This window comes from Homarus americanus, unplaced genomic scaffold, assembly GCF_018991925.1.
Source record: "Homarus americanus isolate GMGI-L3 unplaced genomic scaffold, GMGI_Hamer_2.0 scaffold24260, whole genome shotgun sequence".
NCBI classification, from domain to species: domain Eukaryota; kingdom Metazoa; phylum Arthropoda; class Malacostraca; order Decapoda; family Nephropidae; genus Homarus; species Homarus americanus.
This window is the reverse complement of record NW_024721079.1, coordinates 11498620-11570708: the sequence shown is the minus strand read 5'-3', so window position 1 is coordinate 11570708 and position 72089 is coordinate 11498620. Positions and strand designations below refer to the sequence as shown.

The window sequence follows — 72089 nt, the reverse complement described above, 5'->3', positions numbered from 1 at the left end:
TAAAATTACAGGTACATATACAGTAATTACCATAGTTAAAATATAGGTAAAGTCACAAGTACAGTTACAGTAATTACCACATAGTTACAGCTCATTACAGCGTTGAAATTGAATCATTATGCAAATCATTAACATCATACCTGACGCCTTACGAGAGTATAACCCCGACAGAGGTATATCAGAGTATACTATAATACAGTGCGGTGAATATTATATAACGAAGTTCTCTATATCAACATATGTCAGAGGCTAACATAATCTAAGAGAACATTGTAGCGTATGTTATATAAAACTAGTGTCATATATACTTAGATATATTACAGTATATCGGTGTATAGCAGAGTATACTCCGCCAGCTGGTGTGTGTTGAGTGCCACTAGCGGTGAAGACCTTGGCACTGTATACCGATTGATTAATGGCCCTAATTGTGCCTTTGATAGTGCCTGATCACGACTAGGCAATTGTTTGATTCTAGTAGCTGCAGGTGGCGGCATTGGTGGTGGTACTGGTGGTGGCACTGGTGGTGCTACTGGTTGGCTGCAGGTGGTGGCATTGGTGGTGGTACTGATGGTGGCACTGGTAGCGGCACTGGTGGTGGCTTTGGTGGTGGTACTGGTGGGGTGCACTGGTGGTGGCACTGGTGGTGGCACTGGTGGCGGCGTTGGTGGTGGTACTGGTGGTGGTACTGGTGGTGGTACTGGTGGCACTGGTGGCACTGGTGGCTGCAGGTGGTGGAACTGGTGGTGGCACTGGTGGCGGCATTGGTGGTGGTACTGGTGGTGGTACTGGTGGTGGCATTGGTGGTGGTACTGATGGTGGCACTGGTAGCGGCATGGTGGCTGCAGGTGGTGGCATTGGTGGTGGCACTGGTGGTGGCACTGGTAGCGGCACCTGGTGGTGGCACTGGTGTGGTGGTACTGGTGGTGGCACTGGTGGTGGCACTAGTGGTGGCACTGGTGGCGGCATTGGTGGTGGTACTGGTGGTGGTACTGGTGGTGGTACTGGTGGCACTCTGGTGGCACTGGTGGCTGCAGGTGGTGGAACTGTTGGTGGCACTGGTGGTGGCACTGGTGGCGGCGCTTGGTGGTGTATTGGTGGTGGTACTCGGGTGGTGGCATTGGTGGTGGTACTGATGGTGGCACTGGTAGCGGCACTGGTGGCTGCAGGTGGTGGCATTGGTGGTGGTACTGGTGGTGGCACTGGTGGTGGCACTGGTGGCGACATTGGTGGTGGTACTGGTGGTGGTACTGGTGGTGGTACTGGTGGCACTGGTGGCACTGGTGGCTGCAGGTGGTGGAACTGGTGGTGGCACTGGTGGTGGCACTGGTGGCGGCATTGGTGGTGGTACTGGTGGTGGTACTGGTGGTGGCATTGGTGGGTGGTACTGATGGTGGCACTGGTAGCGGCACTGGTGGCTGCAGTGGTGGAACTGGTGGTGGCACTGGTGGTGGCACTGGTGGCACTGGTGGCTGCAGGTGGTGGAACTGGTGGTGGCACTGGTGGTGGCACTGGTGGCACTGGTGGCTGCAGGTGGTGGAACTGGTGGTGGCACTGGTGGTGGCACGGTGGCGGCATTGGTGGTGGAACTGGTGGTGGCACTGGTGGTGGCATTGGTGGCGGCATTGGTGGTGGTACTGGTGTGGTGGTACTGGTGGTGGCACTGGTGGCACTGGTGGCTGCAGGTGGTGGAACTGGTGGTGGCACTGGTGGTGGCACTGGTGGCGGCATTGGTGGTGGCACTGGTGGGTGGTACTGGGTGGCACTGGTGGCACTGGTGGCTGCAGGTGGTGGAACTGGTGGTGGCACTGGTGGTGGCACTGGTGGCTGCAGGTGGTGGCATTGGAGGTGGTACTGGTGGTGGCACTGGTGGTGGCATTGTTGGCTGCAGGTGGTGGCACTGGTGGTGGAACTGGTGGCTGCAGGTGGTGGCATTGGTGGCTCCAAGTGGTGGCACTGGTGGTACTGGTGATGGCACTGATGCCTGCTGGTGGTGGCACTGATAGCTGCAGGTGGTGGCAGTCACTGGTGTGTGTTGAATTAATTCAATCATAACTCACCTGACAACACCAACCTCTACTTAACGCCGTGTGTCTCAATTGTCGCCCACAGTGTCTCACCTGACCTCACCCGACTTAGACAGTGTGTGCGTTTTATTCGCCTCGCCTGACCTGATCTAACATGACCTCTCCTAACTTAACACGAACGCTAACCTAACTTAACCTGGCCTAGCCTAAATTAACCAAATTACCTATCCTTACCTAACCTAACTCGTGAACACCTGGTCAGAGTGATCATATGTTATTTATGTTTAAATGAGAAAGAATCTCTCTCTCTCTCTCTCTACACCAAGAGTAGTGGCCATGTGTCAGGGCTGATATGAACCAGAAATTTTAGTCTAAACATAGTGGGTGATCCATCAACCCCACCCACCTACCACTGCCACTCCTAGCACCTATCACCACCACCCCGACCACCACCACCCGACCACCACCACCCCCCGACCACCACCACCCCTATCACCAACCCTACCACCACCACCCCTACCATCCCCTGCCATCACCCACCTGCCATCACCATCCTACCACCACCACCACCCCTATCACCACCCTATCACCACCACCCTACCATCACCACCACCACCACCCCTACCAACATCCCTACCACCACCACCCTACCACCAACAACCCTACCACCACCACCACCATCACCACCCCTGCCATCACCACCCCTACCATCACCACCCTACCATCACCACCCCACCATCACCACCCTACCATCACCACCCTACCATCACCCCCTACCATCACCACCCTACCATCACCACCCCTGCCATCACCACCCCTACCATCACCACCCCACCATCACCACCCCTGCCATCCACCACCCCTACCATCACCACCCCTGCCATCACCACCCTGCCATCACCACCCTGCCATCACCACCCCTGCCATCACCACCCTACCATCACACCCTACCATCACCACCCCTACCATCACCACCTCTTTCATACCACCCCTACCATCACCACCACCACCCCTATCACCACCCTATCACCACCACCCCTACCATCACCACCACCACCACCATCCCTACCACCACCATTCTACCACCAACAACCTACCACCACCCCGCCATCACCACCCCTGCCATCACCACCCCTACCACCACCACTCCACCACCACCACCCCTATCACCATCCCTACTACTACCACCGCACCACCACCCCTACCATCACTACCCCTACCACCACCACCACCACCACCACCACCCTACCACCACCACCACCATCACCCTACCACCACCACCACCACCACCACCCTAACACCACCACCACCACCACCTATCATCACTACTATCACCCTACCTATCACCACTACTACTACTACCACCGGGTACCATCACTACTATCACCCCTACCTACCACCACTACTACTACTATTACAGGGTACCATCACTACTTTCACCCTACCTATCACCACTACTACTACTACTACCACCGGGGTACCATCACTACTATCACTACCTATCACCACTACTACTACTACCACCGAGCACCATCACTACTATCACCCCTACCTACCACCACTACTACTACTACCACCGGGCTACCATCACTACTATCACCCCTACCTACCACCACCACTACTACTACCACCGGGGTACCATCACTACTATCACCCTACCTACCACCACCACTACACTACTACACAGGTACCATCACTACTCACCCTACCTACCACCACTACTACCACGGGGTACCATCACTACTATCACCCCTACCTACCACCACTACTACTACTACCACCGGAGCTCACTACTTCACCCTACCTACCACCACTACTACTACTACCACCGGTACCGTCACTACTATCACTACCACCACCACCACTACTACTACTACCACAGGGTACCATCACTACCATCACCCTACCTACCACCACTACTACTACTACCACCAGGGACCGTCACTACTATCACCTACCTACCACCACTACTACTACTACCACGAATTACCATCACTACTATCACCCTACCTACCACCACTACTACTACTACCACAGGGGTACCATCACTACTATCACCCCTACCTCCACCACCACTACTACCACAGGGGTACCGTCACTACTATCACCCCTACCTACCACCACTACTACCACAGGGTACCATCACTACTATCCCCCTACCTACCACCACCACTACTAGCACTGGGGTACCATCACTACTATCACCCCTACCTACCACCACTACTACTACTACCATGGGGTACCATCACTACTATCACCCTACCACCACCACTACTACTACCACCAGGACTCCCACTACCTCACCTACCTACCACCACTACTACTACTAGCACTGGGGTACCATCACTACTATCACCCCTACCTACCACCACTACTACTACCACCGAGTACCATCACTACTATCACCCTACCTACCACCACTACTACTACTACCACCGAGAGCACCATCACTACTATCACCCCTACCTACCACCACTACTACTACCACAGGGTACCGTCACTACTATCACCCCACCTACCACCACTACTACTACCACAGGTCCATCACACTATCACCCCCTCCACCACACTAGCACGGGGTGCCATCACTACTATCACCCCTACCTACCACCACCACTACTACTACTACCACTGGGGTACCATCACTACTATCACCCTACCTACCACCACTACTACTACTACCACTGGGGTACCATCACTACTATCACCCTACCTACCACCACTACTACTACCGCAAGGTACCATCACTACTATCACCCTACCTACCACTACTACTACCACAGGGTACCATCACTACTATCACCTACCTACCACCACTACTACTACTACAGGGTACCATCACTACTATCACCCTACCTACCACCACTACTACTACTACCACTGAGGTACCATCACTACTATCACCTACCTACCACCACTACTACTACTACCGCAGTACCATCACTACCTCACCCACCACCACCACTACTACTACCACAGGGGTACCATCACTACTATCACTACCTACCACCACTACTACTACCACAGGGTGCCATCACTACTATCACCCCTACCTGCCACCACTCTACTACGCCACGGGGCCACCGTCACTACTATCACCTACCTACCACCACTACTACTACCACAGGGCACCATCACTACTATCACCTATCTGCCACCACTACTACTACTACAGGTACCATCACTACTATCACCTACCTACCACCACTACTACTACACAGGGTACCATCACTACTATCACTACCTACCACCACTACTACTACCACAGGGTACCATCACTACTATCACCTACCTACCACCACTACTACTACTACCACGAGTACCATCACTACTATCACTACCACCACCACTACTACTACCACAGAGTACCATCACTACTCACCCTACCTACCACCACTACTACTACTACACAAGTACCATCACTACTATCACTACCTACCACCACTACTACTACTACCACTGGAATTACCATCACTACTATCACCTCCTACCACCACTACTACTACTACCGAGATTACCATCACTACTATCACCCTACCTACCACCACTACTACTACCACCGGGGTACCATCACTACTATCACCCTACCTACCACCACTACTACTACCACAGAGTACCATCACTACTATCACCCCTACCACCACTACTACTACCACCTGCCGTCACTACCATCTCTACCACCACCACTACTACCACAGGGGTACCATCACTACTATCACTACACCACCACTACTACTACACCACCCCAGGGCCATCACTACTATCACCCCTACCTACCACACTACTACTACCACAGGTACCATCACTACTATCACTATCTACCACCACTACTACCACCTCTACTCCACCCCTAACTACCCCTAATGTGCCTGCCTACAACCTCTTCTACCCCCCGCTGGCATAAGAGCTACCGCCACTGATCACCCCAGTCAAAACCCCACTCACTCACCATTTCTCATCTACCTCCCACTCGCCACCCATCCTCTTATCCTCCCTCACCACTCCTCCCTACCTTCCCACTCACCACCACTCCTCCTACCTTCCCTCCACCCCATCCTCCTACCCTTCCAATCACCATCACCCCTCCTACCCGCCTGCTCATCACCCCTCCTACCCGCTCATTCATCACCCCCTCCTACCGCCCACTCACCAAACCCTTTCTGCCCTCTCACTCATAGCCCCTCCTACCGCCCACTCATCGCCCCACTCACTCACCAATAATGAGAGGGCCGGACGTGTACTGGTCGATGCTCACACCACGATCAAGGTGACTTACTCATTAATACCTGGACCGGCTGCCTAACCTAACCCAACCCTAACCTAACCTAACCTAACCTAACCTACCTAACCCAACCTACAATCACACACCCACACCTACCTAACCTATGTCAGCCTAACCTAACCTAACCTAACCTAACCTAACCTAACCTAACATAACCTCATCTTCATGTATAAATTCGGCGCCACATACTATGACGTCACTCATTAACTCTCCCATTACTCGTTTTCTGTTTACTTAATCATACAATCCGTTTTCTATGTTGATGTATTTATGACCCATTTTCCTTTGTGTTTAGATTTGTTCATATTTGATACACCCCTCTTCCGTTTTCTGTCGACACATCGCAGTACACGAACAATTGTGGCTCCTACCTGCAAAAATTCCCGTGTCTTAAATTTCACGTGACGGAGAATCACATTATACTCGAGGGTGTCTGACAGGCTTCCCCTCCCTCGTTCTCCCCCTCCCTCCCTTCCTACCCTCACGGTCTGGGCAATACCACAAGTACATATTAGTGTCGAGAGGGAGGGAGTCAGTGAGAAGAGAGAGAGGGAGAGAGAGGGAGAGAGAAGAAGTGTGAGTGAGAAGGGAGGGAGGAGGAGGAGGGAATAAGTGAGAGATAGGGAAGGGGACAGGAGGGTGAAGGTCAGGGGTGAGGAGGGAGAATAAGTAAGAGGTACAGGTCAATGGGGGTAGGGGGTCGACAGGTAAACTACTAGTCAGGAGACGCGAAAATTACAGACCGTCAAAGGTATAGCAAGAAAGTCCAGGTGAAACCACAAGAAAAATTCGTGAAAAAATGAATTAGTTCTGTGTACGTTGATAGATAGATAGATAGATAGATAGATAGATAGATAGATAGATAGATAGATAGATAGATATATAGAATAGAAGGAAATATGTTAATGCAAATAAAAGGGAATTTAGTGGAGGAATTTTGAGAGAGAGAGAGAGAGAGAGAGAGAGAGAGAGAGACCTCACATAAAACCCCCTTATCTCTACCATCACCAGCACATCCCTGACACATCACACAGCCCAGATTGTATGGACAAACTGGAGTGACAGGCTGTAATAACCCCTTACCATAACCTAAGAGACAGGGCACGAGATATTAGACAGGTGGACAGACAGACAGACAGGAGTGACAACCTCTATAAGCTCTCTACTATAACCTAGGAGACGGAGAACAAGAATTATTAGACAGGTAAAAATGTGACCCGAAGAGCTAGATTACAGGACAGGAGCCGATAATTATAAGTGAGTCTCTCCTCAAATTATATTACAGCAGCGAGGAAAACGGGAGTCATGAGCCGAGGAACAACAGAAAATGAGAAGAATGTTGAGAGAAAATGTTTGGTGTAATGAGGAGATGTTTCTGTCAGTGTTAGGATGTGTGGAAAATGATTGGTGTGTGTGTGTGTGTGTGTGTGTGTGTGTGTGTGTGTCTGTCTCTGTTACACACACACACATACACCCATCACAACACACACACACACACATGCTGACAGTCAGTTAAAGAGATCACATTACTAACGCTGTCAATAATGTTATCTTTTATAAACACTTTCTCTTTGTCCTATAATAATTGTGTATATAATTGGACCTCATGAAATATTGTAGTTTTTTTTTTTTGTCGGGCGGAACAATAAATCATTTGTTTCATCTCTATTACTGTCCAAAAAAGAATCATTAGAACATGTACTTTTTTATTATGACCTCCTTCCTCCCCCTCACCCTCTTCACCGCCCTCACCTCCCCCCCTCCCCTTCACCCCTTCACCTCCCCCCTCCTTTCTCTGCCCTTCCTTCACCCTTTCCCCTACTTCTTCTTCTCACCCTTTTTCGCCCTTCTCTCACCTTCTTCTCCTTCCTCACCTTTTCCTTTCCCTTCATCTCCCCCTTTTCTCTTCCCACTCCCCCTTCACCTCCCCTCCCCTTCACCCCCTTCACCTCCCCTCACCTTTCTTCTCGCCCCTTCCCTTCCCTCCACCAGTCTAAAACAATGGGGGTTATAATGCTATTCAGGGTGATTTTTTTTTCTCGTCTGTGTTTTTGTTTCGGGTGTGTGTGGTGGTGGGTCATGACGTCACGATTACGTCATAGAGTGTTTAAGTGACGTCAAGAGGTTGGGTGGTGTAAAAAATTAAACTTTATTTAATTTTTTATTTAGTTTGTGTAATCTTTGTGGTAGTGGTGGTGGTGGTGGGATGACGAAGAAGAGAGAGAGAGAGAGAGACCTTTAACTGTCTCAATTAACCCACCACACCAAGATGGCCAAGTTAAGGTCTTTCTCTAACTTAAGATAATCTATTTAACTGACTCACTTATCTTACAACACCGAAAGGAATGAGTTAAGGTTTCTATCTAATTTAGTTAGTTAGTCAGTCAGTCAGTCAGTTAGTTAGTCAGTCAGTCAGTTAGTCAGTCAGTCAGTCAGTTAGTTAGTCAGTCAGTCAGTTAGTTAGTCAGTCAGTTAGTTAGTCAGTCAGTTAGTTAGTCAGTCAGTCAGTTAGTTAGTCAGTCAGTCAGTTAGTTAGTCAGTCAGTTAGTTAGTCAGTCAGTCAGTCAGTTAGTTAGTCAGGCAGTCAGTCAGTCAGTCAGTTAGTCAGTCAGTCAAAGGAAGCATTCATTCAGGTGACGAAGGAAAAAGGGAGGCAGGGAGGCAGGAGGGAAGCGTGACGAAAAAAAAGGAAGGAATGAAGGAAGGAAGGAAGGAAGGAAGGAAGTAATATATGAGGAAGAGGAAGAGAGGAGAGAAGGATTGACAAAGGAGAGGAAGGAGAGGAAGAATATGAGAGGGGCAGGAGAGAAGGATTGACGAAGGAGGAAGGGAAGGAAGATGGAAGGAAGGAGACAAGAGGGAAGGAGGCAGGGGGATGATGTGCTGACAGAAAACCTTTATCTATCAGCCAGATCAGAGCTGACGTGACCACCAGCCTCCCTCCTGCCTGACACTGCTAGGACCTCTTGATAAGCGCTGACGGTCTAGGACTGTAGGGTGATGATGAGGACAATGGTGGTGATGGTGAGGACAGTGGTGGTGGTGATGGTGAGGACAGTGGTGGTGGTGATGGTGAGGATAGTGGCGGTGGTGGGGACAGTGGTGGTGAGGTGAGGACAGTGGTGGTGGTGAGGACAGTGGTGGTGGTGATGGTGAGGATAGTGGCGGTGGTGATGGTGGGGCAGTGGCGGTGGTGAGGACAGTGGTGGTGGTGAGGACAGTGGTGGTGGGGCTGAGGACAGTGGTGGTGGTGATGGGTGAGGATAGTGGTGGTGATGGGTGAGGGACAGTGGCGGTGGTGAGGACAGTGGTGGTGGTGAGGGACAGTGGTGGTGGTGATGGTGAGGACAGTGGTGGTGGTGAGGACAGTGGCGGTGGTGATGGTGAGGATAGTGGCGGTGGTGATGTGGTGGGGACAGTGGCGGTGGTGAGGACAGTGGTGGTGGTGGTGAGGGATAGTGGTGGTGAGGGACAGTGGCGGTGGTGATGGTGAGGATGAGTGGCGGTGGTGATGGTGAGGACAGTGGCGGTGGTGAGGACAGTGGTGGTGGTGATGGTGAGGACAGTGGCGGTGGTGAGGACAGTGGTGGTGGTGATGGTGAGGACAGTGGCGGTGGTGAGGACAGTGGTGGTGGTGCTGGTGAGGACAATGGTGGTGGTGGTGAGGACAGTGGCGGTGGTGAGTGGTGAGGACAGTGGTGGTGGTGATGGTGAGGACAGTGGCGGTGGTGAGGACAGTGGTGGTGGTGATGGTGAGGACAGTGGCGGTGGTGAGGACAGTGGTGGTGGTGCTGGTGAGGACAATGGTGGTGGTGGTGAGGACAGTGTTGGTGGTGAGGACAGACTAGCGTGTTGAGGCAGACCTCAACTTTTACGACTGTCTGGACATGAGAAAAAAAAACTCTTGTATTTTAATTAAACTTAACTTACGTCGCCAAATTACATCATGTTTTTTATTTTTATTTTTATTTCTTTTGTTTCTTTATTCTATTAGTGAATTATTTGATTATGTTGTTTAACAAAGGTCGCTTCTGTTTTGCTTTTTAATCTTGTTTTGATGCTATACCTGTATCTGCCCTCTGGTGGTGACAATATGAACTAGGATATTGTAACAGAAAACGGAGTCTTGAAAATACCTGGAGGGGTAACGATATCGTTCCCTGTGATGGCAAGTCAGTGGTAGCATCGCCTCGGGTGGTTTATATAATGATTGTTGTGAAGTGGAACTGTTCTCCAGACGCTCGTGATGCCAGTGCTGGTGCTGTACATTCGACTGGCGTAGTCGCTTTCAATTAATCATTGAAATGGAATCGTTCGCCAGGCACCCATGTCTGCCTGCAATAGACTTAGCATTATCAACTTGTAACAGAAATAATCAACTTCGAGCACTGATGATTGCCTACACTGGCGTTACTTCTCCAGTGATGGCGTAAGGGTGATTAACATATTTACCACAGAAATGTTAACATGAAAAATAAGGAGATATATTTAGAAGAGTAAACAATGGTGGATATATTTAGGTGGAGAATATAAAAGGTGTTGTTTACTAGGTGAGGGAAAATATTACCCTCACCCCTCATCCCTCACCTCCTCACCCCTCACCCCTCACCTCCTCACCCCTCACCCCTCACCCCTCACCCCTCACCCCTCCCTCTCACCCCCATCTCTCCCTCACCACTCCCCCTCTTCCATCCATCTCTTCCATTTCTCCTGTCACTTCTCCTCACCCCTCTCCTTCCATCTTTCTCACCTCTCCCTCTTCCCCTCTTTCATCGCCCCCACCTCTCCATCTCCTCCTCTCCCCTTCCTCTCCCTCCTCTCTCTCTCTCCTCCTCTTGCTCCCTCTCCCTGCCTCTTCTCCTCCTCCTCTTCTCTCCAGATAATCGTTACACCATCTTTATCTCTCGCATTTATTGCCTCGTAATTTTTATATTGCCTTATTCTCTTGTATCTTACCTGGGGGGGGAGAGAGGGGAAGAGGAGAGGAGGGGAGGGGTAGGAGAGAGGTAGGGGAGCGGAGGGAGAGTTGACAGGGGAGGGGGGATGGAAGAGGGGATGGGAAGGAGAAGGGTAGAAGAGGAGGAATAATGGGAGGGAGAAAGGATGTATGTGAGGAGACAAGTGGGTGAAGGGGAAGTATGGGGGGCTGAGTGGTAGGGTAAGGGAGGGGTAGGGGTGAGGGGGAGGAATGGTAGGGGAGGAAGGAGGATGGGGGTAGGGGTGAGGAAGGAATGGTAGGGAGGAAGGAGGGATGGGGGTAGGGGTGAGGAGGGATGGTAGGGAGGAAGGAGGGATGGGGTAGGGTGGAGGAAGGAAATGGTAGGGGAGGAAGGAGGGATGGGGTAGGGGTGGAGGAAGGAATGGTAGGGGAGGAAGGAGGGATGGGGGTAGGTGGCAGTCATATTGAATTACCCGTTGATAATCCCCCGTACAGTTCATTTTTTATCGTTGTCTCTTTATTATCTCTAAATCCTCTATTATCCACCTCTCACCCACACCCCCACCCACACACCCACACCCCCACCAACACACCCACACCCACAGAAATTATAGGTATCCCACAAATCTTGTCCCTCTGCCTCCCCCCTGCCTACGCTGACCAATCAAAACTTCCGGTGTAATTCTAACTCGCGTTTGATTGGTTTGGTTATGCATCACTTGTGTGTTATTGTCGAGGTGCAGGAAGCCGCCAGCCTCAATGACGATGTAATAATAATAATAATTATAATAATAATAATAATAATAATAATAATAATAATAATAATAATAATAATATAATAATAATAATAATAATAATAATAATAATAATAATAATAATAATAATAATAATAATACACATTAATATCTCTGCACACACACACACACACACACACACACGTCACCATACATATTAATATACTCATGTTTCAGAACTGAAACACAGAAACGTACACACAAATATACACATGGACACGCATTTCCACACAGACACACAAACACACAAAAACAAACACAGATACACACATGAAACATATTATACACATGGAAACACATATAAACTCACACACACACAACACACACACACACACACACACACACACAACATACACACACACACACACACACACACACACACACACACACACACACACACAAGCTACATATAGTTATTTTTGACCCCAGAGAAACGGGAGGCGGTGGTGAGGTAATGATGCTATAGCTCACTGAGACTGAGGAGAGGAGGGGGAGGAGAGGAGGGAGAGGAGGGAGAGGAGAGGAGGGAGAGGGGGGAGAGAGGGGAGAGGAGGGAGAGGAGGGGAGAGAGGGGGAGAGGAGGGGAGGGGAGGGAGGGGTGGGAGAGGGAGGAAGAGGGGAGGGAGAGGGAGGAGGAGAGGGAGGGAGAGGGAGGGAGAGGGAGGGGAGAGGGAGGGAGAGGAGGGAGGAGGAGGGAGAGGGAGGAGAGGGAGGGAGGGAGGGAGAGGGGTGGGGAGAGGGGAGGAGAGGGAGGAGAGGGGGGAGAGGGGGGAGAGGGAGGGAGAGGAGGGGAGAGGGGAGGGAGGAGGGGAGGGGAGGAGGAAGAGGGAGGGGAGAGGGAGAGGGAGGAGGGAGAGAGGGAGGGGAGAGGAGGGAGAGGGAGGAGAGAGGGAGGGAGAGGGGAGAGGGAGGAAGAGGGAGGGAAGAGGGGAGGGAGAGGGAGGGAGAGGGTGGGAGAGGGAGGGAGAGGAGGGAGAGGGAGGGAGAGTGGAGGGGAGAGGGGGAGAGGGGGAGAGGGAGAGGGAGGGAGAGGGGAGAGGGAGGGAGGGGGAGAGGGGAGAGGAGGAAGAGGGAGGAAGAGAGGGAGAGGAGGGAGAGGAGGGAGAGGGAGAGGGAGAGAGGGGGAGAGGGGAGAGGAGGAGAGGGTGGGGAGAGGGGAGGGAGGGAGGGAGGGAGAGGGAGGGAGAGTGGAGAGGGGGGAGAGGGAGGGAGAGGGGAGGGAGAGAGGGAGAGGGAGGAGAGGGAGGAGAGGGGGGGAGAGGAGGGAGAGGGAGGAAGAGGGAGGAAGAGGAGGGGAGAGGGGAGAGGAGGAGAGGGTGGGAGAGAGGGGAGGTGGGAGAGTGAGGGAGAGGAGGGAGAGGGGGAGGGAGGGAGAGGGAGGGAGAGGGAGGGAGAGGAGGGGAGAGGGAGGGAGAGGGAGGGAGGGGGGAGGAGAGGGAGGGAGAGGGAGGGGAGAGGAGGGGAGAGGGGGGAGAGGAGGGGAGGGGGAGAGGAGGAGAGAGAGGAGGAGAGGAGGGAGAGAGGGAGGGAGAGGGCAGAAGTGTGAGGAGAGTGAGGGAGAGTGAGGGAGAGAGGAAAATGAGGGAGAGTAAGAGGGTAAGAGAGGAAGGGAGAGGGTGAAGAAGAGAGAATAAAAGGAAGAAAGAGAGGGGAAGAATGGGATAGAGGGAGAGAGGGGGGAGAGAGAAAGAAGAAAATGAGATGAGAGAGACAGACAGACAGACAGACCAACCACATCACCACATGTAACCATAATAACAAAATACATTACATTAACAAACCCACCCTCACATCTACCCACCCCCACACCCCACCCCACCCCACCCCACCCCACCCCTAAAAAAGACCCACTATTTATCACTAGTTTAACGTGATATTATAATACTTTTTTTTTAAACACATATTAATAATTTTGTTTTTGTTTCGTGATTCAACAAAAAAACAAAACGCCATTGACGTCATAAGTCAATTTTATCTCATTTACACAAAGGTTCTTTAATTAGAAGTTTGCGCGAGTGAGTGAGCGAGTGAGTGAACGCAACTGGTGAATGAGTGTATGTACGTGGTTGGTATTGCTGAGTGAACGCAACTAGTGAGTGAGTGAGTGAACGCAACTGGTGAATGAGTGTATGTACGTGGTTGGTATTGCTGAGTGAACGCAACTAGTGAGTGAGTGAGTGAACGCAACTGGTGAATGAGTGTATGTACGTGGTTGGTATTGCTGAGTGAACGCACTTACTATTGTCATTCAAACACTCACTGAAATGAACTTCTCCAGTAGTTTAATGAACGCACTTTTTAATCACCCAAGCACACCTTTAACCACCTAAACACACCTTTAGTCACCAAAACGCACTCAATAATGGCCCAACCGCACCTTTAAACACCCAAACACACCTTTAACCACCCAAGCACACTTTATAATCACCCAAACACACCTTTAACCACCCAAACACACTTTATAATCACCCAAACACACCTTTAACCACCCAAACACACCCACTAACAGAGCTGCCAGGTGAGGTTTTAATTTATTTCAAAGCCTACGTTAGAATGTATCAGAACACAGGTGTACACGGAATAACACATTAGGACAATTTTTATAAACTTTTGATGACGTATTGGAGCGCCAGGCAGGCTTTTAAAGGGCTTCTGGAGGCCTTTATTTAAGTTATTTTATTGGTGTTATGTTATGTTATGTTATGTTTGTGTGTACTTTTTCATTTGTAATAATTATATTCTCTCTCTCTCTCATTTTGTTATTCATGTATGTATGTATGTATGTATGTATGTATGTATGTATGTATGTATGTATGTATGTATGTATTATTTTTCTGGGTTTTTATGTATTAAAAACTTTTCTTTACACGTAATTCAAAAAAAGTTGTACAAACAAAAATCTTTGTTATGACTCTTGTACGAATTTATCCGTTCAGTCGTAAACAAGATTCTTACAACTTTTGTTTTGGTGGGTTTTGTAAATTGTTTTTCAACACATAACACAAAAAGGTTTAAACAAAAACTATTTACGTTAGAATTTTTGTGTAAGTTTATCCTCGTAACTGAGTGTTTTAAATAACAAACTTTTTTTTACACGAATATAAAACAAAAGTTAGATAAATAAAATCTTTGCTTCAGTCGTGTACAAAAGAATCTCATAATTAATATTGTTTTTGTACGTTTTCAGAAACAATGGAATAGATTTATTTCCTCATAATGCTGTGTAAATAACATAAAAATAAAAGCTTTACATTTATTTCCATTATAATTCTAATACAAGTTTTTCTCACATCTATTATTTCTCGCATTTTTTTTTAAATAATAACAAACCTTTTATTTTTCGTCCACATAATAACAAAAGGCACATCAACAAAATATTCAACTACTTTTATTTATGTTTTGTACCAGTTCCGGACTTTTGGTGACTATAAATAATAAACTTTTTTTTTTATTTCAGGTCCGGACTTCTGGGGACTGATCAACCCTGACTGGAGTTTATGCAGTAAGGGTCGCCGGCAGTCACCCATCGACATAGACCCGGCCAGGCTGCTCTATGACCCCAACCTACGTCTTCTGCATATTGACAAACACAGGGTCAGTATCTCCGTGTTGTGGCCTAGTTACAGTCAAACCTCTATATAACGGACTATATGGAGGGGAAAATCCGTTATATCGAAGGTCTTTTAGATATGAAACCTCCATTTAATGAATTATATATAGAGATGAAAGTCCATTATATCGAGGGTCCGTTAGATGTGAAACCCCCATCTAATATATTATATGGCGACAGAAGTCCGTGTGTGTGTGTGTGTGTGTGTGTGTGTGTGTGTGTGTGTGTGTACAGGTATACTCCAGATAACTAACACCTGTCCTTACTCCGTACACAGGTATCGGGTTACCTTCAGAACACAGGACACAGTGTGGTGCTGACCCTGGACGGAGGCAAGATCCCGCTCAACGTGACGGGCGGACCTCTCTCTTATCGCTACCAGCTGACCGAGGCGCACCTCCGCTACGGCGTCGTCGACCTCCTGGGCTCTGAGCACACCATCAACGGTAGAGCCTTCCCTGCTGAGGTACGTAGAACCCTGTTGAGCTATTTACAGCCTTTTTAAGATATAATTAGAGCTCCGTTGGGGTATTTAGAGCTTTCCTGGGGGTTATTGGAGCTCTGATGAGGTGTTTAGAGTCCAGTTGAAGTAATTAATGCCCTACTAAGGTAATTAATACTCTACTGAGGTAAGTAGAGCCCGATTGAGGTGATAAGGGCTCTGGTGAGGTAATAGAGCCCATTAAGGTAATTAGATCCGTGGTGAGGTATTTAGAGCCCTGATGAGGTAGAGTACCAGAGAGATCCTGTTTCCGCTTTCAGTGATTTATCTCCCTCCCTCCCTCCCTCCCTCTGTGATGCCTCCACTTGTCACGTCAGAAGGGAGAGGGGAGAGAGAGAGGGGTGAGAAAGGAGAGTGAGAGGTGGGAGGGGAAAGTAAGAGGGGTGGAAGATGAGAATGAGAGGGATGGGAGGGGGGAGAGGGAGGGAGGGTGTGAGGGGAGGGAGCAAGGGAGAGGGGGTGGAAGGGAGAGTATTTTTTGAGAGAGAGGAGAGAGAAAGGGGGTTTAGAGAGGAGAGTGAGAGGGGTAGGAGGGGAGAATGGGAGGAGTGGGAAGGAATAGAGAGAGTAAAAGGAAGGTGAAGGAATAAAAAGAAAAACAGTGAGAGATAATTAGGATAATTAGGGGGAGAGGGAATAGCGAGAAGAGAGGAGAATTTGAATGAAGGTGGAAGAGAGAGGAGAGTTAGAGTGGAAGACGAGGGAGAGTGAGAGAAGAGAGGAGAGGTGAGGGAAGAGAGAGGGAGAGGTGAGGGAAGAGAGGGAGAGGTGAGGGAAGAGAGGAGAGGTGAGGGAGAGGTGAGGGGGAGGGAGGGGAGGGGAGGTGAGGGAAGAGAGGGAGAGGTGAGGAGAGGTGGGGAAGAGAGGAGAGGTGAGGGAAGAGAGAGGAGAGTTAGAATGGAAGACGAGGGAGAGTGAGAGAAGAGAGGGAGAGTGAGAAGAAGAGAGGGAGGGGAGAGGAGAGAGGGAGGTGAGGGAAGAGAGGGAGAGTGGAGAGGAGAGAGGGAGAGGTGAGGAAGAGAGGGAGGTGGAGAGGAGAGAGGGAGAGGTGAGGGAAGAGAGGGAGGTGAGGGAAGAGGGAGGAAGTGGAGAGGAGAGGGAGGTGAGGAGAAGAGAGGGAGAGTGGAGAGGAGAGTTAGAATGGAAGTAGGGAGAGTGAGAGAGGAGAGGGAGTGGAGAGGAGAGAGAGAGGTGAGGGAAAGAGGGGAGAGTGGAGAGGAGAGGGAGAGGTGAGGAAGAGAGGGAGAGTGGAGAGGAGAGAGGGAGGTGGGGAAGAGAGGGAGAGTGGAGGAGAGAGGGAGGTGAGGGAAGAGAGGTAGGGTGAGGGAAAAGGGGAGGTGAGGGAAGAGGAGAGTGAGAGAAGAGAGGAGAGGTGAGGAAGAGAGGAGAGTGGAGAGGAGAGTTAGAATGGAAGTAGGGAGGTGAGAGAAGAGAGGGAGGTGAGGGAAGAGAGGAGAGTGGAGAGGAGAGTTAGAATGGAAGACGAGGGAGAGTGAGAGGTAGAAGGAGACGAGAGGGAGAGAGCAGTAATGACTCTGCTTTTGAAATGTTTTATGAGGTTTGTGACAAGACTTTTAATGACCTCTAGTTCATCATGGCCTAACCTACCCAACCAACCTAACCTAACTACCTAACCTAACCTAGCCTAGCCACTAACCTAACCTAACCTAACTTAACTTAACTAACCTAATCATTGTTGTCTGAGATTCGTGTCTTTGGTTTACTGAAGATTAAAAAGGTAACATGGAGGTGTGTGTGTGTGTGTGTGTGTGTGTGTGTGTGTGTGTGTGTGTGTGTGTGTGTGTGTGTGTTAATGATCGAGTGGATACAACGCTCGCCTCCTGCTCCAGGGGTCGTTGGTTCGATTCCCGGGTGCTGCTAGTTCACCCAGCTGTAAATGGGTAGGCCTACCTAAGTTTACAACATGGGGAAGTGGATGTGGTCGAGTGCAGTACCGGCCATGCTGCCTCCTTGTGTACCGAAGGCTTAGTATACAGTGCGGTGTATCTAACGGGTGTAGTCATGCTTATGGGACCCAGTTTTACTTTACACACACACAAACACACTAGTGACATATACTACACACACACACACACACACACACACACACCACACACACACACACACACACACACACACATTTTTTTGGGGGTGGGGGTTCTTTTGAGGTTGTACAATTAATATTCATTTTCAAATCAGTATTCAAAGAGTTATAAAAATTTAAAAACGTTGCCTCTAACAATTTAGCTCGACCGTCACGTTTGTACTGTAAAAAAAAATGTTAGTTACGATTTTTAGGGTAAAGATTAATAAAAAAAATACCACTACTAAATAATATTGGTGGATGTATGGGAATATTTGGTTGATTTTTGTGTATTTGTATGGTTGTATATTTTTTTTGGGGGGGCTGGGGGAGGGCCTTGTGTATGAGTATTTATTCATTTTAATGTTGTATGTAGAATTTGTGATTGTAGAATATTTTCTTCATACAGATCATTTTTGGGGGTTTGGTTTATATGTCGGGTATTTTATGTTGTATCTTATTAATCTGATGGAAAATGGTTGGTAGTTTTCACCTTATTTGTTGATGTCGTGTGTGTGTGTGTGTGTGTGATGATATACATATGTACAATGCATCTCTCTCTCTCTCTCTCTCTCTCTCTCTCTCTCTCTCTCATGCGGTCACCTCGTGGGTCGTGTTGATACATATTCGTCTCTTATTAAGATGTTGGGTGGAGGTCGCCAGCACCTCCCTCCCTCCCTCTATCTCCTTCTCTCTCTTCTCTCTCTCTCTCTCTCTCTCTCTCTCTCTCTCTCTCTCTCTCTTTCCTTTTCTCTCCTTTCCTCCCAATTCTCACATTATCCTCTGGGACACACACACACACACACACACACACACACACACACACACACACACACACACACACAAGAATGTTTTATGTAGACATCGTCCAGTCTAACCCAAATGACCCAGTGACCTTTAACCCCTCCCACGCCACCCCCTCACATTCCCACACACCCCCACCTTCCCACACCTCCCACACCTCCTACACCTTCCCACACACCCTCCACACTCCCTACACCTTCCCACACCCTCCCACACACCCCTACACCTTCCCACACCCTCCCACACCTCCCACACCTTCCCACACCCTCCCACACTCCCCTACACCTTCCCACACCCTCCCACACACCCCTACACCCTCCCACACTCTCCCACGAGGTCACGGATCGAAAATAACAAATCACTTGACCTTATTCAACCATCATTTATTTTGTTTCAGGAATAATTGAACAGAAAGTGTTTGTACAGAGGTTAAGCGTTAAGTGAACAGCGTTAAGTGTTAAGTGAACAGCGTTAAGTGTTAAGTGAACAGCGTTAAGTGTTAAGTATACAGCGTTAAGTGTTAAGTATACAGCGTTATGTGTTAAGTGAACAGCGTTATGTGTCAAGTGAACAGCGTTGTGTGTTAAGTGAACAGGGATTAAGCGAGGCGGGTTTATTATTGAACAGGAGCAACGTTACTAGTGGAGTTCCCCAAGGCTCAGTACTTGGACAATTATTATTTATTACATACATAAACGACATAGATATCGGCATAGACAGCAACATAAGTAAATTTGCTGATGGCACTTAAATAGGACGTGTTATTAAATCTGACGAGGATTCCGCAAAACTACAGGAAGATCTAAACAAATTTTTCGAATGGTCTGAAATATGGCAGATGAAATTCAACGTGGACAAATGTAAAGTACTCAGTATAGGAGATGTAAACAGGGAAACCAGTTACCAGATGAACAACGATGCCATAGAGAAATCCGACTGCGAGAGAGATTTAGGAATAATGATAAGTAGGAACCTTAAGCCAAGTAAACAATGTGTATTTGCTCGAAACAAGGCTAATAAAGTACTTGGGTTCATACAAAGGAGTGTTAGTTACAAGACTAGCGAGGTCATCTTACGATTATATCTTGTACTTGTGAGACCTCACCTGGATTACGCAGTTCAGTTCTGGTCACCGTATTACAGAATGGATATAGAATCCTTGGACAGAATTCAGAGGAGAATGACAAGACTAATCCCGGGCATTAGGAACCTTGAGTACAGAGACAGGTTAAAGCATCTTAATTTGCACTCCTCGAGAGACGTAGAGTGAGGAGCGACATGATCGAGGTGTATAAATGGAAGTCAGGGCTAAACAAAGGGACATTACAAGGTACTCAAACTTTCCAACCAGGAGCGAACTCGGAACAATGTTTTTACATTAGACAAATTTAGATTTAGGCGCGAAACAGGTAAACACTGGTTTGGAAACAGAGTAGTGGATGAATGGAACAAGTTACCAAATATCATCATTAACTCGAATACGCTGGATAGCTTCAAACATAGGTTGGATGCTCATATGAGCAATAGGGGTTGGGTGTAAACAGGTCTGCCCAGTGTGGGCCAATAGGCCCGCTGCAGTTTCCTCCATTCTTATGTTCTTATGTTCTTATGTTCTTATGAACAGAAAGTGAGTTATTAGTGTGAAATGAGTAATTAGTGAATAGAAAGTGTGCTATTAAGTGTTAAGTGCAGTGGGTTCTGAAGCGCAGTGAGCTATTAAGTATAGCAAGCTATTAAGTGTAAATAAATGAATGGTGTATGGAGCAATCAAATTAGCATGAACCATAAATAAGCTTGAGCAATAAACTAAGCTGCCCTCCACTCTTCGTGTACAACCTAACCTAACCTAACCTAACCTAACCTAACCTAACCTAACCTAACTAACAATCAAGTATGAGCTGTGAGCAATAAACAGTGAGCCATAAATTAAGCTGTGAACAGTAAACTATGAACCGTAAATTAAGCTGTGAGCCACAAACTAAGCTGTGAGCCATAAAGTGTGATCCATAAATTAAGTTGTGAGCCATAAACTGAGAACCATAACTTAAGCTGTGATTCATTAACTAAGCTGTGAGCCATAAACTGTGAACCATAAACTAAGCTGTGAGCCATAAACTATGAGCCATAAATTAAGCTGTGAGCCATAAACTAAGCTTCTCTCTCCCTTCATCACCCAAACAGATCCAACTCTTCGGCTTCAACTCTCAACTCTACGCCAACTTCTCCCAAGCGCTCGACAAGGCGTACGGCATCGTCGGCATCTCTCTCCTTCTGCAGGTGGGTGTTGTGGCATCTCTCTCCTTCTGCAGGTGGGTGTTGTGGCATCTCTCTCCTTCTGCAGGTGGGTGTTGTGGCATCTCTCCTTCTGCAGGTGGGTGTGGCATCTCTCTCCTTGCAGGTGGGTGTTGTGGCATCTCTCCTTCTGCAGGTGGGTGTTGTGGCATCTCTCTCCTTCTGCAGGTGGGTGTTGTGTACTGCTGCTGGGAGACAGACAGATACCCAGACAGACAGACAGACAAACAGACAGACAGACAGGCAAACAGACAAACTGATAGGCAGAGAGACAGACAAACAGACAAACAGATAGACAAACAGACAGACAGATAGACAAACAGACAGACAGACAGACAGACAAACAAACAGATAGAGGGTAGATAGATAGATGGATAGATACATTGATACATAGATAGATAGATAGATAGATAGATAGATAGATAGTCACTAATGAACTCACACACACACACACACACACACACACACACACACACACACACACACATATACAGTAATCATAAAGTATTCATACCTTTAATTAAGGAACCTGGCTCATTCAGAATACCTTTACTATTTAAACAGCGAAAAGGATAATAATGTTAGTGCATTGTTGTCCCCGCCAGGTGCAACACGAGTTGATTAAATGTTGCTTACCTGTCCTCCATTAGTATAGAGGAGAGAACTGAGTAATTATCATTTTCATTAAGACTGATGGAAAGTACTATAATGATAATGTTTATGGAGACAACAACAACAACAACAACAACAACAACAATAACAATAATAATAATAATAATAATAATAATAACAAATGTAATAATAATAATAATAATAATAATAATAATAATATAATAATAATAATAATAATCACTAGCAGCATCAAAAGCTCTCATTTGACTTAATAATTTTCACAGGTCAAGAAATAACCCATTGACCTTCCTTCAGGTAGACTGGGAGGCAGGTCATGCAGGTCAAAAGCAGGCCAGGTAGGCAGAGAGGCGGGTCACAAGTAGGTTAGAGAGGCAGGTCAGGCAGACAGGTCAGGTAGGGAAGCCGAGAGTGAAATCAGGCAAGCAGGTCAGAAGTAGGTCAAGGAGGTAGGTCAGGCAGGCAGGCAGGCAGGTCGGTCAGGCAGGTCACAACGCCGCGGGTGAGAGTTAACTTGGAAAGCAATTGGAATTAAATTTACTAGGCGGCAACTGAGCGTATCTGACCCGGTGTTGCCGCCACCTCTTATTTAATATTTATTTTTATATATATTTTTTCAATTTTTTCTTTCTTGCCAACATTCCTGAGAGAGAAAAATAGTAACTCAAGTGTTTTCATATTTTATCTTTTTTCTGTGGATTAGACATATATTTTTTTAAACTGGATAAATATATTTTTTTCGATTTTTGGCTCGAAAATATTGGTTATATATATTTTTCTATAGAGTAAAACTTAATATATTTTCCTAATTTTAATGTTTCTACATTAGTTTTTAATATTATATTCATTAAAAAAAATATATTACTTATTTTCATTTATTTTCTACGATATTTGGAATTTATTCTAAAATCATCCAATTACTAAAATAACTAAACAACACAGACATAAGGAAAAACAAAGACAAATACGAAATTATTAAAACAAATACGTAAATGAGAAACAAAAGCAAAACAAAGACAATACCCAGACAAAGAATGAAGAAAACTCACTGAATGAAAGAAGAAAGAAGAGAAATACTGGATAAACAGAACTAATAATAACAGTAAACAGAGATAGAAGTTACAGAAGAGAACCAACTCTCTCGTTTTACTCTGAAGGAACAGAAAATAATACAAAACTACAGGAAAAAATACATGAACAGATACAGATGAAGAGAGAGAGGTGGCCTTGTGCTGTAGTCCGATTTGTATTTGCATCTGTTGACAGCTGTTGATATTGTGTTGTGGTGCAGGGCTGTAATTGTAACGTCTGTCCCCTCACATGTACCCTCACCTGTAACACTTGTACCCTCACCTGTAATATTTATACTCCCACCTGTAACACTTGTACCCTCACCTGTAACACTTTTAACCTCACCTGTAACACTTGTACCCTCATCTGTAACACCTGTACCCTCACCTGTACTCTCACCTGTACTCTCACCTGTAACACTTGTACTCTCACATGTACTCCCACCTGTACCCTCACCTGTAATGCCTGTACCCTCACCTGTAACATCTGTACCCTAATCTGTACCCTAACATGTACCCTAACCTGTACTCAGGGACACCGAGAGGGCGGGAAAGCCTGGATAAATCCCCGGGGGCCGGGCCTCTAGGGGGGGCCAAAGAAAGGGCGATATAAATATAAATATATCTGTAAGGGGCCCTTAAATTTATCTTTCCCGAGGCCTACACCCCCCTTACCCCCGCCCCCACCTCCTCCCACCACCCCACCCTTACCACCACCACCCTCACCACCACCACCCTCACCAACCCCCCACCCTTACCACCCCCACCCTTACCACCCCCAACCCTTACCATCACCAACCCCCACCCTTACCACCACCACCCTCCTACCACCACCCTTACCATCCCCTTACCATCCACCACCCCCCATCACCACCCCTCCCTACCACCACCCACCACCCCACCCTTACCATCACCACCCCCCCCACTACCACCCTTACCACCCCCACCCCTTACCACACCACCTCCACTACCACCCTTACCACCCCCCACCCACCATCCCCCCACCCTTACCACCCCCACCCTTACCACCCCACCCACCACCCCACCTTAACATCACCACCCCCACCCCTACCATCACCACCCCACCCTTACCACCCCCACCCCTATCACCACCCCCACCCTTACTACCACCCTTACCACCCCCACCCTTACCATCACCACCCCCACCATCACCACCCCACCCTTACTACCACCCCTTACCACCCCCACCCTTCATCCACCACCCCCACCCTTACCACCCCACCCCCCACCACCCCCACCCTTACCACCCCCACCCCTCACCCCACCCTTACCACCCCCACCCATTCCCCCACCCTTACCATCACCACCCCCACCCTTACCACCCCACCCTTACCATCACCAACCCACCTTTACCACCCCCACCCTTACCACCCCACCCTTACCATCACCAACCCCACCCTTACCATCACCACCCCACCCACCACCCCACCTTACCACCCCACCCTTACCACCCCACCCTTACCATCACCAACCCACCCTTACCATCACCACCCCACCCTTACCACCCCCCCCACCATCACCACCCCACCCACCACCCCCACCCACCACCCCACCCTTACCACCCCCACCCTTACCACCACCCCCCACCCTTACCACCCCACCCTCCACCCCACCCTTACCACCCCCACCCTTACCATCACCACCCCACCCCTCACCACCCACCCACCACCCCCACCCTTACCATCACCAACCCACCTTTACCACCCCCACCCATACCACCCCACCCTTCCATCACCACCCCACCCTGTCACCACCCCCACCCTTACCACCCCCACCACCACCCCCACCCCCACCCCACCATACCACCACCCATACCACCCCCACCCATACCATCACCACCCCCACCCACCACCCCCACCCTTCCATCACCCACCACCCCACCCTCCACACCCCACCTTCACACCCACCTACCACCCCACCCTTACCACCCCCACCCCCCACCCCACCCTACCACCCCACCCCACCATCACCACCCCCCCACCACCCCCACCCCCTCATCACCACCCCACCCTACCACCCCACCCTTACCACCCCCCACCCTTACCACCCCCACCCCTCCATCACCACCCCAACCCACCACCTCCCCACCCTTACCACCCCAACTTACCACCCCCACCCCACCATCACCACCCCCATTCCCCACACCCCACCCATCACCCCACCCTACCATCACCAACCCCACCCTTACCATCACCACCCCACCCTTACCATCACCACCCTTACCATCACCACACCCTACCATCACCACCCTACCATCACACCCCACCACCCCCACCCTTACTATCTAATCTTACCATCACCACTACCCAACCCTTACCACCCCCACCCTACCACCCCCAACTTACTATCCAACCCTTACTAATTCCAACCTTACCAATCCCACTCACTCCCTACCACCCCCACCCTTACCATTCACCACTCTTACCACCCCCATTCCCACTACCCCCACCCTGCTCATTCCCCCCTTACCATCACCAACCCCACCCTTACCATCACCACCCCACCCTTACCATCACCACCCTTACCATCACCACCCTTACCATCACCACCCCTTCCATCACCACCACAGTTGACAGTCATCCACAACTGACAGAAAACAGTTTTGTTCTATTATTTAAATTGGCCCATGAATATGTATGTTGTCCAACCCCGCCCACCGCCGCAACTCCCTGCCCTGCCCCACTCTGCCCTGCCCCACCCCTGCCCTGCCCCACCCCACCCCTGCTCCACCCCACCCTGCCCACCCCACCGCCCCACCCCACCCCACCCCACCCTGCCCCACCCCACCCTGCCCAAACCCCACCCTACCCAAACCCACCCTGCCCTGCAAGCCTGCCTGCCCCCCTCCTGCCCAGCCACGCCCCACCCAGCCGTGCCCCACCCAGCCGCGCCCCACCCAGCTGTGCCCCACCCAGCCGTGCCCCACCCAGCCGTGGCCCCCACCCAGCTCCTCCGCCCCACCCAGCCCTGCCCCACCCAGCCCTGCCCCACTCAGCCCCTGCCCAGCTCTCTGCCTGTCCAGCCTCGCTCCCTGCCAGGCCCCTGGCCCAGCCCTGCCCCTGCCCAGCTGTCGTCTGCCCTGCCCTGGCCTGCTCTGGCCCTGCCCCCTGCCTGCCCCTGCCCTGCCTGCCCCCACTCCCCTCGCTCTCTTTTAGCCCACCACCAGAAGTCAAAAATTTGTTTATTGCATCATCTCTCACACACAATGATTTATATCATACTGCCTCTATCTACAGATCGGGAACGTCTCTCTCTCTCTCTCACACAATACTAACCACACCGCTCTCTACCCACAGATCGGTGAACGTCTCTCTCTCTCTCTCGTAATACCTAACCACACCGCCTCTACCCACAGATCGGTGAACGTCTCTCTCACACAACACTAACCACACCGCCTCTACCCACAGATGGTGAACGTCTCACACACAACACTAACCACACCGCCTCTACCCACAGATCGGTGAACGTCTCTCTCTCTCTCTCACACACAAACCCTCACACCGCCTCTACCCCCAAGTCGGTGAACGTCTCTCTCTCTCACACACTAACCACACCGCCTCTACCCACACGATCGGTGAACGTCTCTCTCTCTCACAACACTAACCACACTGCCTCTACCTAAGATCCTCTCTCTCTCTCACACACACACATTAACCACACCGCCTCTACCCACAGATCGGTGAACGTCTCTCTCTAACACTCTCACCACACCGCCTACCCACAGATCGGAATCTCTCTCTCTCTCTCTCACACACACAACACCAACCACACCGCCTCTACCCACAGATCGGTGAACGTCTCTCTCTCTCTCTCTCACACAACACTAACTCATCTGCCTCTACCCACAGATCGGGAACGTCTCTCTCTCTCACACAACACTAACCACACCGCCTCTACCCACAGATCGGTGAACGCTCCAACCCGGCCCTGAGTCAACTGACGGCAGGTGTTGACAAGATTAAAGTGTGTCCTCCCCCCCTAGCGTTCTTTTCTAGACCTACCCTGAGTCCCTGAGGCTAAGGAGTTCCTGAGTCATTAGTTGAGTCCTTCTGAGTCCTTGTGTTGTTATGGGTGTTGATGGGGCACCCATTCAACATATTCACTTTTTATATCAGCTTCTGTAGCTATTCTGATCTCTCTCTCTCTCTCTCTCTCTCTCTCTCTCTCTCTCTCTCTCTCTAATAATCTTTGTCTGTCTCTCATTGTTTCTCACTGGATCTATCTCTTCATATCTTACATTGTCTCTTATTTCTGGTTAAGTGTCATCGTTTTGTCTGACGTCATAGGCTAATGACGTCACGGGTTCTTGAACTAGGCTGTTACCGTGGAAAGTTTAACAAGCGTAATATTAATGATGTAGCACTAAGAGGTCACTACCTAATGACCTGACCTCTATGACGTACCTGTATGTGTGTGTGTGTGTGTGTGTGTGTGTGTGTGTGTGTGTGTGTGTGTGTGTGTGTGTGTGTGTATATATAAAGGTGAATTTATTCTGCCTTTTCCACAACTATTGCATTTTTTTCCATTTAAATCGTAATCATAGTGTGAATAAACCCACATTTCTTCCCCCCCACGGTATAATGACGAAGCTTCACATCAAATGGTTCAGTTTATGGGCCCATCATTAAGAGGGGACACTACGATATTTTAAGGACATTAAAGACGTTGTATTTCTTCAATCGCGGTAATTATAGCGTTTGTTGTGCCCCCCTCTGGAAACACACACACACACACACACACACGCACCACCACACACAAACTCACACACACACACACCATACACACACACACACACACACACACGGTCGACCCTTGCAATTAATATATAAGGCGGAGTTGAGATGATGAGACTGAGAGAGGTGTGGAGGGAGATGGTGAGAGATAGGTGAGAGGAGGGAGGAGGAGGGATAGGGATGAGAGGGAGGGAGGGAGGGAGGATAGGGATGAGAGGAGGGAGGAGGGAGGAAGGAGATAATGGGGGTGAGATAAGTGAGAGATGGATGAGAAGAAAGATGCGTACAGGGAGAAAAGAGATAGTGAAGAAATAGGAATGAGATAAATAAAGTGAGAGAGAGAGAGAGAAGAAGATGTAATAATTATCAAAAGAGCGAGATGGGAAAGTGAGGATAAGAATGACAGAATTAGGAGATAGAGAAAAGGAGAAGAGAGATACTAGTTACGAGTTGAGTGTGTGTGTGTGTGTGTGTGTGTGTGTGCGCTTGGCGTTTGTGTGTGTGTGGTTTGTGTGTGTGTGTGTGTGCGGCGTTTGTGTGTGTTGTGTGCGTGTGTGTGTGTGTGTGTGTGTGTGTGTGTGTGTGTGTGTGTGTGTGGGTTTGTGTGTGTGTGCTTGGCGTTTGTGTGTGTGTGTGTGTGCTTGGCGTTTGTGTGTGTGTGTGTGTGTGTGTGTGTGTGTGTGTGTGTGTGTGTGCTTGGCGTTTGTGTTATTATTGTGTGTGTTAGCAGCGTGTGTGTGTGTGTGTGTGTGTGTGTGTGTGTGTTGCGTTTGTGTGTGTGTGTGTGTGTTATGACCTGGTAAACTGTGTGTGTGTTGTGTGTTTGAGCGTGTGTGTGTGTGTGTGTGTGTGTGTGTGTGTGTGTGTGACAGCCAAAACATCGACCAATTCACAACTGTTACGCGGGGAAAATGAGAAACAGATGAACTTGTAACAACACAACGGTAATATATTTTTTTTTGGAGGAGTCAATTTTTTCCCACATAACGGAATTATAACTGTCCTGAGATTTTGGGCACAACTTGTGCATCAAAGACCTCTCTCCCCTCCCCTCCCCTCCCTAAATGACTCGCTGCCACTCATGACTCACACCGCCACCGTGACTCACTGACTCACACCGCTACCAACTAACTCACTGCCCTCTATTCCTGCTCCACCACCAAATTGACTCCACTGCCACTCACTGATTCACACCACCATCAACTGACTCACTGACTCACACCACCATCAACTGACTCACTTATTCATTTTCAATACGGTTACTCACAAAATTAATCTCCTGAAACGATATTTTTCCATCGATTGACCAGACACGCGATAGATATTGACGAGTTGATGACGTAGATGATAGATGTTGACGAGTTGATGACGTAGATGATAGATGTTGACGAGTTGATGACGTAGATGATAGATGTTGACAAGTTGATGACGTGATGATAGATGTTGACAGTTGATGACGTAGATGATAGATGTTGACGAGTTGATGACGTAGATGATAGATGTTGACGAGTTGATGACGTAGATGATAGATGTTGACGAGTTGATGACGTAGATGATAGATGTTGACGAGTTGATGACGTAGATGATAGATGTTGACGAGTTGATGACGTAGATGATAGATGTTGACGAGTTGATGACGTAGATGATAGATGTTGACTTTTTCAGCAAAACAAAAGAAATATTCAACGAAAATGTCAACAAAGCAAAACACACACACACACACACACACACACACACACACACACACACACACACACACACACCGTATTATTTTAACATTGTATTGAAGAAATTGACCAAACGGATGTGACACAGGGGCAGCGGCCGAGGTCATAACCAGGTGACAGATGACTGCCCATAACGCTTGACCTATTATGAATGACAATAAACAGATAACAGGTGACAAGTGGACAACGAGTAAGGTTTAGAAGCAACAATGGTGACCTGTTATGTTAGGGAGGGGGACATCAAGAGAGACTATAGAGATATTGTTGTTGTCTTGTTAGTGAGAGATAGAGTGAGAGAATGAGAGATAGAGTGAGAGAAAGATAGAGATACACGGAGAGAGAGCCAGAGAGTTAGACAAAGTGGGAGAAAGAGATAGACGGAGAGACGTACAGAAAAGGAGACAATAGATTAAATTCAGAATCAAACTGCATGGAGAGAGGTGATATTCATAACAACTGACACTCCAAACAATCGTCTCCTCTCTCTCTCTCTCTCTCTCTCTCTCTCTCTCTCTCTCTCTCTCTCTCTCTCTCTTTCTTTCTCTCTCTCTCTCTCTCTCGTGTTAAGACTGTAATATTACACCATATGGACCTATAAACATAGGTTAGGTTATTTTAGTCTAGTCTAGTTCTCCTTTACTACCAAGTTAAGATGATAAAATAGGACTTCCAAGGACCAGGTCGCCAGGCCCTTCACGTATCACGGCAGGACTCCCAGGACCCTCATAGCCTCTCTGGTCAGGCAGTAGTGGGGCGAGGCTCATGAGAACTACCAATAATCCTTAACCTAACCTAACCTAACCTAACCTAACCTAACCTAACCTAACCTAACCTAACCTAACCCTCATCGTCTCTCTGGTCAGTGTTAAGATCTATCAATAATGCTCAACATAATCTCTTCCATCAGCCACAATATTGTCCCACAAAAACCTGAACGTAATTTAGATCAACATATATTTCCATTATTTATCGCCTTTTTTTCCCTCCCATAATCGGCTCACAATAATCCTCCCAAACGGATCTTTTTTGTTTGTTTTTTCACACGTAAAAAAAATAAAAGCTCTCAGTACGGTGTTGAATTGTCGAGTGATTAAAAAAAAAAAAGTCTGAATAAAATAATCTATACTGAGCCTTGTGTGGTATAGTCATTAAGGTCATTATCGCTTTTAACCGTAAATGAATTCCGGCCAAAATGCTGAGATTTGGCGCTAAAATGATCAGTTAAAACGAGAGGGATCATATGACAGGTGGTATTTGAATCACAGCTCGAGCGCTGATTGGCCGAGCTGCCAAACTGACACAAAAGATAGTTAGCTGTGAATGGCTATTAATTAGTGGAGGCATTTGATGTATTTTTTTTAGCTGTTATTCAGATAGGTCTGCCCCCTCCCCACCCCAAATTGTGTTATACATAACAGTGATAAATAAAAAAATATACACACGTACATAGAGTGTAAGTCTCACACCATACATACATACATACGTACACGGCCAGAGTTAAGTAAAGCGTATATTATTATTATTTGTGAGGGTATGGATGACGTCACTCCTCGCTCAGCTGGTCGACAATAACAGCAGCTAGAGCGTGACACGATGACGTCATATTGTCTGAACCAATTACCAGTCCACATCGTTTAATATACAGTATATATAGATATTCTCTCTCTCTCTCTCTCTCTCTCTCTCTCTCTCTCTCTCTCTGCCTTTTATTATTCACTTCCATATACATTTTGTCTCGTTATGTCGTCATTGTTGGTGGTGACGATGTCTGTCTCTGTCTGTCTGTCTCTGTCTGTCTGTCTGTCTCTGTCTGTCTGTCTGTCTGTCTGTCTGTCTGTCTGTCTGTCTGTCTGCCTGTCTGTCTGTCTGTCTGTCTATCTATCTATCCAAAACTATAAACACTTTTTTAAAATGTTTTTAATTATGCCCTAATGGCTCTTGGTGTGCGTGACCAGCTCTATGAACGCCTGTCTTGACTGAGAGATAATATCCCTCCCTTTCCCTTCCGCTCGTGATGCGCCGCCGCCACGGACGACTCTCTGCCGCCCTTGATTTATATACTTTAGCTGTATATATAATTCTACTTGTATAGCTTGAACTATCACCATGGCCACCACAGCTAAATAACCCCAACTCTTTTATCCCCACAGCTAAAATCAACCCCTTCACTTACACCCACAGCTAAAATCAACCCATTTACTTATCCCTACAGCTAAAAACTACCTCCACAGCTAAAAACAACCTCCATCACATACTCCCAAGGTAACCAAGTGCAAGACTCCCTTCCTCCTCCCCTTCCTCTACCACCTCCTCTTTCTCCTCCTCCATCTCCTCCCCTTCTCCTCCCCCACCACCCCACCCCCTCCTCCTCCTCATCCTCCTCCTCCCCTTTCTCCTCCTCCTCCTCCTCCTCCTCCATTTCCCCCCTTGGTAATTAACTCATCACCTGACGTACCCCCGCAGGTGAGCAGTATAATGTGCACCACCTGAGCATCCATGACCTACTGCCGCCGACCTCCTACTACATGACCTACGAAGGCTCCACCACTATGCCAGCCTGCCATGAGACGGTCACCTGGGTTCTCGTTAACAAGCCCATCTACATCACAAAACAACAGGTAAGGGGCTGCTGGAGGGGGGGAGGGGCAAGGGTAAAGGGCAAGGGGAGGGGAAGGGATAAGGGGGGCAAGGGGAGGAGGAAAGGCAAGGATGAAGGGCAAGAGGGAGGAACAAGGGAGATGGAAAGGGTGAGAAGGGGAGGGAACCGAGGTGAAGGAGCAAGGCTAGGGGCAGGGGTGAGGGGCAAGGGGTGAGAAGGGAGCAATAGTGGGAAAGGAAGGACTGGAAGAGGGGGGGGAGACAAGAGTGAAGGACAAGAGAAGGGGGAAGGGGGGAGAGGGGAGAGGTGTGAGGAGGACAGTGAAGGACAAAGGGGAAGGAAAAGAGTAAGGGGCAATGAAAGGGGGGAAGGGGAAGGGATGAGAAGGTGATGCAAGGAGAGGAGGAGTGATCAGAAGGGGTAAAAGACAGTAGAAAGGGCAAGGAGGGGGCAAAAGGGGAGGAAAGGGGAAAGGGTAAGGAGGGGGCAAGAGGAAAGGGCAAGGAGGCGGTCAAGAGTTAAAGATTAAAAGGTAGTGCAGGAGGAGGGGCAAGGGGGCTAGGAGGGTGTGCTTGTAGGACGGGCAAGGGGGCTAGGAGGGTGTGCTTGTAGGAGGGGCAAGGGGGCTAGGAGGGTGTGCTTGTAGGACGGGCAAGGGGGCTAGGAGGGTGTGCTTGTAGGAGGGGCAAGTTGTTATGCGCTCCTACACGAGTGAGTGGAGGAGAGCTGTTAGAGGTTTGAGAGTGAGAGAGTTCCCTTAGAGTAGGAGAGAGAGAGAGAGAGAGAGAGAGAGAGCAGTGGGTGGGGAAGGAATGTTGAAGGCTACCAATTCGACATTCTCAGTTCTTCATTCACTATTTACCTTATCTCCAGTTAACCCAGACCCTCTCATTCAGTTCTCTTTACCCAGGTTCCCACTACTACCACCAGATCTCTCTACCAGGTCCTACTACGGTCATACCACCACCACCAGGTCCATCACCACCCGGCCTTTCTGGGGTCTTTTTTACTGACCAGGTCTCACTACCAGGTCATACCACCACCACCACCACCAGGTCCTACACACCAGGTCTTTCCTGCTTACGGTCTTTACTGACCAGGTCTCACTACCCAGTCTCACCTGCACCAGGTCCTACCACAGTCTTTCTGCCCGGTCTTTTTTACTGACCAAGTCTCCTACGGTCACGCCTACCACCACCACCAGAGTCTTTCTGCAGTCTTTACTGACCAGGTCTCCTGCAAGTCCTACCACCTACCAAGGTCCTACCACCACCAGGTCTTTCTGCCCGGTCTTTTTACTGACCAGGTCTCACTACCAGGTCATACCACCACCACCAGGTCCCATCACCACCAAGTCTTACTAACCCGGTCTTTTACTGACCAGGTCTCACTACCAAGTCCTACCACCACCACCAGGTCCTACCACCACCAGGTCTTTCTACCTGGTCTTTTACTGACCAGGTCTCACTACCAGGTCATACCACCACCACCAAGTCTTACTACCAGGTCCAACCAACCAGATACCACATCCAGGTCTTCTTTATATTACCAACTCCTACTCCCAGGTCATGTTACCAGGTGTCATTACCAGGTCCTAATGAACTACCAGGTGCCACTACCAGGTCTTATCTATAAAACACTAAACAAACTTGGACTACTATACGACTCGTTAAGTAAACTGATCTATACTGTACTAGGGGGGGGGGGTAAACAACGAGGTAGAGCTGAGGTTTATTCCTTAACGTTTGAACACCACAATAATTAAATTCCTTAGAAATAACATGGCAACAGAAACAACAGGACAGCAGAAACAACAGAAACAAGAGTTTTAACCTGCCGGAGCGTGACGACCTCCCGTTACTCTGTTGTCTTCAGCTTTCTGAGGACGATCCTCCAGAAGTTGAAACGTTAAGGAATAATGTGTATCAGCAGGTGTAGAGCGACAGGTGTAACAGATGTAAAGCTACAGGTGTAGAAGATGTAGAGCCACAGGTGTAACAGATGTGGATCAACAGATGTAACAGATGTGCATTTATATATGTAACAGATGGAGAGCCACAGGTGTAACAGATGTGTCTCAATATATGTAAAATATGTAGAGCCACAGGTGTAACAGATGTAGGGCCACAGGTGTAACAGATATAGGGCCACAGGTGTAACAGATGTGGATCAACAGATGTAACAGATGTGCATTTATATATGTAACAGATGGAGAGCCACAGGTGTAACAGATGTGTATCAATATATGTAACATATGTAGAGCCACAGTGTAGTGTGTATCAATATATGTAACAGATGGAGAGCCACAGGTGTAACAGATGTGTATCAATATATGTAACATATGTAGAGCCACAGGTGTAACAGATATAGGGCCACACGTGTAACAGATGTAGAACCATAGGTGTAACAGATGTAGAGCCACAGGTGTAACAGATGTGGATCAACAGATGTAACAGATGTGTATTTATATATGTTACAGATGTAGAGCCACAGGTGTAACAGATATAGGCCACACGTGTAACAGAAGTAGAGCCACAGGTGTAGCAGATGTAGGGGCCTCAGGTGTAACAGATGTAGAGCCACAGGTGTAACAGATGTGGATCAACAGATGTAACAGATGTGTATTTATATATGTTACAGATGTAGAGCCACAGGTGTAACAGATATAGGGCCACACGTGTAACAGAAGTAGAGCCACAGGTGTAACAGATGTAGGGGCCTCAGGTGTAACAGATGTAGAGCCACATGTAGGGTTACATGTTTGACAGATGTAGAGGCAGATTCTTAACAGATGTGGGGCCACATGTTTGACAGATGTAGAGGCAGACCCTTTACAGATGTAGGGCTTCAGGTGTAACAGATGTAGAGCCACATGTTTGACAGATGTAGAGGCAGACTCTTTACAGATGTAGGGCCTCAGGTGTAACAGATGTAGGGTCACATGTTTGACAGATGTAGAGGCAGACTTTTAACAGATGTACAGCCTCAACTGTAACAGATGTAGGGCCACATGTTTGACAGATGTAGAGCCAGACTCTTAACAGATGTAGGGCCTCAGGTGTAACAGATGTAGGGCCACAGTTGTAACAGATGTGTAGCCACAGGTGTAACAGATGTAGAGCTACAGATGTAACAGTTATGGGGCCACATGTTTAACAGATGTAAAGGCACGGGTGTAGTAGATGTAGGGCCACATGTTTAACAGATGTAAAGGCCCAGGTGTAATAGATGTAGAGGTACAGTCTCGTTCAAGATTCTTCGAACACTGCTGAAGACATAAGGCAACTCAAGGCCGTTTGTTTACTGTAGTACGTAGTATAATATAATACGAAACAACAAAGCCCGACCATTAATTAAGCAACAGGGAACTAAGTAACCAATCACCGATAACCTTTTACATTCATTCATAATTTTTACTACGTATTTTAGTAAACAAACGGCCTAGAGTTGCCTTATGTCTTCAGCATTGTTCGAAGAATCTTGAACGAGACTGTACATGTGTAGCAGGTGCAGGAAGTAGGGTCAAAGGTGTAACAGGCGCAAGAGGGAGTAGAGAGACAGACGTAAAATAGATGTACCAGAGGTGTAACACAGATGTGAGAGAGATATTAACACAGATGTCGTCAACAGCTGTATGGTTTGAGGCAGCTGCGGCAGGGGGTAGAGGAGGGCCAGGAAGGAGCCCCTCTTGCTAACAACTTCAGACCGCCCCAGAAGCTTCACCACAGACCTGTCCGCACCAACATTGATTTCACCAACTCGGTAAGTAGTCATCCCTTACCCCTTACTCCCCTTAACTCTTACCATTATCACTTTCTTCTTAACCATTATCCCTTAACCCCCCTCTTACTCCCCTTAACTCTACCATTATCACCTTCACCATCATTATGTCTGCCATTATCACCTCCTCCATTATATCTACCATTATCACCTTCTCCACCATTATGTCTACCATTATCACCTCCTCCATTATATCTACCATTATCACATTCTCCACCATTATCTCTACCATAATCACCTCCATTATTGCTACCATTATCACCTTCTCCACCATTTTCTCTACCATTATCACCTCCACCATTATCTCTACCATTATCTCTGCCATTATCACCTTCTTCACCATTTTCTCTACCATTATCACCTCCACCATTATCTCCACCATTATCTCTACCATTATCACCTTCTCCACCATTATCTCTACCATTATCACCTCCCATGCCATAATTCTCCACCATAATTATTGCCATTATACTCATTATTATCCACCTTCTCCACCATATCACCTTCTCCACACATTTCTACCATATCACCTCCACCATTATCTCTACATTATCACATTCACCATATCTCTGCCATTATCACCTTCTCCACATTATCTCTACCATTATCTCTGCCATTATCACCTTCTCCACCATTTTCTCTACCATTATCACCTCCACCATTATCTCTACCATTATCACATTCACCATTATCTCTGCCATTATCACCTTCTCCACCATTATCTCTACCATTATCTCTGCCATTATCACCTTCTCCACCATTTTCTCTACCATTATCACCTCCACCATTATCTCCACCATTATCTCCACCATTATCACCTTCTCCACCATTTTCTCTACCATTATCACCTCCACCATTATCTCCACCATTATCTCTGCCATTATCACATTCTCCACCATTTTCTCTACCATTATCACCTCCACCATTATCTCTACCATTACCTCTATTATCTCACATCAATAACAAGTCGTACGACAATTTCTTCGCCAACTTCCGACACTCATAGGAATACACATATGACGTCACGCCATCTCCTAACGTCAAACACAATTTTAAGAGTAAATAAATTAATATAAAGCTAATTAGTGTTATATAATGACCAGAAACATCGTATATATTTGGTTTGTTGAATATAATTGATCTAGGTAAAATTATCTTGAGTTTCTTTGGAATTTTTATCATTATTGTGTAAGATTTGAGATCAATATATTATGGACATTATCATACATCGCCATCCCCTTATGTTCCGCAACCTAGTCACGTGATATTGTTTACGTTGAGAAAGTCACGTGACATTGTTGACATTAACAGGCTCACGTGATATTGTTTACGTTGAGAAAGTCACGTGACATTGTTGACATTAAGAGGCTCACGTGATATTGTTTACGTTGAGAAAGTCACGTGACATTGTTGACATTAAGAGGCTCACGTGATATTGTTTACGTTGAGAAAGTCACGTGATATTATTGACATTAAGAGGCTCACGTGACATTGTTTACATCAAGAGTCACGTGATATTATTGACATTAAGAGGCTCACGTGACATTGTTTACATCAAGAGTCACGTGATATTATTGACATTAAGAGGCTCACGTGACATTGTTTATATCAAGAGTCACGTGATATTATTGACATTAAGAGGCTCACGTGACATTGTTTATATCAAGAGTCACGTGATATTATTGACATCATAGGGAACCACGTGATTTTGTTGACATTGGAAACAGCTGATTCACACAATACCTACCACACGTATTTATATACAAATTATTGATACAGTTAATGATTATGTATTATGTGTCTGTGATTCTGTATCTTGTTGTGTCTGCTTATTCTTCTTTGTCTGTCTGTCTGTCTGTCTGTCTGTCTGTCTGTCTGTCTGTCTGTCTGTCTGTCTGTTCATAGTCTATCCTGTCTGTTTTCTTTTATTGTGACTGTATACTCTCTCTCTCTCTCTCTCTCTCTCTCTCTCTCTCTCTCTCTCTCTCTCATGTCTCTATTTATCAAAGCATTTATTCATCAATTTCTCTATTATCTCTCAGTCTCTCACTCCCTTTCTCTATCTCTATTTATTCATCTCTCTCCCTATTATCTCTCAGTCCCTCCTTCCTCTCCCATGTCTCAATTTAGTCATCTCTCACCCTATTATCTCTCAGTCCCTCCTTCCTCTCCCATGTCTCAATTTAGTCATCTCTCACCCTATTATCTCTCAGTCTCTCCTTCATCTCCCATGTCTCAATTTAGTCATCTCTCACCCTATTATCTCTCAGTCTCTCATATGGTTGTCTCTCTACAGGGAGGAAACTGCCCGTCCATGCACAGAGAAGCGTACTACAAAGGTTGGTGTCTTCCTCACTATTATACTTCTTCCTTGTCTTGGTTAATACGTGTTGTTGTGTTTACGTCTTTTGGTAAACAGAAATGTTGTTGTGTTTACGTCATTGTTTATGTCTTTTAAGTAGTAAAACAAGGTCGTCTTGTTTTGTCTTTTATTAAACAAGTCTTTTTGTTATGTTTGTCTTTGTCTTGTTGTTTACGTCTTTAAAAAGTAAACTAAAGTCTTCTTGTTGTGTTTACGTCTTTCAGTTAAAAAAAATGTTGGTGTTGTATTTTCATTTTTCAGTAAACAATAGTATTTCGGTAGTAAACAAATTCTTATTTTTATAAAACTTTTCTTATTGCGTTTACATTCACCCTGTAAACAAAAGTCTTCTTGTTTACATCTTTCAGAAAACAAAATTCTTTTTGCTTACGCCATCCAGTAAACAAAAGTCTTCTTATTTACATCTTTCAGTAAACAAAATTCTTCTCTTTACGTTATCCAATAAACAAAATTCTTCTTGTTTATATCTTTCAGTAAACAAAATATCTTCTTGTTTACGTCGTCCAGTAAACAAAAGTTTCCTCATTAATTTCCATCTCATAAACACCTTCTGATGCTTGAGGGGAACATGAGATTACGTGTCTTAAAATATCAATATTACCTAAAGGGAAACGCGAACACCAACACTTGAGGGCAACTTAATCTCACTTTGTCAGAATATCAACAGCTGTCACTTGAGGCGCCCTTGAGATTACAGTACGATAATATAGCCCCATACATATACTTTAGAACAGGAATAGAGTGATAGTCTAATTATATAGGACTAACATCATGATATAATAATAATATGGTAATGTAATATAGCGTGGTAATAGAGCTAAATAATATATCTAATTACTCTGAGTGCCGACCATAATGTTAATTCAACTAATTTCGTTAAACAGGGAGCATATTGTTTTTTTTTCGATATATTTTGTATTTATTTATTTTTATCTCCCATGCACTTATGAACAAAGAACCCCTCTTGTCTCTCTCTCTCTCTCTCTCTCTCTCTCTCTCTCTCTCTCTCTCTCTCTCTCTCTGCACACACACACACACACACACACACACAGTTTCTAATATTTATCCATTGAACTCAAACAAACATGAAAATTTTCGATTTATTTTAGAAGGATACAGAGCGTTGTGTGTGTGTGTGTGTGTGTGTGTGTGTGTGTGTGTGTGTGTGTGTGTGTGTGTGTGTAAATTAAGTCTCAATATACAGACAAACACCCAGAGGTTATGTATACGTGTAAACAATCAGTGGGCTGGGAGACACAATCCTACAGACGTTCTGAAAACCAAACAAACAAAAGCAAACACACATCTAGTACATTATTCTGTTTACTTTTGTTTTTGATTTCTTAATGTGCACTTTTGTTTTACTAGATAATAGGTAATATTTTTTTGGAGGAACTAAACAGTGATAAGCCTTTACCGTAATGATATGCAACAATGCTATAACTAGATAATAAGATGAGCATTGTGGTATTTATTTCCTCGCTATGCTGAATTGTTAAATTGATTTCTAGATATTAAGTGCATTTTGTGATTTGTTGATAAGTGCATTCTGACAGCATTTGACCTTTTTTATAAGTAACTATTATGTCTAGATAATAAATGCACATTTTTGAGGCGGAATTTACATAGATGGATTGTGGGAAATATTTTTTTTTTTAGCTACGTAATTGACTAAAATTCTTTCGTGTATAATTATTGCATTTTTTTAGCTCATCGACTCACTAAAAGTTTCTCTCCTGGATAATTATTGCAACGTTTGTGTAGCTGAGGAACTGACAGCATTGTGGTAGCATTTCTTAACCATTTTATGATTTTTCTGAATTAGTTCTGCATCAAGACTAAACAATATTTTCTGACCTAAAAAAAATTATAAAGATGATTTTTAAGAAACGTAAAATATTTCTCACCGGTGTCTAAGATAAGAGACGATTACAATGTATTATTCTGTCATGAGGGTTTATGACAGAGATGGTCAACTGTCAAAAACTGTCATGAGGGTTTATGACACAGATGGTCGACTGTCATAAACTGTCATGAGGGTTTATGACACAGATGGTCAACTGTCAAAAACTGTCAAGAGGAAATATCTTTTAATATATCAGAGATTTAAGCAAGAGATAGAAACGTGGTGTATTCTTCGTCTATTTTGTTTTATTTTTTGTTTGTCTTGTTTATTGACATTTGTATTATTGTTATTTCATTTTTTGCTGTTGCTAATTACTCTTTCTCGTGCATGTTTCAATTATTTATATTTATTTTTACTAATAGTATATATTTACATATATATATATATATATATATATATATATATATATATATATATATATATATATATATATATATATATATATATCTTTATTATTATTATTATTATTATTATTATTATTATAATCTTTATTATTACCTCACTTCTAATTGTCTTGTTTTATAATCTAACAACTTATAATATGTGTTGTTATCATAGCTGTTATTAATGTCTCTAACTATTATTATCATTATTTATATTAATATGACAATTATCCACAATATCTCATTACCATCTGTACTGGCAGTAGTTAATGCAACAAAAGTAGTAACAGTAGAGGTAGTAGTAATAGTAACAATGGAACTATTCCTTACATACTATCCAGTGAAACCTCTATTTAACGGTCTATATGGAGAGAAAAGTCCGTTATATCGAGGGTCCGTTAGATGTAAGTCCCCATCTAACGGTCTATATGGAGAGAAAAGTCCGTTATATGGAGTTTTCACTGTAGTCAGAATTTACGCCACAAAACACCTCGGGTCCACAGGTGTATTAAGACCTAATTAACACGGGACTCACCTTACCTCAGCCATGGCCAAATGCAGCTTATGCTTGTTTCATTAATTTATTGCATTCTTAGTGCATGATGGTTGCAAGAGAGTTCATGATTATTTATTTTTATCTTATAGGGCAATAGTGGGCAATATATGTATTTATTTTCATATTTTATTGATTATAGGCAGATTTGATCTTAGAGGGGCAATAGTAGGCAATAAATGTATCAGTTTTCATATTTTATTGAATACAGGCAGATTTTATCTTAGAGGGGCAATAGTGGGCAATATATGTATCTATTTTCCATATTTTATGGACATTAGACGGGGGTTTATTTCTCAAAGGGGCAACAGAGGCCAATATACAGTACAGTATATATTCACCATTTCATTGACATAAAAAACAGATTTGTCATGAAGTTAAAATCAAAATCAAAAGGGCATTTATACATATATATTTCCATGACAAAATATATATATATATATATATATATATATATATATATATATATATATATATATATATATATATATATATATATATATATATATATATATATATCCCCTCCATGGAGCTATTTACCAGTTATATATCATTTGACATATAATATAGGAAGTAATATATTCTAATATAGGAGTAATTTATTGTAGGTATATTTACGTAAAATATATAGAGCTTTTATTTTATTTTTATATTTATTTGTTTGATAATTTTGTAGTTGGTCAGCGAACACTTGTGTCTTCATTACGTGTGTTTACTTAACGTAGGAGTTTGTTAAAAGACTCACGCTTTAATTATAGAGTTAGTTAGTTGAGCCACTGAATACAAGGATCCCTGTTATTATTTTTAGTTGTTAGTGTAGACATATATATATATATATATATATATATATATATATATATATATATATATATATATATATATATATATATATATATATATATATATATATATATATATATATATATAATGTGTGTGTGGTTAATGTGTATGTATACGTATTATGTGCGTATACAAACACACACACATATATTTAGTTAACATAGTCAGCCACATACTTGCACAGTTAGTTGCTTGTTATATACTTGACGCCCCGCCCAAACCCTCCTTCACTATACTCACAAAAGCAAAATTTTGTTGGTAATTCGCCACTGCAGCTCACAACTTCACCCACGAGCACAGGACGCCCATGACCAGGTCAGTACTGCACCCTCACGCCCACCCTCACACCCACCCTTCCACCCAGCCTAAGAGCCCCCCCCCCCTTTACCTACCCACCCTTAACTCACATTCAAGCAACCCTTACCTCTAGCCTCGCCGCCCTTACACCCAACGTATGATACCTGTGTGTGTGTGTGTGTGTGTGTGTGCGCTAGGCAGAGACGACATGTGAGCGTGTGACAGGAGAGGGACGGGGTCGAGTAAAAGCGTGCGTGTGAAAGAGTAATCAGACGTACATGGTAACCTTGCGTGGAAAGGGTGTGTGAAAGTGAGTGAGGGGGAGGGGAGGATGGCGTGAGAAAGGAAAGACACACGGAGAGAGGAAAAGAGATACTATTGCGTGCGAGAGGTGTCAGTAGTCTCCCATGTGGTGTGTGTGTGTGTGTGTGTGTGTGTGTGTGTGTGTTTATTCTCACCACAATCCTCCAAGTGATAGGTTGAAGAAAACAAAAGCAAAACAAATACACACACACACACACACACACACACACACACACACACACACACAAAACAACAACACAGAGATGAACTAAAATAAATAGCAACTAATATGACTAAACATAATAATAGACATAATGAAATCTTAACCAAAATGAATAATAATCAATATGAATAATCGCACACCTGTAATTACCTGCCTATATTATGCATCACCAAACAAGGTCAACACACCTGTGAGATGAATTATTGGGACCTGTTGAGGGGGGGGAGGGGTAATGTTTTCTTAATTTGTTTTTAGTGAATCAAGTATACAGCCTTATGCATACGTGTAATATGTATACAGTCACCTCAAGATCAGACACGCAGCTTATTTCACCTGAAGATTAGTCTATCCTAATGGTAACCAATCCTCACCTAACCCAACCTAACTTAACAAAAACCTAACCCAATTCAACCAAACCATATCTAACCTAACCTAACCTAACCTAACCTAACCTAACCTAACCTAACCTAACCTAGTCTAGCCTAGCCTAACCTAACTTAACCTACCTTAACCTAGTCTAACCTAACCTAGTCTAACCTAGCCTAGTCTAACCTAACCTAACCTAACCTAACCTAACCTAACCTAACCTAACCTAACCTAACTTAACTTAACTTAACCTACCCTAACCTAGTCTAGTCTAACCTAACCTAGTCTAACCTAGCCTAGTCTAACCTAACTTAACCTACCCTAACCTAGTCTAACCTAGCCTAGTCTAACCTAACCTAACCTAACCTAATCTAACCTAACCTAGCCTAGTCTAACATAACCTAACCTAATCTAACCTAACCTAGCCTAGTCTAGTCTAACCTAACCTAACCTAACCTAGCCTAGTCTAACCTAACCTAACCTAACCTAATCTAACCTAACCTAGCCTAGTCTAACCTAACCTAACCTAACCTAGTCTAACCTAACCTAACCTAACCTTCAAGGGTATCATTAAGGTGGCTAATCCATAGGTAAAGAGAAGTATTTTGTTGACCCAATATAACGGCAAATATATTATACTCAGTGATTATCAAAAAATAGATTAGACTAATAATTCCAATCATAGAATATAATCAGAGAGAGAGAGAGAGAGAGAGAGAGAGAGAGAGAGAGAGAGAGAGGAGAAGATTGGAGAGGAGGAAGAAAATGATTAGCAATGATTAGGAACACAGACGTAGAAGAGAGTAAGGTTTATGCACTCTGATTACTCTGAAAGAAACATTATTCACTCTATATAATACGCCGAGGTTTAGTTGATCTTAGTGTGAAATAAGAGTTAAATATTCACTCTAGTTAGACATTCACTCAAGGTCAGAGGAAGGGGGGGGGGAGGAGGAAGTCTTTAAAGATAAATTAAGAAAGAGAGAGAGAGAGTGAGAGAGAAGGAGAGAAATAGAGAGAAGGAGGAATAATAAGTGAAAGGGGGATAGATATGATAAAAGAGGGTGAGAAAGACTTAAAGATACACTGTGAAAGAAAGAGAGAATAGAGAAAGAAGATAAAAGGGGGAAGAGGAATAGATGATATATTAAAGGGGAAGAAATGGGTAAGGGAGAAACAGAAGAAATCATAGAAGAAAAGGGTAAATAAAGGAGAGAGGAGGAGAAGAGTAGAGAAAGGAAAAGAAAGAAAAAGGGAGAGGAAAAGGGGAGAAATAAAAAGAATAAAGAAAGAAAGAAGTGGGAAAGATGAGGAAATTACGGGGGCTATAATGGATGATAAAGGTGGAATAGGGGAAAATGCAAATATAGAAAGCGAATGAGGAAAAACAATAGAAGGGATAAGGAATCAATACTCGGAAGAAATATTTTTGTTAGACTGTCCATAGACTGTTAGACTCTCTCTCTCTCTCTCTCTCTCTCTCTCTCTCTCTCTCTCTCTCTCTCTCTCCTATATGTGTCTCTTTCTTTACCTCACTCACTCTCTCTCATGTACACTCGCTCTTAAGTATTAACCCAACAACACATCAGGTTAAAGGTCACAGGTGTCACTCTACCTGACCCCACTAATTAAATATGAGGGGTAAGAGTCACCTGGTTAATTATACAGAAGGGGATGTGGTTAATTAACCTCACTTACACCTGGTAATCAACAAAGATATTATCTATATTATCTTGATGTATAAAAAAAATTATAGTTACTCATTTGTTTATTATAAAAGATGTTTAGTTGCTGATATGACTATAATTATTATATGACGTGTTTATATACCATGGAAATCAATTGATCATTACGAGACCTTAATTAACTGGGTTCTATACAGGATGATACTATGACTGTATGTGTGGTAGGTAGTTAAGGAGGAAGGTAGTTCATGGTGATTACACTCTTAGGTAGTTAGAACGATTGGGAACGATTATCGGTTGTTTATTCTTGTTGTTATTTTGTTTTTAATTGCGGCCATCCTTCAGCGTAATGGGAAATGATTAAGAAAAATAGGGAGAAAGTAATGAAATTATGGCGATGTGTGGATAATGGGGGTAGGATAATGGTAGATCAGTGGCGATGGTGTTATGGGAGAGATTATCACACCATGGTATTACTAGACGAGTATAATGGTATCATGAGGAGGGGGAGTACCATACCACGGTAACTGATTAAGAGTACCAATCCAAAGTGCTACACAATTTTACCTTTGGAGGCAGGGAAAGAATGACACACACACACACACACACACACACACACACACACACACACACACACACACACACACACACACACACACACACATGGTACCACAGAAGGATGCACCAGAACTACAACCACTGTACCATACCAATGTACCACACTAAACCACCACAACGGTACATCCCAGGACGAAGAATTACAACCATAATACCCAGCAAGGTACCACTCTATCATACAATGGTACCTTGAGAAGAACGTACCATATCGATGTACCACACTACCCCATCTGTCTCGTGGTCCCAGAGGTGTTCAATCCTTTCATTTACCTCCAAATTCTTTGATATGTCTCAAGGGGTAGTTTTCAGTTTTTTTTATTTAATGGAAAATATTTCATCAGTCAGATTTTGTACTGGAGTTACAAATCAAGTGTTCAGGCAGACTTTAGCACAGTGATGTCAGAAGTTAGAACTAGTAAGGCCAGCACTGAGTGTGTGTGTGTGTGTGATGCAGAAATCTATCAGCATAGCTCATTTGTTCAGATTTTTATATGTGGACAAAAATGACCTTTCCTTTTATTACCTACACTGGAACAGAAGAAATGTTCAGCCAGAAGAACAAATGAATGAAAATATTGAACAAGGATTTTGACGTAAAGTTCCCTCAGGATTTTTATCTTGGGTGTCCAATAAACTACTCAGTCAGACTTAGAATAGAGAGGAAAATTGCCTGTAAACCAAGAACTTAAAAGAAAAACGTTTATTATTCCGAAATTATAACTGAGAAGACAAGAATAATTCTTCAGTCAGTTCCTTACACTTAGAAATAAGAAAAACACTGAATCAGAACTTTTTGTAGAACAGAAGAACCATTTGGCCAGAACTCTTAAATGGTTCTGTACATGATCACAACACAAGAACCTTCAATTGAATTATGTTCTTGGAAACGCCAAAACATTATTACGAACCATTTCTTCCTTCTCATTATCACATAAGACTAAAACATGTAAAAAGCGATGAAAAACAATAAACAAAAATATATAAAATACACAGTAAAAAGGTCCCTTATTTTTCTGTGTAAAACGATATGAGACAAAGGATCTTGACAACCCAACTGAGAAAACACGAGTCGTATTGATCATTTCAAAATTCATGGGACCCATCCAGGAAGATACTTATTGTTTAACCATTTATCACACGATACAATAATCAAACAAAAACAAGAAATCTAAATAATTGGAGAAATCGTCTTAGATGTTCATTCATACAGAAAAAAAAAATTCAGACTAGGATAAAAGTATATTTAGGTTCATTATTTAAAAGGATGAACCCGGGGAAATATTTATCTAGAATGAGTAGAGATTATCGCAGCATAAGGGAAGCGTGTCGAGGGGGTGTATAAATAATGCCAAGCGGTGCCCAATTTAGCAGCGTACAGGTGAGGGCGACAGGTGAAGCTGACAGGTGAGAACGACAGGTGAGGGCGGCAGGTGAGGGCAACATGTGAGAACGACAAGTGAGGGCAACAGGTGAGAACGACAGGTGAGGGCGACAGGTGAAAACGACAGGTGAGGGTCGACTGGTGAGGGTGACAGGTGAAAGCGACAGGTGAGGGCGGCAGGCTACAGCGACAGGTGAGGGTGACAGGTGAGGGCGACAGTTTACAGCGACAGGCGAGGGTGATAGGTGAAAGCGACAGGTGAGAACAACAGGTGAGGGTGACAGGTGAAGACAACAAGTGAGGGCGACTGGTAGGAACGTAAAGTGAGGGTGACTGGTGACAGCGACAGGTAAGGGTGACAGGTGACAGCGACAGGTGAGCGTGACAGGTGACAGCGACAGGTGAGAGTGATAAGTGACAGCAACAGATGTTAACGACAGGCAAAAGCAACAGGTGAGGGTGACAGATGCGGGCAACAAGTGACAGCGACAGGTGAGAACGAAAGATGAGGTGACAGATGAAAGCAGTAGGTGAGGTCGACAGGTGTGGCTTACAAGTGACAGTGACAGGTGACAGCAACAGGTGAGGGCGGCAAGTTACGGCGACAGGTGACGGTGACAGCGAAAGATGAGAGCGACAGGTGAGGTCGACAGGTGTGGGCTACAAATGACAGCGACAGGTGACAGCGACAGGTGACCACAAATGATTGATATAACGAATTGGTATGACGAAAGGAGAGGTAAAGGTCGATATAAAAGATTCTTCAGTCTTCCACGGTCATTCCTTTCATAGCCAACCAGCCCTTTCACGACCCGGCCACCTGTATGGGTGTTGGCGGAGTGTTGGCGGGTGTTGGCGGGTGTTGGCGGAGTGTCGGGGGGAGGGGGGGGGGTCTCTGCCTCCACCTGCCGCCATGACAAGAGAAACATCACCAGACCCTTACGTATGCACAAGTCTACGGTCACCACAACCCATATTTCACTTACTCTTTCCCTTCACATTCTCCTCCTTTCCCCCAAACCTTTTTTTCAACCTTTGACCTTTGACCTCTAAAAATAGGTTCACTAAAACGTGTGTGTGACCTAGATACTGATCCTGTAAATAAGAAAGTGAGTTTTTTTCGAGCAGTTGTCCTACAGTGTCTTTAAGAAGAGTTTTCCATAGGTAAAGACACGCAAGAGTGTGGCTCTACCTGTTGAAGGTCATCACAGCTACACCTGCTCACTAATTATTTAAGAGGGGACAGATATAAGTGTTTGTTTTTCTCGTGACGTTAAATGTCTAAAATATTCGGACTGGTTAGACGAAAAATGTATATACAAGGTAATTCTGTAAATGTTTATACAATGCAATAGTAATACATACACAGTAGCTTGGTATATGCAGGGTACCTTTGTAAACTATAAGTACATTGTATTTTGGTAAAACTGGGTATGTAATACAATGTAGTAAACATAGACGGATATATGCAATGGAATGTATTAAATATTCTTATAAGGAAACTTAATAAACAAAAGTACAAGGTGACTACTGACATGTACATACAAGGTAACACTGTAACATTACTTCAAAAGGTAACTGTGTATACATATTAATGAAGAATATACAGTAGCTTCACTAGGGAATATAGATAACTTTGTAAACATATAGAGGAGGGAACTATGTAAAACTATATATAGAGAGTAACTTTGTAAATATTTATCGAGATGCCTTTGTAAACAGTGAAGTATATATATATATATATATATATATATATATATACATATCACATACCCTTATTCACATTGCTACATGAATTACTGGACCAATACAGTGTTATTGAATTACTGAAATGTGTTATTGCAATTACTGTGACCATATTAATTGATGCGGCTGTTATCATTGATGTAGATATTTGTTATTGATATTTTTCTTGTTATTGTTAATCTATGTTCTTGGTGTTATTGATGTTATTGTCCTTGCCTCTGTTGTTATTGCAGTTGTTATTTTCGAGTAAGTATATCTGTCTGTCTGTTTGTCTGTCAGCCCGTCTTGTCACTACCACCATCAAGGTTATAATTCTGTAAATAATTGTTGTTGAGGTTGTAAAAGTTGTAGTTGTGGTTGTACCTTCCTCTTAATGTTGTTGTCTGTTGTTGTCTGTTGTTGTCTGTTAACTTAGTATGTTTGTTTGTTTACATGTTGTTGTTGTTGTTGACTCAGCTACTCAATATGATAACACTGCCATTGATTTAAAGGGTCAAGATAATACTATACTGGTTGTTAATGCGGGATAATTTGTATACGGACCATAATGTATACGGGATTATGTGTATACGGGATAATGTGTATACGGGCTATTGTGTATTTAGTATAATGTGTATACGGGATACTGTATATACGGGATAATGTGTATACGGGATAATGTATATCTGGGATAATGTATATACGGGATAATGTGTATACGGGATAATATATATATGGGATAATGTATATACGGGATAATGTGTATACGGGATAATATATATCTGGGATAATGTATATACGGGATAATGTGTATACGGGATAATATATATCTGGGATAATATGTATACAGTATAATATGCATAGGGGACTTTGTGTATACGGAATAATATTTATACGGGCCATTGTGTATACGAGCCACTATGTATAAAGGCCACTATGTATATGAGCCACTAAGTATACGAGCCACTATGTATAAAGGCCACTATGTATATGAGCCACTAAGTATACGGGACGATGTATATAAGGCACTATGTATACGGGCCACTATGTATATGGGCCACTATGTATATGGGCCACTATGTATACGGGACACTGTATATAAGGCACTATGTATACGGGCCACTATGTATACGGGCCACTATGTATATGGGCCACTATGTATATGGGCCACTATGTATATGGGCCACTATGTATACGGGACACTGTATATAAGGCACTATGTATACGACACTGTATATGCACTATGTATATTACAGGCTATGTATACAGGCCACTATGTATACGCCACATCATATGTATAACTATGTATTATGTATACGTATGAATATGAGCCACTAAATATACGTATGTATATGGGCCACTATGTATACGGCTACTATGTATATAGGCCACAATGTATACGGTCACTATGTATACGGCCACTATGAATATGAGCCACTATATGCAGGCCACTATGTATATGGGCTATGTATACACTATGTATACGGACACTGTATATAAGGCACTATGTATATGGCCACTATGGACTACTATATGTAATGTATACGCAGGCCACTATGTATACAGGCCACTATGAATATGAGCCACTAAGTATACAGGCCACTATGTATATGGCCACTATGTATATGGCCACTATGTATACGGACGCTGTATATAAGGCACTATGTATACAGGCCACTATGTATACAGGCCACTATGTATACAGGGCCACTATGTATATGAGCCATTAAGCATACGAGCCACAATGTATACGGCCACTATGTATACAGGCCACTATGAATATGACCCACTAAATATATGGGCCACTATGTATACGGGCCACTAAGTATATGGGCCACAATGTATACAGGCCACTATGTATACAGGCCACTATGAATATGAGCCACTAAATATACAGGCCACTATGCCACTATGTATATTTGTATATGGGCCACTATGTATATGGGCCACTGTATATAGGGCACTATGTATACGGGCCACTATGTATACGGGCCACTATGTATACGGGACACTGTGTATAGGGCACTATGTATACGGGCCACTATGTATACGGGCCACTATGTATACGGGCCACTATGTATACGGGCCACTATGTATACGGGCTACAATGTGAACTAAAGTAATATATTGAGTCTCCTGCGTATAAGGGTTACTATGTATACAAAATACCCTGTATACGGGGGCTACTGTATGGATGACCGTAACTGTATAATATAAAGGGTACTTATGTATGCAGCTACTATGTATACTGGCCACTCTGTATATTTGAATGAGATGATTAATCGCAGAGTAGAACAGTGAACGCAATAATTAGGTAAATGAACGCAATATTTAGACCAGTGAACGCATTAATTAGTCCAATGAACGCAATGAAGTAAAGTTAAATAATAAATGAACGCTTTGTCAATCCTCCAGTGACAACCATTAACTGTCATTAACTAACCACTTAACACATTATTATACATAACTAACCTAACCTAACCTAACCTAACCCACCATTACACATGGCAGGGGAGACAGACAGACAGACAGACAGACAGAGACAGAGAGGCAGGACAAAACAGACAAATAGGATGACACAGAATAGACAGATACAGACAAAACAGAACAAATTAGACAGAAAAGACATGCAGATAGATTGACAGACAGACAGAACAGACAATTATATAACATATAACTACAGTCTGAAATGACAGATAGAAAGAACAAATAGACAGATGGATCAGACAGAAAAGAACAGACAGATAAAACAGATAGATAGATAGACAGACAGGTATACAAAACAGACAGACAGACAGAACAGACAGATAGACAAACAGATACACAGACAGACAAAATAGACGTATATTGACAGACAGAACCGACAGATAGACTGACGGACAGACTGAAAAGACAGATAGATAGACATATAAACAGACAAACAGAAACACAGACAGACAGATAGAACAGACAGACAGACAGGCAGTGACGGAAGAAGCTATATAGACAGACAGACAGACAGACAGACAGAGAGAAAAAAATAAACAGACAGACAACTAGATACACAGAGAGGAAGACAGACAGATAAAGAACAGACGGACAATCAAACAAACGCCAGGCGAACAAACGCCAGGCGAACAAACACTGGACATGATAGAAATAACTCTTCTTGATTTCTTTGCAATAATGGGAGACAGACAGAAAGACGGACAAACAGCCACACACATACATACAGACAGCCAGATACAGACAGTCATAAACAGACAGTCACACAGCCACACATACAGTACAGACACACACGCACATAGATACAGAGCAAGACAGACACTCACACATACTTACAGACAGCGATACACAGACAGTCACACAGCCATACAACAAGACATGCAGACAGCCACACACACAGACAGACACACAATCACACACAGACATACAGACAGCCATACACAAACAATCACACAGCCACACAGACAATCACAAACACAAACAGACAAAAGCCATAATCAGGTAAAACTCTTTCTTCCTGTGGGTGGGAGGCGGGAGGCGGGTGGAGAGGTCAATAAGACAATGTGCTGACGGTGATGTGGCCGCCTCCCTCACCCAGCCTTCATCTCTGCTCTACCTCACATGAATTAGGGTGAGCACAGCAACACAAACACACACACACACACACACACACGCTCTCTCTCTCTCGTGGCTTTTCATTTCTTTTATTTTCTTTTGTGGGAGAGAGAGAAGATGGTGGTATGTGTATTGTTGTCTTGCTTTCTCTCTCTCTTTTCTCTTTGTCTGTCTGTCTGTCTAACCATATCTCTCTCTGTCTCTCTCTCTCTCTCTCTCTCGAAAATATTATCTGTCTTTCACACCGCGAAAGTAAGGAAACCTCTGAAGCCTCGATACTGGATTATGGTGACCTCTGTAAGCGTAATTTCTTAACATGTAAGCCTCTGGAAGCCTCGAAATCGGACCTCTATCCTGTGGAAGCATTATAGCTAGAGTATTAGCACCTGGAAGCCTCGCAACTAGACGTCTCAGCCCTTGGAAGCTTCAGAACTAGACGTCTCAGCCCCTGGAAGCTGCACAACTAGACGTCTCAGCCCCTGGAAGCCTCATAGCGAGACGTATCAGCCCCTGGAAGCCTCACAACTAGACGTCTCAGCCCCTGGAAGCTGCACAACTAGACGTCTCAGCCCCTGGAAGCTGCACAACTAGACGTCTCAGCCCATGGAAGCTTCACAACTAGACGTCTCAGCCCATGGAAGCTTCATAGCGAGATGTATCAGACCCTGGAAGCTTCACAACTAGATGTCTCAGCCCCTGGAAGCCTCACAACTAGACGTCTCAGCCCTTGGAAGCTTCAGAACTAGACGTATCAGCCCCCGGAAGCTTCAAAACTAGACGTCTCAGCCCTCGGAAGCTTCATAACTAGACGTTTCAGCCCTTGGAAGCCTCACAACTAGACGTCTCAGCCCCTGGAAGCCTCACAGCTAGACATATTAACCTCTGAAAGCCTCACAACTAGACGTCTCACCCCTTGGAAGCTTCAGAACTAGACGTCACAGCCTTTGGAAGCCTCACAGCTAGACGTCTCAGCCCCTGGAAGCCTCACAGCTAGACATATTAACCTCTGGAAGCCTCACAACTAGACGTCTCACCCCTTGGAAGCTTCAGAACTAGACGTCACAGCCTTTGGAAGCCTCACAACTAGACACAATAGCCTCTAGAAGCCTTATAACTAGACACATTAACCTCCGGAAGGCTTCCAACTCGACGTCGTAACCTCTGGAAGACTCACAACCTGACACCTCAGCCCTTAGAAACCTTATAATTAGACGTCTTAGCCTCATAACTAAACACAATAGCCTCTGGACGCCTCATAACTAGACTCCTTGGCCTCTATAAGCCTTACAAATAGACACGTTAGCCTCTGGGAGCCATACAACTAGACGTCTTAAATTCTGGAGGCTTCACACCTAGACGTCTCAGCCTCTGGAAGCTTCATAACTAGACAACTTAACCTCTAGAGCCTAACAACTAGATGCCCCACTTATGATGTTCTAACTTTGGGAACCCTACTACTGGATGTACTACCTTATGGGAGCCTCACAATTGATGTACTGCCATTGGAAGTCTCAATACATGATGTACTACCCTCTGGAAGCCACACTAACAGTATATTACGTTCTGGAAGCCTCACAATTGATGTACTATTCACTACTAAATGTACTATCCTTTGGAAACGTCAATAATGATGTACTACCCCTTGAAAACGTCACTAATGATGTACTACCCCTTGAAAACGTCACTAATGATGTACTACCCCCCCTGAAAACGTCACTAATGATGTACTACCCCCTGAAAGCGTCACTAATGATGTAGTAACATCGGGAAACCTCACTATAAGATGTACTTAACCTAACCTAACCTAACCTAACCTATTATTTTACATGATGTCATACCCATAGTGTAGACATCATGAGTCGATGGGTCAATATTTGAGGCAGGAACTCTAATATGTGGGCGACTGTGTGGGTGACGTCGTGGGTCATTCAGAGTGTAGCGCGTAAGTGTGTGTCAGGAAGGAGTGTCTGAGTGGGCAGTCATGGTGAAGTGTCTGAGTGGGTAGTCATGGTGGGATGATTGCGTGGGCAGTCGTGTTGAAGTGTTTGAGTGGGCAGTCATGGTGAAGTGTTTGAGTGGGCAGTCATGGTGGGGTGTTTGAGTGGGCAGTCATGTTGAAGTGTTTGGGTGGGCAGTCATGGTGAAGTTTTTGAGTGGGCAGTCATGGTGGGGTGTTTGAGTGGGCAGTCATGTTGAAGTGTTTGGGTGGGCAGTCAGGCTGGAGTGTTTGAGTGGACACTCATGGTGGTGTGTTTGAGTGGGCAATAATGCTAGAAAGTTTGAGTGGGCAATCAGGCTGGAGTGTTTTAGTGGGCAGTCAGGCTAGAGGTTTGAGTGGGCAGTCAGGCCAGAGTGTCTGAGTGAGGAGTCAGTCTGGAGTGTTTGATTGGCTACTCGTGCTTGAGTGTTTGAATGGGCAGTCAGGCTAAGGGTTTGAGTGGGCAGCCAGACTGGAGTGTTTGAGTAGACAGTCAGGCTGGAGTGTTTAGCGAGCAGTCAGGCTGGAGTGTTTGAGTGGGCAGTCAGGCTAAAGGTTTGAGTGGGCAGTCAGGCTGGAGTGTTTAGCGGGCAGTCAGGCTGGAGTGTTTGAGTGGGCAGTCTTTGAAAATATTCACGAGAGGCAAAATATTCTTCTTTTGGTGATTCAGACACACACACACACACACACACACACACACACACACATATTCGTACCTTACATGACAGAGGATTCAAGGAGAAAATGGTTCTAGGACCGAAGAAAATACGTCCCATAGATTCACGAAAATCATTCGTAGAAAAATTTGACGTTTAACTACGGCGCTAACCAGGTCTCCAGGTACTAACTACGGCGCCGTTCAGGTCTTCGGGTACTAGCGACGCCTCTGTTCAGGTGTTTAGGTACTAACGACGCCACTCTTCAGGTCTTCAAGTACTAATTACGACGCTCTTTAGGTCTTCATATATTAACTACGGCGCTGTTCAGGTCTTGAAGTTCAAACTACGGCGCTGTTCAGATCTTCAAGTACTAACGACAGCGCTTTTCAGATCTTGAGGCTCAAACTACGGCGCTGTTCAGGTCCTCATGTACTAACTACGGCGCTTTTCTGGTCTTCAAGTACAATACAAACGACGGCGCTGTTCAGGTCCTGAAGTACTAACTACGGTGCTGTTCAGGTCTTCGAGTACTAACTACGCCGCAGCACAGGTCATTAAGTACTAACTATGGCGCTATTCAGGCCTTCAAATATTAACGACTGCGCTGTTCAGGTCCTTAAGTACTAACGACGGCGCTATTCGGGTCCTCAAGTACTAAATACGCCACTGTTCAGGTCTTCGAGTACTGACTACGTCGCCGTCCGGGTCTTCATTACTAACTATGAAGCTGTACAGTCCGTCAGGTACTAACTATGTCGCTGTCCAAGACATCAAGTAATAACTACGCCACTGTCCCGGTCATCAAGCGCTAACTATGCCGCTGTAAAGTTCACGAAGTACTAACTATGCCGCTGCACAAATCATCAGTTACAAATACGCTGCCGTGCAGGTCATCAGGTACTAACCATGCCGCCTCGCAGGTCATCAAGTACTAGCTAGTGCCGCTGTATCAGTCATCAAGTACTAACTACGCTGCCATACAGGTCATCAGGTACTAACTATTCCGCTGATCTGGTCATCCCGTAACTACTGTAACTTTGCCACTGCTCATGACTGTACATTTTAATGTACATGACTATACACACTGAACGTGAGCTACAGGATATGCTGAACACCAGTAGTCGAGTATGTACACTTCGGCCTTTAGGTGAAGGTATGCAACACTCAGATTCTCTTCGAGCCTGCCCCTGTTCATCCTACCTCCACCTCTAATGTTAATCATTTCCAGTACCTTGGCTCCCATTTGTCCACCAACGCAGACATCGATGAAGAAATCCACTATCAGATCACCTGTGCCTCTCAAGCTTTTGCCAGACTACTTGCCCGTTTCTTCAGCTGTAGGGAGCTGAAATTATTTACAAAGTTGCACATTTATCGATCAGTGGTACTCCCCACCCTGGTGTATGGCAGCGAGACATGGGTCACATACAGAAGGCACCTCAAGACACTTGAAAACTTTCACCAACGTAGTTTACGTTCCATCCTTTTAGTTCGCTGGGAAGACAAGATAACAAATGCCAGTATTCTCCGTAACACCAACTGTAGGAGCATCGAGGCTCCCATTTATCCATGACCAAGTACGTTGGACTGGCCCTGTCACCCGCAAGGACGACAGTAGACTGCCAAAGTAGCTACTTTGTAGTCACCTAACGAATGGTAAATGTAATTCTGGCGGGAAAAGGTACAAAGATAGTCGTGAGGCAAACCTGAAAAAGTGCCAAATCGATCCCCTCACCTGGGAGACGACCATTCCACACTGTAACGCTTGGAGGAGCACTACACGAGAAGATGTCAATACTTTCGAAGCAGCTCGACTGCAACATGCAGCATCCGCGGCCGACCCTGTCTCGTATCGGCCTCTCGAGCCACCTCAAAGCTCACTAATGACTATATCATCGTGTTATCGCTGATTGATTGTCAATTTGTCATCCTCGATTCCGGTTTGACAGCAAAAATATAGTAGTAGTAGTAGCAGTATGTGGGTGTGTGTGCGTGCGTGTGTAATAATGTTGATGATAATATTAAAGGTTAACTGAAAAACATGATAAGTAAAGGCTGAGAAAAAAAACAAAGATGATAAGTTATATAAATGTGGAGTGGGTCCGTCTTGATTGACAAAAGATTTCAGCACAAAAAGATAATAAACATGGAGTGAACATATAGAATAACTGTAGATCTGGAGGGAAGGGAGGCAGTCTAGTAAACTGCCTTGTGACTTGATAATGACGCCAACACAATCATTCCTATGGATCCTAAGACGTTCGTACGTAGGTGCTAGGGGCAGTCCTGACCACCCACTTCATCTGGGTGGTAATAATCTGCACATGTTTATCACACACATTACGTGGTCCTGGTAGGTCCTTCAGCTCACATGGTGTTATAGAAAAAAATCTTGTTCTAATCACATGTAGTTGGGAGTCCTCATTTTTCACCTGGTGGAGTTAGGCGTTCTCACTTTTCACCTGGTATAGCCGCGAGTCTTTATTTCACATCTGGTGTCAGTGAAGTGGTGCGTAGTGGGGGATGTGTGGGCATTGACCATTTTTCACTGTACTGTATTGTTGGTGGGAGGATGTTGATAAATCCTGGTGGGGAGGCGGCTAGACCGGCCCTGGCAGCTGCATCCTTGGTAAAAAATGACCATGGCGCACCAGCAGTGGTACCTAGTATATCCTCATCCCTTGGGAGCCAAAGGCAGTGTGTGTGTGTGTGTGTGTGTGTGTGTGTGTGTGTGTGTGTGTGTGGTTTCTTCCTCGTGTTGAACAGGAAAGCAACTTGCACAAGCCTTCACCTGCCAGTACACAGCCTCTTCACCATCTAGACTCCTGCTGTGCCTCCTCGTGGCAACACACGGTAACTGAGTGCCTCGTGGGGCCCAGAATAGACCAGCAGAGGATCTCGGAGCAGCAATGGTCCCTAAAGGGACGGCAAATAGGCCCATTGGCATGTGAACACGTCCTGACATCTATCAACCACTGCCCAGCTGTATTGCGGATTAACCTTGGTAAGTATAAGGCTACGGGAGTAAACCCCCAGACGAAAAATCTGCGGTGAAGCATCACATCAGGGAGACATGCTTTCAGAGCTCCAACAAGACCCCGACGGTGGCATAGGCAGAAGAGGTGACGAACATAGGTACTCAACGACTAGATTGGCGGATGAAGGCAATGCATGATGGACAGGCTACGAACGCGAAACCCAAGAAACTGGGCTATCGGCAATCCATTGCAACTCTCCCTCTCCCCAGTCGTTGTAACACTTTCACCTCTGGATCAGGAAAAGGGCGAGCCAAGATGTGTGGTTGCAGCCTGCGCTCCTGCCTCACCACATAAATCAACTCAGGCGTCGCCATCATCCAGTTCATCATACCTCTCATCATCATCAAAACCCCTATACCCCTAAAAGTCCCATGGTGACTGACGAGTGGCGACGGGGACAGGTAGAGATGACTGCTGGGAGTCTCTAGTCACAACTCTGACATTGGACGGCATAGATAAGATGGTCATTTACGCACTGGGATCTAGGCAACAGGGCAATCCGGTCCTGTCTATGCGACTGAGCAGCCTTTCCGAGGACCCACTCTGCTCACCTCACATGGGGAGGGGGCTAGAAAAGGTGCCTTAAACATAGCCTTCCTAAAGAACCAACCTGACTGGGCAACTGTCCCCCAGTAAGGTCATCCTTATGCGGTCAAAAACACAATTTATAATCACAGATCAAAGCAAAAACAAACTATACAACCTCTTATGGTCACTGCATAGAATGTCAGGACCCTTTTGGATACTGGCACAAATGAGCGTCCTGAAAGAAGAAATGCCCTTGTGGCAAAAGAGCTGGATAGGTATAACATCGACAAAGCAGCCATAAGTGAGTCCCAGCTCCCTGACGACGGTCGACTCACAGAACGGAGGTCTAGCTATACCTGCTGCGGAGAGAAACCACATTTATGGAATTGGCTTTGCCATCCGCCAATGCATCCTACATAGGCTAACTGAAATGCCTGTTGGGATCAAAGAGCGCCTCTTAATGTTCCGAGTCCCACTGAATCATTCATGTCATGCCTTCTTCATCACTGCATATGCCCCAACACTGGATGCAGGGGATGGCATCAAGGATGCCTTTTATGCCAACCTTGACAAAGTGTTAACCACTATCCCCAGAAAAGATAAGGTTGTGCTCCAAGGTAACTTCAATGCCAGAGTTGGCAGAAATGCTGACATTTGCCAGGGTATCATAGGGAGAAATGGACTGGGGAAGTGTAACCCCAACATCCTACTCCTCCTTTGTAAGTGTGCTGCACGCAACCTCTCTATAACCAATACCTTGTTTGGGCCAGCCGACAAGTTCAAGGGTTCGTGGCAACACCCATAATCCAAACATTGGCATATCATTGGCTACATCATTGTCAGAGAAAGACATCACGGAGATATCCTCATCACCCGAGCCATGCACGGCTCAGACCACTGCGACACTGATCATCGGCTCATCAGAGCCAAGCTCTCACTTCACGTCGGCTCAGAACGGCGAAGTCAACAAGCCTCCAAAAGAGGTTTTATTACTAAGCATTTGGAGGATCCAGCAGTAGCACATGCCTTCAGAAAGCAGCTCGAACATGGGCTGATAAACAACCCGACAACAAACAACCCAAATCAAGTGCCGAATGAGATATTCTCGACCCTGTCATGACAAAGACCTGCAGAGAGGCCCTCGGCCAGTTCGAAAGAATACACCAGGACTGGTTTGATGAAAATGACCTGGAAATCAATGTACTCATCAATGATAAACATGCTGTTTTAATTGACTTGCAGAACAACCCTCAGTCTCGAACCAAAGCTGATACCTTCTGCAAGAAGAAAGTGGTGGCCTAGCGTAAACTTTGCAAAATAAAGAACGACTGGTTTTAAAATAAAGTATGTGAAACACAAAAGATTGCAAATCAACACAAGATGCGCGAATTTTTCAATTCCGCTAAAATATTTTATGGGCCAATAACTCATGGTGCAGTCCCATCCGCTCATCCAAAGGTAACTCCATAATCAAAGATGAAGAAGGCCTCCTTCAGTGCTGGAAAGAGCACTACCATTCGCCACTCAATCGAAACACCGATGTGGATGTCCTGACTACCCAGCAGGTCCCTCAGCATCCAGAGCTGACTTACCTCAGCTATCCTCCATCCCTGGACGAGGTAGCTACTGCCATCAAACAGAAGAAAAATAACAAAGCCTCAGGGCCTGATGGAATCCCAGCCGAGGTGTATAAAGCAGGAGGACCTCTGCTTACCAGCTGTTTCCACTCTCTCCTGGAGAATATATGAGAAAAGGAGGAAATCCCCCACGCTCTTAAAGACGCCTCCATCGTCAATATTTATAAGAACAAGGGAGACTGATCAGACTGTGGCAACTACCGCAGGATCTCACTGTTGTCCGTAGCTGGCAAGATTATCGCCGAGTCCTACTAAACAGACTTCTTCCTTAGGCGGAAAACTTCCTCCCAGAATCTCAATGTGGCTTAAGACCATCATGTGGCACCACTGACATGAACTTTGTTGCCCCCTAGATACAGGAAAAGTGCAGAAAACAGCGTCGTGACCTGTACATGGCCTTCATAGACCAAACCAAGGCCGTTAACTCGGTCAACAGGGAAGCCCCCTGGCGGGCCCACAGCCGTTTTGGCTGCCCACCAAAACCCATTGCCATTGTGAGGCAACTGCACGATGGCATGAACGGCAGTGTCCTACGCAATTGCACCCAGTGTGAGTTCTTTCTCATTCAAACGGGTAAAACAAGGATTTGTATTGGCACCAACTCTATTTTCCATTTTCTTGGCTGCCTTTCTTACTCGTGCCAGTGCCAATTCATCCGATACTGGATGTATCGGATGAATGGTCTTTTCAACATAAGACGACTCCAGGCAGGAACAAAGGTGTCTGCTGCTTCCATTACTGAACTTCAGCATGCAGACGACCTCACCCTTGTCGCTCACGCTGAGCGTGACCTACAAGAGATCTTGAACACCTACGCAGATGCTTATGCACACTTCGGCCTTGAGGAGAATGTACGTAAGACTCAGATTCTCTTTCAGCCTGCCCCTGGTTCAACCACACACCCACCATTCATCCAGCTTAACTGTACTACCCTCTTTAATGTTACCCACTTACAGTATCTCGGCTCCCACCTGTCCACCACCGCGAACACCGAGTTCGCTGGGAAGACAAGAGAACAAATGATAGTATTCTCGCTGACACCAACTGTTCATAATCCATGAACAACTACATTGGACTGGGCATGTTACCCACCTGCCAAAGCAGCTACTTTACAGTCGTCTAACGAATAGTATACGTAACGCTGGCGGGCAACTGAAAAGGTATAAGGATAGTCCGAAGACAAACCTAAAAAAGTGCCAAATCGACCCCCTCACCTAGGAGACGATTACTCTACACCGTAACGCTTGGAGGAGCACTACACGAGGTGTCAATACTTTCGAGCTAGCCCGACTGCAAACCGAAGCAGACAAGCGCCAACCCCGGAAAGAAGCTGCCGCCTCCCCTCCCGCACTAGATGTAGCCCTCCACAAGTGCAACATCTGTGAACGACTCTGCTGGTCCTGTATCGGCTTCTCTAATCACCTTAGAACTCACCAACGAAGGTGACATCCTTAATAACTCATATCATTTTATCATAGCTGGATGATCGTTATACTCAATTCCGAGTGACAGCAAAGTAGTGTGTGTGTGTGTGTGTGTATGTGCTCGTGAGGTGTGTGAGCGTGGGGTGTGTGAACGTGGGGAGAAGGGATGTGCTAGGGAGGGAGGTGTGCTGGAGGCTGGAAGTGTATCGTTGGAGTGAGGGGGAGTTAGCCAATGAAGGGAAGGTCAAGAAAAACAGATGACCAGCTGACATTATACACACGATCAGCTGACATACTGACGACCTGTTGATATACAGACGATCAGCTAACATTATACTGACGACCTGCTGACATAATAACGACTAGCTTACATTATATAGACGAACAGCTCACATTATACAGACGACCAGCTGACATACTGAAAACCAGGTGACATCATAAAGACGACCAGCTGACATTATACAGACGACCATTTGACATACTGGCGACTAGCTGACATACTGACGACCTGCTGACATCATACGCACGGCCAGCTGACATGTAGCCCTGATTGTTGATCTTATTTTGGCCTGGCATGTGAGTTATGACCAGAAGCACTAATTGTGTTGTGATGGGGCGTGATGCGGGAGGGGTGATGGGAAGCGGCAAAGGTAAGGAGATGATGGGAAACAGGACAGGGAGGAAGTGAAGGAATTGTTGGTCTGCGGAGGGAAGGGGTGGAGGAAGGGGGAAGGATTGGTGATAGAGGCGGAGGGGGAGGAGGTGAAGGGAGGAAAGAGGTGAAGGACAATGAAGAGAAGAGAGAGAGAACAAAATGAGAAACTTCCGTAAAAACTAAAATGATATAGTGAAGTGTTACATAACTTGTCCTCGAGCACTGGTGATGTGAACCTCCGGACCTCATCCTCGACACTCGTCCTCGACCACTGGTGATGTGAACCTCCAGACCTCATCCTCGACACTTGCCCTCGACCACTGGTGATGTGAACCTCCAGAACATATAAAGCTTCTCACATTTGTCACCAAGACACAGGTGAACCTCTGACCTACTGTCTACCCAAGGAGATAATTAAGAGGTAGATGAAGACGTGAGTGTGTGTGTAATCCTCTTAATGAAACCCTTGTATTGTGTTTCGTCGTCACAGCAGCTACAGGTGTTGATCCACTTGAACACCTGTAATGTATTCTTCGTCACAGCAGCTACAGGTGTTGATCCACTTAAACACCTGTAATGTATTCTTCGTCACAGCAGCTACAGGGGTTGAGCCACTTAAACACCTGTAATGTATTCTTCGTCACAGCAGCTACAGGGGTTGAGCCACTTAAACACCTGTAATGTATTCTTCGTCACAGCAGCCACAGGTGTTAACTCACTTAATCACCTGTAATGTATTCTTCATCACAGCAGCTACAGGTGTTGACCCACTTAAACACCTGTATTGTGTATCATTTCATTCTCAAGGGTGTAACACCTATCTAACACCTTCATAACATACTATAGGTCAACCACTATCACATTAACACCTGTCATTATCACCTCACGCTGTTAAATGGATCTGATAGGTCGACACGACAATGGACCACCTTCACTTCCCAACTGTAACGCTAGGTACCCATTCCCAGCTGGGTGGACTTGGGAGCTTCGGGCGCTCTATCCACTCACCCGTCGCACCCCAGTTGACGAAGATTATAGAGCTAATATTAAACTCTATCTGTTTCATATAAGATTTAGAGTTTGTCAAAAAAATAACAGTAAAAATGAACACTTATTGCAGATATATTGTACAGGTGGAGTAGCTGTATATTGTACAGGTGGAGTAGCAGTATATTGTACAGGTGGAGTAGCTGTATATTGTACAGGTGGAGTAGCTGTATATTGTACAGGTGGAGCAGCAGTATATTGTACAGGTGGAGTAGCTGTATATTGTACAGGTGGAGTAGCTGTATATTGTACAGGTGGAGTAGCTGTATATTGTACAGGTGGAGTAGCTGTATATTGTAAAGGTGGAGTAGCTGTATATTGTACTGGTGGAGTAGCTGTATATTATACAGGTGGAGTAGCTGTATATTGTACAGGTGGAGTAGCTGTATACTGTACAGGTGGAGTAGCTGTATATTGTACAGGTGGAGTAGCTATATTGTACAGGTGGAGTAGCTTAATATATTGTACAGGTGGAGTAGCTATTATATTGTACAGGTGGAATAGCTGATCATGCACAGGTGGAGTAGCTGTATATTGTACAGGTGAATTAGCTGTATATTGTCAAGATTAGATAGCTGTATATTGTACAGGTGTCAGATATTCTTATATTGTACAGGTGCAGATGGCTGTATATTGTACAGGTGGAGTGGCTATGTGTACAGGTGGAATGGCCTGTATATTGTACAGGTGGAGTAGCTGTATATTGTACAGGTGGAGTAGCTGTATATTGTACAGGTGGAGTAGCTGTATATTGTGCAGATTGGAGTAGTTGAATATTGTACAGGTGGAGTGGCTGTATATTGTACAGGTGGAGTGGCTGTGTGTACAGGTGGAGTGGTTGAATATTGTACAGGTGGAGTAGTTGAATATTGTACAGGTGGAGTAGCTGTATATTGTACAGATTAGATAGCTGTATATTGTACAGGTGGAAGTAGCTGTATATTGTACAGGTGGAGTAGCTGTATATTGTACAGGTGGAGTAGCTGTATATTGTCCGAATTAGATAGCTGTATATTGTACAGGTGGAGTAGCTGTATATTGTACAGGTGGAGTAGCTGTATATTGTACAGGTGGAGTAGCTGTATATTATACAGGTGGAGTAGCTGTATATTATACAGGTGGAGTAGCTGTATATTATACAGGTGGAGTAGCTGTATATTGTACAGGTGGAGTAGCTGTATATTGTACAGGTGGAGTAGCTGTATATTGTACAGGTGGAGTAGCTGTATATTGTACAGGTGGAGTAGCTGTATATTATACAGGTGGAGTAGCTGTATATTGTACAGATTAATTAGCTGTATATTGTACAGGTGAAGTAGCTGTATATTGTACAGGAATTAGATAGCTGTATATTGTACAGGTGGAGTAGCTGTATATTGTACAGATTAGATAGCTGTACTCATGCACAGAGTGGAATAGCTGCTTATATTGTAGGTGAATGGCACAATATTGTACAGGTGGAGTAGCTGTATATTGTACAGGTAGATGGCGTATATTGTACAGATTAGATGGCTGTATATTGTACAGAGTGGAGTAGCTGTATATTGCACAGATTGATGCTTGTTGTACAGGTGGAGTAGCTGTATATTGCACAGGTGGAGTAGCTGTATATTATACAGATTAGATAGCTGGCCTTGTACACAGGTGAATGGCTGTATATTGTACAGATTGGAGTAGCTGTATATTATACAGGTGGAGTAACTGTATATTGTACAGGTAGATAGCTGTATATTATTGTACGAATTGGAGTGGCTGTATATTGTACAGGTGGAATGGCTGTATATTGTGCAGGTGGGTGGCATATGTGTACAGGTGGGAGTAGCTGTATATTGTACAGGTAGATATGTATATTGTACAGGTGGAAGTAATGTATATTGTACAGGTGGAGTAGCTGTATATTGTACAGATTAGATAGCTGTATATATTGTACAGGTGGAGTAGCTGTATATTGTACAGGTGGAGTAGCTGTATATGTACAGGTGGAGTAGCTGTATATTGTACAGGTGGAGTAGCTGTATATTATACACAATTAGAGTATTAACATATATTATACAGGTGGAGTAGCTGTATATTGTACAGGTGGAGTAGCTGTATATTGTACAGGTGGAGTAGCTGTATATTGTACTGGTGGAGTAGCTGTATATTGTACAGGTGGAGTAGCTGTATATTGTACAGGTGGAGTAGCTGTATATTGTGCAGGTGGAGTAGCTGTATATTGTGCAGGTGGAGTAGCTAATTATTGAACAGGTAGAGCAACTATTTATAATTAACAGTATGCCTATAAGATAATTAACCTGATCATACACACCTTGACCTGTGTATGAGTCTACGTCTTATAGACAGATTAATGTGTATTAATTTACATATGACTAGAAGTTTACTGTGATGTACACGTCTATGATATACACATGAGTATGATTCAGTTTACCAGACGTGTGTGTGCGTGTGTGTGTGTGTGTGTGTGTGTGTGTGTGTGTGTGTGTGTGTGTGGTATATGTGTGTGTAGTGTAAATATAACGTGAATTTTGTCCCCTGATTACGATTCCATCCACCACCACTACCATCCACCACCACTACCCTCCACCACCACTACCCTCCACCACCACTATCACCATCCACCACCACTACCATCCACCACCACTACCCTCCACCACCACTACCCTCCACCACCACTATTTCACCATCCACCACTACTGTTACCATCCACTACCACCACCTCCCCTCCCACCACCACTTCCACCACTCCCTCCACCATAACAAGGTCCACACCTCCACCACCTCTCTCCACCATAGTAAGGTCCACACCCACCACCACCTCCACCACCCTCCCTCCACCAACAAGGTCCACCCACCACCCTCCCTCCACCACCTCCCTCCACCATAAGAAGGTCCACACCCTCCACCACCCTCCACCATAACAAGCCCCACACCTCCACTCACCTCCACCACCCTCCCTCCACCACCTCCCTCCACCATAACAAGGTCCACACCCACCACCACTACCCTCCACCACCACTATCACCATCCACCACTACTGTTACTATCCACTACCACTACCTCCCTCCACCACCACTCTCCACCACTCCCTCCACCATAACAAGGTCCACACCCTCCACCACCTCTCTCCACCATAGTAAGGTCCACACCCACCACCACTCTCCACCACCTCCCTCCACCATAACAAGCCCCACACCCTCCACCACCTCTCCACCACCACTCTCCACCACCTCCCTCCACCATAACAAGGTCCACACCCTCCACCACCTCTCCACCTTCCTCTCCTCTGTGTTTGTTAACTATTTTAATCATCTCTTTTGCTTCTTGTTTTTGTACCAATTATTTCATTATTTTTGTCTCTTAGTAATTCCGTTATTCTCTATTGTTATCATGTTTTTTTTATTGTTTTCTTACTGATTCATTTATTGTTTTATAGTGTTTTCGGTTATTATTTTTATTCATTCCTTTTTGTCTTTGTTTTTATCGTGTGTTTTTTTGTTTGTTTTTATATTTACTTACTCTTGTTTTTCTTGTTTCAGCCAACACCTGGACGCTGAGTTAGCTCGTTTTCTCTGCTCAAGACCTGAGGATCACTGAGGAGTTTTCCTACTGCTGGGGATGTCCCACCTTCTTCTGTATATCCAGGTCGTCTCACGGATGTCCTAAATGCTTCTACGTGTTCAGGTCTCTTCCGGGATGTCCTACACGCCGGCACGTGTCCAGGCTGCACCCGGGATGTCCTACACGCCGGTACGTGTCCAGGCTGCCTCCAGGATGTCCTACACGCCGGTACGTGTCCAGGCTGCCCCCGGGATGTCCTACACGCCGGTACGTGTCCAGGCTGCCCCCGGGATGTCCTACACGCCGGTACGTGTCCAGGCTGCCTCCGGGATGTCCTAGCTGCCTCTATGTATCCAGGTCATCTTCAAGGACATGGACACTAGACACGGACGAGTCAAAAGTCCATTCCCTACCACAAGCGCCAGCACGAGCAGTTAACAATGCCTGGTTTTCTCGTCCACGCCACAGTGTCACGCTTCTGAGAGCTACAGCACCTGACCAACACATGATAACAATACCACCACCAGCACGAGCAATCGGCAGCGCCTGTCGATCCCCTCCATCCTTCACTGACACGCTTGTAGAAATGACTATGCCTGATGGACCGTTCGCTCGCCTTGTGCTTGCACTGGCGTTTAACTTATATCACCGTACTGACACACGGTAATGGATGTTACAACGCCTGACGGAACGTTTCGCTCGCTTTCTGCCCACACCGGCGTTGGCTTCCATCCCCGCATTAGCAAGGTATTGGATGTCACAACGTCTGACGGGCCATTTCGCCCGCCTTCTGCTCGCACTGGCGCTCAATTACGGCACTGGAGAACACTGAGGCAGTAACACGACGGCCGCGTGTTTTGTGTGCGTGAAGGAAGATGTTTTTATTGTGAGAGAGAAAGTGTCGTATGAACCTAACAATTACAAACTCTTTAAATAACCTGTGAATATGTTAAATATTTTACCTATAAATTGTGGTGGAGAATTTCACTGACAGGAGCAGTGAAAAAAGTAATAATAATTATACATAAAGTAACTTAGAACAACCATCTTATTTATGGCTAAGAATCAAGTGTGTGTTTTTGATATTTGTACTACGATTTGTTAGGTGTAAAGTGACGAATGATATTACTTGTGACCGGAGATGATCTCCTTTCATATTTTATTACCAGTACTTGTAAAGTGTAAAGTGACAGACAAGGAATCAATTATTTTTAAACAGACATAAAACTAAGATGTGTTTTGATATTTGTACTACAGTTTGTTAAGTGTTAAGTAAGGAGGTAACTACTTACTTATGACTGAGTGTAGACCAAGATTTATTTTCATATTTGTGTCAACTTATAAAGTATAAAATATCATGGAAACTACTTATATAACATACCAGAATGTAAACTTTACTTTCACAGCTGTATGACGACTTGTAAAGTTTAAAGTAACGAGGAAATTACTTACCTGACACACTTAAACATTCACTCTACTTCAACATTTATATCATGACTCATAAAGTGTAAAGTGACGACAAAACTACTTATTAAGACGCTAGAATTTAAGATATACATTTTGATACTTGTTCTTATAACAGAGTAAAGTGACCAATGTTGTGACGTAAAGGACAATAACAATGGTACTGTCTTGGGTAAGTCAACACACAGCTCACACATATTGCTCAACTTTGACGCCAGATTGATAACGTAAACACGCCTAAACCTTAATTACATATCCTGTGTTAACAATTTGACCTACAGATTATAAATTATATTGAGTTACCGTATTATAGGGTATCTTCGCTTAACGTCGTATATATATGTTCTTCATAAGTGCGACATTGAACGAAATGACACAGAATTAATCCATTTTCCACGTAAGAAATAAACTAATAAAATAAAGATAAGTTCTTGTAATAAAAAAAAATTATCACCATATATAATGACGTTGTGGAATACTTATTGAAATCAACTTGAATTAACTTGAATTGCAATATTTAGAAGTGTCACCCAACTTAATTATCGGTCATAACCACAATGTTAAAGTGAGTTCTGTAAGTGAATGTTATTTTCGGTGACAGCGGAGGAATGGTTCCAGTATGATAGTCTAAGTCACGGAACAGTGTTGTAATTTGACCTAAGTTATTTAATGAAGTCATCAGATGTGTTAAAATGACCTTGGGCGTAAATAAAGTTAAATAGAGAGAGAGAGAGAGCGGGGGAAGAGGCGTGCATATTTAGGTAGAGAGAGAGACAGCAGGAGGTGGAGATAAAGAAGGGGAGTTAGAGAGAGAGAAAGAGGAAGAGAGCCAGCAGGAAATAGAGATAGAAAATGACAGCAGGAGATAGAAAGAAAGACAGCAGGAGATAGAGAGAAAGAGGGACGGCAGGATGTAGAGAAGGAGAGACATCGATAGATAGAGAGTGAGTCAGCAGGAAATAGAGATTGAAAGAGAGACTGCAGTTAATAGAGATAGTGAGACAACGGGAGATAGAAAGAGACACAGACAGCAAGAGATAGAGAGAGAGAGAGAGAGAGAGAGAGAGAGAGAGAGAGAGAGAGAGAGAGAGAGAGAGAGAGAGAGGCAACAGGAGAGAGAGAGAGAGAGAGAGAAGCCCCCCCCTCCAAGACAGGCTAGGCTCCTCCTCACCAATTTCAGCAATACTCAATCTCTTATTACGGACCAAGAGAACTTCTAAGACTTAACTAAGTCGTAGAGATCTGTCATATTATAGTGAATTAACATCTACAGCATCTAAATTGCTTTGTATTAACTTAATAACGATTAATTAACTCCAGAAATAGGCAATTAAGGTCCGTATTGTGATTATTAAGTTTTATGTTCTTATTTACGTGAGAGAGGAAGATTGAGCTAAGGCGGGGCTAAGACGTCTAAAGAGGTATCTGGTTATTTGGGTTAAACTCTTAAGACATCTCTATGATTCATTTTAACGTAACACCTTCTCATTAACATTTGCATTAACCAGGCTAAGGCGTTTATTAATTCCCTCGGTCATAATTAACGAGATATATATTAACCTTTCATCTACGGACAACAACAAAATGATGTTATTTAAAAACATATAGGATATTTAACACGAGGCTGACGAGGAGAAAATTATTTTAGGACTAGTGACCTCTGGCTGCCATATAACACAGCTCAGAGGTTAACATCACGTCTCTGAGCACACCTTAAGCTGCTGTTTTAATAATCTTGTTTACGATGCTGTTAACTTCTGTCTCATCTGGTGTTAATACGGTAATGTGCGTGTGTTGGTTGAAAGTGTTAACAGCATCTTGTGTTGACAGAGTTAACTTGTGTTAACAGGTTTAACATCAATATGTGTTGATAGTGTAAACAACATCTTGTGTTGAGTTGTGCTGATGACCACCTGGCTGTGTGACTCGGTATATACTCCAAATGTACCGGTAAAAAAGCCATACGTGCAGGTATATATATAGCATATGTGACAGTATATATACCATGTGTGCCAATATACACTGTATGTATCAGGTGTATACATCATATATGCTGGTATATACATCATATGTGCCGTTACATATATCATTGTGCTGTTATATGCACCATATGCATCAGGTATAGACACCACATATGCTAGTATATACCCCATATATGCCGGAACATTCATCATATGTGCTGGTATACAAACAAGTACCGATAAATATCGTCACTAGACTACACAGCAACATAGACATATTCAAGAGTACCGAAAATACTAACAGTCATTTTTTAACTTCTTGAGAACCTCCAGGAAGTCTTTAGGAGTCTTATGGAAGCCTCAGAGCTTCACCTCAACCGTCTCGTCCAGTAGCTTAATGCTGTTGTTGTTGTTGTTGTTATAATTATTGTTTACTTGGTCCTCATGGTTCACTTATGTATTTTAGTTGTAGGTGACACACACACACACACACACACACACACACACACACACACACACTCGTTGATCACCTACTATGTTTTTTGGGTGTTTGTTGTCCTGTACACACCTGTCTACCAAACACCGTGAACGTGTGTGTGTGTGTGTGTGTGTGTGTGTGTGTGTGTGTGTGAGAATCACACGCGTCTATTCACCGACCCACACATAACTATATCTTGTACATACACACATACATATAGTTGTATTCTGAACGTCTTCTGTTGAAATGTTGAATATGTGATGTGAGAACAATAATATATGTATATATATATATATTATGGAATCATGTTTGTCACAGACCTCCTCAGTTACGTCATATCATGATCATCCTCATTATCATTATTCAGATTTTAGTTTGCTAAAAGATGTATATATATAATAAATATATCCAGCTCCGTATACTTGAAGGAACCTATATAAGAACCGGATATATCTCACAACAACGAGAGATTATCTTAACTTTACGAGCCTTTCGGTATGCGGACCTCATATTGTTTTAGTGGACGCTAGCTACTGTGTGACGACAAGCCTGACGTCATATTATAACACTAGAGTGACGTCACATTTCTTCCGTGACGTCACCACCAGGGTATCAGGATAGCCAACCGTGTACCATTGGTATATAAGGCATCCTCAAAATGTACACAGTAGGTGGGTGTACAGCAGTGTACTTTTGTCAACCTCCACAGATCGTCATTGATTTGGTAACACTGGAACAACCTCCCATTGGGGTGACATTGGCCTTGGAAACACTGCCAAGAGGTCTCGCCCATGTTGGTCACATTAGTAGCTGGCGGGCTGGAGGGTTTAGGTGTCGACAAGGTTGGCTGTACTGTAACAAGTGTAAATATAGTCATTTTTCTATTATTATGACTTTCATTGAACCTCTTAACACACCTGATGATGTAACACACACCTATGATATGTTGGTATATGTAAGAGTAAGGAAACTGGAAATACATACTTATGAAAATAAAAATGATAATGACAGCAATTGTGATCATACTAAGATTAGAAGAATAAGAATAAGAAAAATAGAAAATAAAGAAGATTGATAAGAATAATATCGAACAAAAATAACAAGTAATACAAATAATAAGAATCTGTGGTGAAAAGCAGTAATTATGGGTGGAAATTGGTGGAGATGAGTGCTATTTTGGTGGAGATCGGTGGCGGTGGCTGCTATTGGGTGAGGATTGGTGGAGAGTGATGGAGATGGATGTTATTTGGGTGGAGATAGGCGTGGCTGGTAGAGGTCAGGTCCCAAGAGAGAGAACAGACGTTGAATACTGCAACACCCAACACGACTTTGCACTCTAGCTCTCCCTCCCCTCCCCTCCCCTCCCCTCCCCTCCCTCTCACATCTTTCACCTGTTACTCAACCCCCTTCCCTCCCTCCCATTCCTTACCCCTCCCCTACCTTCCCCCACCCATACCTCTTTCTCACCTGTTATTCCCTCCTCCCCCTCCCCTCCATTCCTCCTCCTCC

General features: G+C 44.9%; 1 protein-coding gene across 1 annotated transcript; it reads left to right on the top strand.

The window, feature by feature from the left end:
* Positions 1-15495: 15495 nt before the first annotated feature.
* On the top strand, positions 15496-69222 carry LOC121861555 (carbonic anhydrase-related protein 10-like; the record flags this gene model as incomplete). Its single annotated transcript, XM_042359426.1, has 10 exons — positions 15496-15633; positions 15927-16115; positions 21220-21315; positions 26955-27016; positions 30847-30851; positions 31975-32129; positions 35741-35872; positions 38187-38229; positions 42231-42270; positions 66656-69222. Coding segments are annotated over 10 exons (918 nt in total), but the record flags the coding sequence as incomplete, so codon positions are not given.
* Between the last annotated feature and the right edge of the window lie 2867 nt (positions 69223-72089).